At 44.6% G+C, this 72,089-nt stretch overlaps 1 protein-coding gene across 2 annotated transcripts; it reads left to right on the forward strand.

The window, feature by feature from the left end:
* The first annotated feature begins 19,039 nt into the window (after window positions 1-19,039).
* Window positions 19,040-32,423, forward strand: klf6a (Kruppel-like factor 6a). 2 transcript variants are annotated; one of them, XM_055665317.1, is made up of 4 exons: window positions 19,040-19,420; window positions 22,625-23,201; window positions 26,401-26,524; window positions 29,946-32,423. In XM_055665317.1, exons 1-4 carry the CDS (start codon window positions 19,313-19,315, stop codon window positions 29,995-29,997), a joined length of 861 nt encoding a protein of 286 aa, XP_055521292.1. In that variant the 5' UTR covers window positions 19,040-19,312; the 3' UTR covers window positions 29,998-32,423. The 2 variants fall into 2 exon arrangements, with proteins under 2 accessions (XP_055521292.1, XP_055521297.1); XM_055665322.1 differs by having other exon boundaries at window positions 19,043-19,414.
* Window positions 32,424-72,089: the final 39,666 nt, after the last annotated feature.

The following is a 72,089-nucleotide window of genomic DNA, read 5'->3' on the forward strand; positions in this document are numbered from 1 at the left end:
ACTTGTGGTGGAGGGTATTGCACTGAGGTGTTCCCTGCAACCTGTTTCTATGGCGGTTCACAGACTCGCCAGCCGCCTGCCACTGTTGCGGGCTGGAACAGTCTGTGTGTATTGTATTTGTATTGTATTGTATTCAAATTTATTGTCATTGTCTCAATTTGAGACAACGAAATGAATTTCCCGTACAGGCAGTATCGTTAAAAAAAATCACAAGAAAAATAATAAAAATAAATAATAAATAAATAATAAAACATATTAAAAATAAAATTGAAATTGAATTAAAAATTTTAAAAAAGCACAAACACAGAAAGTCCACAACACAACATAACATAAATGGCACCCAGGTGAGGAAGGCACCATAGTCCAGCCAGCCTCCCCTCCGTGTTCATCCGTGGTCGGGGCCTTCCGAGCACCCGCAGTCGCCACCCCGGGTGGCCCGATGTTCAGGCCCTCACGCCGGGCTGGTGGAACGCCGACGCCGAACCCCGACAGCGAGCAGCCTCCTCCTCAGCGGCCCGGACCTCCTTGATCAGCCGCCTCCCGCTGCCGGAGTCTGCAGCTGCTGAGTCCGCAGGTCGAGCCGGGCAGAGTCACAGGACCCCGCGTTGATTAGTCAGCGCCGCCCGCGTTGGGAGCTCCGCAAACCACAGCTCCATGATGTCGGCAGCAGGTCCGGCACTCCGGGCTCCAGACGGCGACCCCCGGTAAGGCATCGCCAGCCCCGCGATGTTTCAGCGCTGTCCCGCTGCTGCTGGAGCTCCGGTCGATCCCGGCAGGAAAGGCCGCGCCAATCCAGGTAGGTAGGCCGCTGTGGGGGGGGGGGGGCGGAGGACGCGACTCGAATAATAGTCGCATCCTCATCAGGAAGCGACTGAAGGGCGGTATCCCCCGCACCGTGCCCTCTTCCCCCACATAAAAAACACCAAAAAACACAAAAAAATACACTTTAACATAACTAAATAAACAAAAAAACAAAAAGATACCGGGCTGTAAGTGGAGGCTGCTGGCACCAGCGCCACCGGAAGTACAATACCACGTGTACATGGAGTGCGTGAGGCTGCAGCCACTGTCTGAATACGTAAAGGGGCTGCTCCTTGCCTTCTGGCTGCATTTTTCACCCACCATCCTCATCTTTGGACACCCTGTGCGTAGGGGAGAGGATAGGGCTGAAGATGTCCTGGTTGGGTTGCTCCTGGGCCTGGCCAAGCTGGCCATCCGCGAGTCACGGCGCCAGACGGCGGAGGGCTCTACCCGAGCCAGCTGCCAGCCCCTTTTCCGGGGTTACGTCTGTGCCCGGGTGGGGTTAGAAAGGGAATACGCCCTGTCTGTGGGCACCCTGAGGGAGTTCCGGGACCGCTGGGCTCCGCAGGGTGTTGAATGTATCCTCAATAAGGATTGTATCATAGTTGTATAGTCTTTTATTATTGAAATGTGTTTGTATTGTATTATGGTGGTGGGTTCTGGCTTGTTTTATTGTAATGTAAATATTATTTTTTAATAATTGAATAATTTTTTTGATTAAAAAAAATAAAAAAGGATGGGCTATGTTTTGAACGCTAGTCCGTCTTTCTGGCATGCAAAGTTTGATCTGAACATAATTGTACTTGCTATGTTGAGAAACATTCATGTAATGGTGGAGAAGTGAACAACAGTGGCACGGCACAGTGGCGCAGCGGCAGAGATGGTGCCTTACAGGCTGAAGGGCCTGTTTCCGCGCTGTATCTCTAAATTAAACTAAACAGAACTGCAGCTTCCTCTCGCTGTGCAGTCAACACCTTCGGTCGTGAGGAGTGGGGGGTGGGGGTGGGGGTGGGTAAATTCCCAGAGCACGGCATGCCATAGGTATGCTTGCTATGTAATTGAAAGCAGCAGAATGAAACAAGGTTAGATTCCTGAGTCAATTGACTTCAGGAGGAAGCATGCATCGTATCAAAGTAGAGGCCAAACCAGCCTAAGGGATGGTTCACACCGAAGTTTGCATACCTGCCTCTTGCCGAACATGCCAGGCATGCCATGATTAAATTGGCCCTCATCGTATTGTAGAAATATATTGAGCTCCAAGCGGGCACTTCACAATACAATCATAGAAGAATAAGTGAGTTCGGTATCTCAATAAACGCAAGGAATCATGGGATTTGTTAAAGGTTATTCGGGATTTAAAACAAAGCGAATGCAGCGCTGTCTAAACTGTGAGCACATTTTTGGTCTGAGTTTTTATCTTCTTTGAATCTTATGTTGGTTATAGCTGACCCAAACTACGACAATTTGACACGGGATGATCTTCTGCGATGGAAAGTCGTAGCTTTGAAACATTTTTTAGCGGACAGGGGGTTGAAAAAGACGGGATTAAAAGACGAACTCGCTGCTCTTGCTTACCTCAGATTCAGATTCAAACTTTATTGTCATTGTGCAGTGTACAGTACAGAGACAACGAAATGCAGTTAGCATCTCCCTAGAAGAGCGACATAGAATAATGAGCAATAAATAAATATATTTACATGCATACAGTCATAGTAGTGCAATTATTTTTTCCTGATGGCAGGAGTGTCCGGGGGGGGGGGGCAACAGAGAGACCTGTAGCACCTCCCGGATGGTAGGAGGGTAAACAGTCAGTGGTTGGGGTGAGAGCAATCCTTGACGATGCTGAGCGCCCTTCGCAGACAACGCTTGCTTTGGACAGACTCAATGGAGGGGAGCGAGGAACCGGGGATGCGTTGGGCAATTTTCACCACCCTCTGCAGTGCTTTCTGGTCGGAGACAGAGCAGTTGCCATCCGATACTGTAATACAGATGGTAAGGATGCTCTCGATGGTCCAGCGGTAGACGTTCACCAGAATCTGAGGAGACAGATGGACCTTCTTCAGTCTCCCCAGGAAGAAGAGACGCTGGTGAGCCTTCTTGACTAGAGTTGAGGTATTGTGGGTCTAGGAGAGGTCATCGGAGATGTTGACCCCCAGGAACCTGAAGCTGGAAACACGTTCCACCTCCGTCTCGTTAATGTGGATGGGGGTGTGCGTGGCGCCCCTGGACTTCCTGAAGTCTACGATGAGCTCCTTGGTCATTGGTACGCTGCATTGTACATGAAAAAGCCTGTGCTACCGGCTGCCAGTGAAGAAAATCGGCATCATGCTGATCAATACAAGGAACTCTTGAAATGTGAAGAAAAAATACTTCCCGATCCCATGAGCGAGCTGAAAGATGGATAGCTTGGAGAATCGTAAAGACGAAACTGCTGGCCTCCCACATCCATCGTCGAGCTGTCAAATCATCTTGCCAGTTATGATGAGGCTAACCAGCCAGTTACTTCACTGAAGTCTCGCCTGCTTAGCGACTAGAATGAGGTGAAAACCCCACAAATACTTTTCCTATTATCTATTGATAGTTTTAGAAATCATACATTTCATTTCATTCTGCCCCCCCCTCCCCCCCCCCAACCCCTCCAAAGCAAAAACAATTTAAAAAAATGGTTGTTATTCATTGTCACGATCTCGCTCACCCACCGAAGCAGAAAACAATAAAACCACCAAAATCATCGTCGTTTTGTGCAGGTGAACCATAAACACACCTAGTCAATAGCTTTGAAAGCGGTATTTTCTTACCTCAAAGATGCAAACCTGGAAAATACGTATGAAACGCAGATCCATGCACACCCAGTAGCTCAGCCGGCGAGAATGTTTATCCCGAATGACCCATGGCCTGGGCATGTGCAGTTGTAATACCAAACTCGCTTATAGGGACCCAATGGGATTTGCGCAGCTCGGCAAATAGGTTTGCATGGACGCGACAGGATGGAGAGCTCGTTTCTGTGGTGCACAACTAACTCTATGGTTCTGATGAAGGGTCTCAACCCAAAATGTCCCCTATTCCTTTTCTCCAGAGATGCTGTCTGACCCGCAGAGTTACTCCAGCTTTTTGTGTCTATCTATGGCTCCACAACTCGATTACTTAGTATTTAGGTGGGAAAGACTTAGGCTGGTAGATGTGATGTATACGGCAGTTGACAGAGATGCTCTACCACATTTCTCCCCATGAAGCAAGACTTTTAAACGCTTCTCTTTAATTCTCCACAATTTCCCCTGAAGGCTATGATTTTATGTACCACCACCCAGGTGCTGAACAAGGGTCTCTACCCGAACGTCACCCATTCCTTCTCTCCAGGGATGCTGCCTGTCCCACTGAGTTATCCAGCTTTTTGTGTCTATCTTCAGTTTAAACCAGCATCTGCAGTTCCTTCTTACACACTACCCGGGTGCTGACAGCTTGTTTGAAGGAGTCCGTCCACTGTTCATAATGATGCTTGGATATCAGATGTCGGAATAAGGTTTGATCCAATTCTGTGCACATCTTTTGCAGAGAAATCACTGGGTTATGACAGGAATACCAATTCTTCTCTCTCCAAGCAGAAACTAACAGGACAATTTTAGATTTGACATATTTACCTTGGCTGAGATTTGCCACCTAATGGCCCTGTCCCACAGTACGAGTTCATTCCAAGTTTTAAAAAAAAATCAAACTCGTGGTAAGCACGGAGAATGAATGTAGCGGGTACGCGGAGCTCGGGGACGTCTCTTAGCGGCTCGTAACGCTAACGGCACGTAGTCAGGAAGACTCGCTAATGGCAGATAAGCTCGGGAAGAGTAGTGAAGATTTTTCAACATGTTGAAAAATGTCCATGAGAGCCCTGAGTACCGACGAGTGGCCATTACCTTAAATCTCCGAGTTCGAATCGGGGCAAACTCGGGAGAACTCTTGGAATGAACTCGTATCCTGGGACAGGGCTTTAAGCATGTGGTGGAGTATACCTACATGGTGCCTTTGGTCTGTTTGACTCTGTGCCATACTGAGTAAGCACTCACATTTCTCCGTAGTTTGATTAAAATAATGTTTTGCACATCACGGCACTGTTTTAGCCATTAAAGTCAGAGAAGAAATCCTTTCCAAGTCTGGTTTCCTGTAATTACCCTTGCTGCAATGCAGCTGGTGAAGGAAACTAAAGCAGTCAACGACACCGTTTGGCAAGTTTTATTTAGGCTATTACCAAAAGCCCCTTGCATATCACACAAAATTGACTGACATCCTGAAATATTACCTCGGGACATTAGGAATGCAACTTTATTGTATGAATACAGCTGTTCCCAGGGTTTCGAAAGTGAAAATCCAATAAAGTGCCCAGAAACGTGAATAAATGTGAACTACAAACTTCAATTTTTTTCACACCCATAAATCTGGACAGTACTTCTTAGAAACTATTTCCATTCCAAAGGACATGACAGTCAAAATAGAATTAACACTTAACATCCAAACATTTTACACCACTCAAAGAATGGATGGCAAGATGGCACCCTACACAGACGATTATTTGCTGCTAGTCTCAGAAGCATGCGAAATCATATTACAAGCTCATATTACAATTGCTCCACATTCTTAAATCTCTATTCCTACACCAACATTTCTTACTTTAACTATGATCTTCTTATTCCCTTATCATGTACCTGTACACCGTAAATGGATCGATTGCTATAATGCATTGTCTTTCCGCTGACTGGTTATCACACAGCTTTTCACTGTACCTCAGTACACGTGACATAAACTAAACTAATCTAAGATGAAGGATTAAGAAGGAACTGTAGATGCTGGAAAATCGAAGGTAGACGAAAATGCTGGAGAAACTCAGCGGGCGAGGCTTCATCTATGGAGCGAAGGAAATAGGTAACGTTTCGGGTCTGAAGAAGGGTCTCGACCTGAAACGTTACCTATTTCCTTCGCTCCAAAGATGCTGCCTCGCTCACTGAGTTTCTCCAGCATTTTTGTCTGCCTTAAACGTACGGATTGGTGGCTTTGATTGAATGTTTCTTTCCTCATCCCAGGGTCACTGAATCCAACAACAATAACAAAAAAATAATTGTAATAAATATCAAGAGTTTTGCTGGGCAGTGTGGAGAAAGAGGAAGACATTTGTGAACAAACCTACTGTGTGTTTATCTTGTCAAATGAAATTGTATGTATTGGAAAGAACAGGGATATGAGACAGACCAGCATTGCATGGCACCTATTGTGAACCACCCGTAATGTGTAATATTTACTCTTTCTCTGAAGGTACTTTCCAACATTAATATATTGACAATTGCCTGCAGATCTAGGCGTGTCTTCTAACTTGGTGATGTATGCTGCTTTTATAAGCAGTGCCAAAGAAAACTTTGTTAAACCATCACTCAGAAGGTGATGCTTAGCTTGCTGTTGTAATTGTTGCAATGCCCTTCGTTCCCACGAGCCAGGAGCTGAGCATTGTGCTGGAATTCTCCAGGAGTTACCAAGTTTTAATTGGAGGGTTTAATTTGAAACAAGCATCCGGTTATTGCCATGGTTACGTAAAATTACTTTTTGAAACAGTCGCAACCGTTAAACGTTATTCTTGCTGGAACAAAGTGGGCGTGAACCTGTTCAAAATGCATCTTGGGCTAAGTGTTCGGCTGGCGACCGGAAGGTAGCCGGTTCGAATCCCGCTTGGAGTGCATACGTTATGTCGTTATGTCCTTGGGGCAAGACACTTCACCCACCTTTGCCTGTGTGTAAATGTAATGTAATTATGTGAAGCACTTTGGGGTCAATGCAAGTTGACTACAAATGTGCTATATAAATAAGATTATTATTATTATTATTATTATTATTATTATTATTATTATTATTATTATTATTATTATTATTATTATTATTATCTTTTTTGTCGTTCTAAGCTTCCAAAATCATTTATTTCCCATTTATGACATTGTGATATGGCGACTTTTAGCTGTTTTAGGTCACCATTTTGTAACCTACCACTCAGTTAGACTGTCTGATAACCTATTGACATCGAAGATAGACACAAAATGCCGGAGTAACTCAGCGGGACAGGCAGCATCTCCGGAGAGAAGGAATGGGTGACGTTTGAAGTCTGAAGAAGGGTCTCGACCCAAAACGTCATCTTCAGGGATGCTGCCTGTCCCGCTGAGTTACTCCAGCATTTTGTGTCTATCTTCGATTTAAACCAGCATCTTCAACTCTTTCCTACACAACCTATTGAGATGTGTCTGTCAGTTTTAGTTGGAGCCCCTTGTTACACAATGTCACCAGTGGTACTACCCACTGAAGAACAACGTAAACAGGGCCATTGCGAGTGATTTATCTGTAGCACCTGGAGTGTCTGCAATGAATTCATCACAAACATATCAAGCAAGCAAAATGCAATAGTGGAACCTTTTCTCATCAGTCATCGTGAATATCGCAGAGAGAAATATCTCTTGGCAAATATTTTCAGTAAAGATAACCCAAAATGAAAGTCCCTTATATTATTGCCATTCTCTGGAGGCAGACTCAATACAATTTGAACACAATCACTTTATTTTCTGGCAGATCTGGTAAAATTGTAGTTAGAAACTTGTCGATTGTAGCCAGAGTTAACATCCGTGAATTTCCCTTTTCTGGGGAACTAAAATAGAATTTAAAAATCTACGCAATGTTTTTAAACCACATCACAACCAATGTTTAAAACATTGATTTAAAATGGTGACTGGTGAATTCCATTAAATCTTTTCAAAATGTTATTGCCCAATAAAACTACAATTTATTAATTGCTGCACTTTTATCCCACTTATTTTTTACACGCATTCATTTTTGCAGAACAAAGCCTTAAGGAGAAGATTAAATGGACTCTAATTCAGTGACCTAGATTAATTTAGCAAAGCCTGTAACATCTTATAATTATAGATTAAAATGATGTTCATTATTCTTTTTCAAATACAGAAATACAGAATGCCTTCCATTCCTGCATTAATGATTGAGTTTGGATTCTCACCTATGTATATTAGAAATTGACATCCATGTTAATGACAGTGTGAATTTAAAACTGTACTCATCCACCTCCCCCCCCACCCCCCCTGCATCCGTCAATGTTTGTCATTACAAAACAGAAATTAGCTGACAGAAAGTGATTTTTTTTTTAAACTAAACAATTCAACCTTGAAAAGAGCTGGATATAATTGGATCAGTTATTTATTTAATAGAATTTCAACATCCGTGTCGAAAGGACGAGAATTTTAAATGATGCGTCAGCTATCAAACCAAAAGCCAATATAGGTCAAGAGCGACAATGGGGATGAATGAATGAAACTTAGGGAAGGATTTCACAGAAATTACAGAATTTTGAATGAGCTCTTAATGATTTGAAGGTATAATTTGGCAAGCTAGCTTGCAGAGTATCAGACAATCAGGCTCCCATGTTTGCGGACATAGATGGAAGGTTTTCAACAGGCAAAATAATTTGGTCGTGCAGATGGGATTGGTACCTTGACATGAATCACAGCGTTGGGTCAAATTGGACAACATCAGACTGAAAATAGACACAAAAGGCTCGACTAACTCAGCGGGTCAGACAGCATCTCTGAAGAAAAGGAATAGGTGACGTTTCGGGTCGAGAAGAAGGGTCTCAACCCAAAACATCACCTATTCCTTTTCTCCAGAGATGCTGTCTGACCGTTGAGTTACTCCAGCTTTTTGTGCCTGTCTTTGGTTTAAACCAGCAACTGCAGTTCCTTACGACACTTGTTGTTAGACTGGTTCATCTTAAAACAATGGTTCTGGTGCAATGCCTTTAGGAAGGAGTGGATAGATTCCCTAGTTTAGCTTGGAGATATTGCGCAGAAACAGGCTGTTTGGCCCACCGAGGGTGGAGCCAACCAGCGATCTCCGCACACTAACACTATAATCCCTACACACAGCACTACAACTCTAGGCTGTGCATGCCATATGCAAGAATGAGAAGACACAGTACTATGAACAATTGACAATTTACAATGTTATCAAGACAATTAGCCTACAAACCTGTACATGGCTAGGAACAGATGTGTTTGAGGGAGTTATCATAGACAATGACAATTTGCTCATCTGATCTTGAATGTTGGATGATGTGTCAATGGCACAAACTTTGCAGAGAAGCGAGTGATGCAAAACGGGTGACACGGCTGTGGAATCTAATATTGTATTTTAGATATTAGAAGGGGGAAGGCAGCGATGATAGACTCTGTAAGCTAACGCGCAGCAGAAGAGAGACAAACGATATTACAAGAGGCTCTTTGGCTGTGACAGATAAGGTCCGAAAAGTAGAACTACTGCCTCACAGTGTCAGAGAATTAAGGGGCTGTCCCACTGCAATGACCTAATCCGCAAGTTCAGAAGAGTTTGCCCTTGACTCGTACTCACAGCACGGTCGACACAAGGTTCTAGGAGGTCTTTGTAACTCTCCTTCATGCTCGAGATTAGTTCCCGCGTACTCGAGGCCGCAGCTAGGTCGCGGCGTATTTTTCAACATGCTGAAAAATGCCCACGAGTAAAAAAAGGTCGCCATAGGGAAAAATCAATATTTTTTTAACTCGTAGGTTTAGTCGAAGTAGGTCATAGTAGGTCGGCATGTTATTCATAGGTAATCGAGGGTAGTCGAAGGTAGTCGTAGATAGTCTTCAACATAGTCGAAGGGAGGTCGAAGGAGATCAAAGAAAGTCGTCTTCACTCTTCACTATTCGGTATCCAATTTTCCCGAGGCTAGTCGAAGCTAGTCTTCAACATAGTCGAAGGAGGTCGAAGAAGGTCTTCCACATAGTCGAAGGAGATCTTCAACATGACACTTTTTCAAACCCTCCTAAACTCTTCTAAACTCGCCAATTAGGTTGCCACAGTGGGACAGCCCCTTTATGGGCAAGTCTCAAACAAAGGGACATGGATGCAAAATATGGGGAGGGGGGGGGGGCAGTCGAACCAGCATAGAAATGGAACTGAGACCAGCATAGATCAGCACAATCGTATTGAATAGGGGGGTTGGCTTGAGGGGCCTGGTAGGTTCGATCCTGACCTCAGGTGCTGTTGGTGTGGAGTTTGCACGTTCTCCCTGTGACTGCGTGAGGTTCCTCCAGGCACTCCAGTTTCCTCCCACATTCCAAAGACTTGCAGGATTGTAGTTTAATTGGCCTCTGTAAAATTGCCCTTAGTGTGCAGGGAGTGGATAAAGATTGACCAATTAGTGTGCAGGGGGCCAAAGGGCCTATTTCGATAGAGGCTGGAGAAACTCAATGGTCGGCGCATCTATGGAGCGAAGGAAATCGGTTTCGGGCCAAAGGTTGCCTATTTCCTTCGCTCCATAGATGCTGCTGCACCGCTGAGTATCTCCAGCTTTTTTGTGTAACCTACACCCAATCTGCAGTCCCTCTTAAACATATTTCAATTTCCAAGGAGGCAAGGTCCCTTACCATTGGACAGAAGGAGGCAAGGCTGTGTAGCAGTGGTGGTGCGGGAGGGCAGTAGGTGAAAGATCTTTCAGTGCTATAACAGTCTATCAGCATTTTGTGTCTGTCTTCAGATTAAACCAGCATCTGCAGTCCTTTCCTACACACTTGTCTTCGTAATGTCTCTGCTACGACCATACCCTTTTTAGGTAAGGGAACTTAAACTGCACATAGTGTTCCAGGTGTGGCCTCACCAACACCTTGTGCAACAGTAACACAATCTCCCTATTCTTAAACTCTAACCCCTGTGCAATAAATCCATCATGCCATTTGTCTCTTTTGCTACTTGTTGGACTGGCCCGATAACTCTTTGTGATTCATGCACTAGAATGTTACAATATCATTTAGACTGCATTAAGATTCACCCTATTAATTTAGAAGCCTCTAATTTAAAGGAGTCTTGAAAGAAAAATGGTGCATTCCAAATAAAGACATCAGTAAATTGGATTAGGTGACGTTTTGGGTCGAGACCCTTCTTCAGACTGAGAGTGACTCTCAGTCTGAAGAAGGGTCTTGACCCGAAACGTCACCTATGCCTTGTCTCCGGAGATGCTGTCTGACCCGTTGAGTAACTCCAGCTCTTCGTGTCTATCTTGGGTTTAAACCCATATCTGCAGTTCCTACCTACACAGTGAATCGGGTTCATCGGGTGAAGCAATGGATTTCATTGTCAAAATAGTGATCAAAAATCTTGGATGCAAGCTAATAGCAATTGGAAAGAGAGAATCTGATCAGTAAAAAAATAGCTGCTGCCTCTCTGGCCTGCAAGGTGCTGACCTTGGTGCTGTCTGTGTGGAGTTTGCACATTCCCCTGTAACTGTGTGGGTTTCCACTCACATCTCAAAGACGTGGGGGTTAACTTTAGTTAATTGGCCCTGGTGTGTAGGCAGTGGATGCAACAAGTTGGATAACATAGAACTAGTATGAATTGGGGATTGATGGTCAGCATGGACTCGGTGCGTCGAAGGGCCTATTTGCATACTGTAACTAAAATTAAAACTAAAACAACAACAATATTTGCCACATGCTACTTTCATTTGACAGGCTAAACATTTTAACTTTGACAAATACTACTGAAACTCAAGGTTCTGCTAAAATGTGCATCTTTTTTTGTTTAGTCTGGAGATACAGCGCGGGAACAGGCCATTCGTCCCACCAAGTCCACACTGACCAGCTATCCCCAAACATTAAAACAACCCCACACACACTAGGGACAATTTTACATTCATACCAAGCCAATTAACCTACAAACCTGTACGTCTTTGGAGTGTGGGAAGAAACTGAGGATCTCGGAGGAAACCCACGCAGTCACTGGGGGGAACATACAAACCCTGTACAGACAAGCACCCGTAGTCAGGATCGAACCCAGGTGTCTGACACTATAAGGCAGCAGCTCTACCGCTGGGCCACCGTGCCGCCTAAATGTTTTCCAATTCATCACCTATCCAAATGTTTCGTTCCAAATGCTGCTCTGCAAAACAATGTGATCCTTGTGACTGCATTGCATTTACTCATGTATGATTATGAGCTAGCCATGTGTTGCCTGGATAGCACACAAAACAGTTTTCCACTCTATCTCCGCACACTTGACAATAATAAACCGATGCCAATACCAATAACAGCTCTGAATCTTTCAGCACCCTTCACTGATGATTTTAAGCCACGCATTTACCAAATAAGAGGAAGACATGGAGCTCCGTTTTACTAAAGATAGACACAAAAAGCTGGAGTAACTTAGCAGATCAGACAGCATCTCTGGAGAAAAGAAATAGGCGATGTTTCGGGTCGAGAGAGAGGGAATTCAGACTGACGAGTCATGAAAAAGGAATTTTAGATTTGTGATCCTTTCTAGAGAAACCATAACAAATGATCCCTTTATGTAAAAAAGTAACCAGATGCTGGAAACACCGAAGATAGCTGTTTACTGGAGGACTCAAGAGGTCAGGCAGCAATGAAAGATGCAACAAGTTTGTATCTTTGAAGCTGGTATGAATTCATTCATTTCATTTCATCCTCCAGCAAATTCTTCTTTTTGAAATACTTACCAAATTTCATATTTAAAGGATGCTATTATCTCTACCTCAGCGGCTATTTTTCAGACAGCATCACATGTTTTAATGCCTTTTTGAAATGTTTCCTATTTCTTCCAGTGAGAATCCGTACTCCCTTAATCTTACTTCTCAGAAACAACACCAGATCATTCAGAATTTTTAATAAAATCCTGCATTTCCATTGAATCTTGAACATACGCTAATTTCCTAGGTGTCACAATGGCATAGGAAGGAGGACAAAAGGTTTCGCAAATATCCTCAGAAAGGTGAAGACATTGAGGACTAACTAGAGAAATCCGAAACCTAAGGCCCACGGTAATTTAAGAAATGCTGTACCTTGGTGAATTGGCTTGGCATAAAGGTAAAATTATCCCTAGTGTGGGTAAGTTAGTGTTAATGCGCAGGGGTCGCTCGTCAGTGTGGACTCAGAGGTCCAAAGGGCCAGTTTCCGCACTGTATCTCTAACCTAAACTAAATTTAAACTAAAAGGAAGAGATGCGTTTTCAGGTTCGAGACAGTTCCTCAGATAGTGGAAGCAATTCCTGTCACTTCTTCCAATGCAATTCCAGCCAGCTCCAATTCCAACATACTCATTTCAGTAAATAAGAACATCTAAATCTCCACTACCTGTATTTTAACACACACCTAAGCCCCAATAACAGAGACTAGGTGTCCTGTAAAGCTTTCTGCTGAAACAATGTCTCAATTTTAAAATCTGTGGTGGAAAAGCGGATAATGTGGAACTGCAAAATCTGATGTATTTTTGGTTGCAGAAGTCATTTCATAAAAGGCACTGCACGGAGAAGTGTGCACAGGTTTAGGAGAGCACATTGTTATGGATGGAGTACAGAAAATTAAGAGTTGGGTCATTTTCTGGTCCCACAAGATTAACTGCTGTGACATCAACCGGTTATAATCCATACTGATGATTAGAATGAGAATTAAGTGTGTTGCAGTCAAATCTGCTGACTACAAATATGTGTGTTAGCGAGTTGTGAGGATGAACTGATATTGCAAAGGAATATAGGTTAAATGAGTGAGTAGATAGAATATAATGAGGGAAAATTTACATTATAAAGAAAGAAGATTGAGGGGGGATCTTATAGAAACTTACAAAATTCTTAAGGGGTTGGACAGGCTAGATGCAGGAAGATTATTCCCGATGTTGGGGAAGTCCAGAACTAGGGGTCACAGTTTAAGGATAAGAGGGAAGTCTTTTAGGACGGAGATGAGAAAATCATTTTTTACACAGAGAGTGGTGAATCTGTGGAATTCTCTGCCACACAAGGTAGTTGAGGCCAGTTCATTGGCCATATTTAAGAGGGAGTTAGATGTGGCCCTTGTGGCTAAAGGGATCAGGGGGTATGGAGAGAAGGCAGGGATGGGATACTGAGTTGGATGATCAGCCATGATCATATCGAATGGCGGTGCAGGCTCGAAGGGCCGAATGGCCTACTCCTGCACCTATTTTCTATGTTTTCTATGTTTTCTATTATCCACCTTTTACTCGGTTTGTACTCGCTAGAATTTAGAAGATTGACGGGGATTTTATAGAAACTTACAAAATTCTTAAGGGGTTAGACAGGCTAGATGCAGGACGATTGTTCCCGATGTTGGGGAAGTCCAGGACAAGGAGTCACAGTTTAAGGATAAAGGGGAAATCCTTTAGGACCAAGATGAGAAAAACATTTTTCACACAGAGTGTGGTGAATCTCTGGAACTCCATGTCACAGAAGATAGTTGAGGCCAGTTCATTGGCTATATTTAAGAGGGAGTTAGATGTGGCTCTTGTGGCTAAAGGGATCAGGGGGTATGGAGAGAGGGTAGGTACAGGATGCTTAGTTGGATGATCAGGGATGATCATATTGAGTGGTGGTGCAGGCTCGAAGGACCGAATGGCCTATTCCTGCACCTATTTTCTATATTTATGTTTAATTATTTATTTAGTTTAGAGATACAGGCGTGGAAACAGGCCCTTTGGCCCACCGAGTCTGTACTGACCAGCGATCCCCGCACACGTACATCATCCTGCACACACTAGGGACAATTTACATTTATACCAGGCCAATTAACCTACAAAGCTGTACGTCTTTTGAGTTTGGGAGGAAACCGAAGATCTTGGAGAAACCCCATGCAGGTCACGGGGAGAACGTACAAACTCAGTACAGACAGCACCCGTAGTCAGGATCGAACCTGGGTCTCAGGCTCTGCAAGCACTGTAAGGCCACTACTTCTGGGCCACCGTGCCGCCCTTTGATTAAAGACGACAAGGTGAATTATTATTTAAACAGAGTGAAACTATATATTTTTTGCATTACAAGATCTGAATTTTAGTGCATAGAACACAAAACATTAGCATGAAGGTGTAGCACGTCATTAAGATGGTTAATAAAATGTTTAGTATAGTTTAGTTAAATTTAGTTGAGTTTAGCTTATTATTATCACATGTACCGAGGTATAGTATTAAGCTTTTTGTTGCATTCTATCCAGTCAACGATAAGACTATACATGATTACAATCAAGCCACCCGCAGTGTACATATACAAGTTGAAGAACAAATCATTTAGTGCAAGATAAAGTCCGATAAATTTGATTTATGTTGGCTCTTCATGTAAGTGGAACTGAGTATAAAGGTAGCAAAGTTTTGGTGCAAGTTTACAAAGCGCTGTTGAGAATGCAGTTGGAGTACAGTGTTACTTTCTTATTTAAAGGAAGAATGGGGTTGCAATGGAGGATGTGCAAAGTGGTTTCTCTATTCTTGCTGGGGTATAAAAAGAATGGGAGGTAATCCAACTATGAATGACAGGATGCCCCCCACATTGGGTGACAAAACAAAAGGGCATTTCAGTTGAAGCGGAGACTCAAGCGACTAGATGCTGGAATTTGGAGAAACAAACAATCTGCTGGAAGAATGCAACTGGCCGATTGGCATCTGTAAGGGTTCCTGAGTCAGGCTTTTTTTTTGAAGAGGAGCACATGAATCTTTGCCTCACCTGGAAGGGCTGGATAGATCCCTGGTGATGGGGACAAAGGTGTAAGAACATGCAGTGGCGGACTGGGTCTAAAAATATTGGTTGCCAGGAGACAAAGGGGGCCCACTTGATATAGGGGACCCACTTCATCAGGGGCCCACTTGCCATCGGGCAAGCCGAAACCCTGGCCAGTCCGCCACTGAGAACATGTGTTGCATCTCCTGAGGTTGCAAGAAAATGTTCCTGAAGTCAGGGAAAGATATGCTGGGAGTGATGAGTTTAGTTTAGAGATACAGTGTGGAAACAGGCCCTTCGGCCCACTGAGTCCACGCCGACTATTGCCAACCAGCAATCCCCGTACACTAACACTATCCTTCGCACCAGGGACAATTTAAAATTCTACTGAGTCAAATAACCTATAAACCTGTGCGTCTTTGCAGTGTGGAAGGAAACCGGAGATCCCGGAGAAAACCCACGCATGACACAGGGAGAACGTACAAACTCCGCTCCCAAAGTCAGGATTGAACCCGGGTCTTTGACGCTGTAAAACAGGAACTCTACTGCTGCGCCACCATGCCACCCCTGTTCTGCCTGCAAGGAGGTGTGGTGAGAGCAGAAGTCTGCAATACAGAGGAAATCACAAGGGAGAGCTGGACCAACTACAATAGAAGGGAAGCTATGTTTCCTGAATAAGGAGGACATGTTAAATGTCCTGTACTTGAGAGCCGATGCGGTGGGGACAATTAGAAATTTCTTTGCTCGGAGGGTAATGACACTTTAAAATTGTCTACCCCAGAGAGCTATGGAGGTGAAATCATTGAATATATCTGAGGCAGAGATGGGAGGAATTTAAACCACTAGACATCAAGGGTTCGTGAGAAAGGTGCAGGTCAACCGTGACTCAGCCGAGTCAACTCAAGTTCATTGTCACTTGCACAAATATGGTGAGGTACAGGTACAATAAAAATCTTGCTTGTTGCAGCACCACGGGCACATAGACTCAGACAACACTCAAAAGCACAAATCATACATGAATTATATTAATATAAATTCCACATTATCTATACTTAATTATATATACATTCTACAAGACAGTGTAAGGAAAAAGACTGAGCAAAAAAATAACTAGACATTTGTGCAAAAAAACGCTATTAGAAAGCAAGTCCATGGTAGAGCCAGAAGTGGTCTGTAGCGTTCTGTGGTCTTATCGAATGATGGGAGCAGGGTTGTGGTACTTGCTTACCTTGCTTATTCCCTTATCCTCCTCCAGGAAAGCTCCCTGCCTAACAATAAACCTTCTCTTTATTACTATACACCACTGCAACTTATTCTTTCTCACATGCCCGACAATTGCTCCTGGCGCTTGTAAAATTATGTTCTATTGTACAAATCCTCTATGACATGTTCACAAATTCTACAAGTCTCCTAAACTGCTCCAATTCTGGCCTCCACAGCATTCCCAAATTTAGCTGCTCGTAATCTTAGCTTGCAAGATCCTAAACTCTGTAATTCCCCAAATCTCTTGTTTCATTACACTTCACATCTTCTGTCCAAGCTTTTGGTCACATTTACTAGTATCTCCTTAGACAATTTAGCATCAATGTTTATTTGTTCATGCCAAAAGGTCACCTATCCATGTTGTGATCAGCCATGATCATATTGAAGGGCCAAATGGCCTACTTTGCACCTATTTTCTATATTTTCTATGTTTCTCCAGAGATGCTGCCTGACCTGCTGATGTAAATATGTGGATTAATTGCCACAGATGGCTGCGGAAGCCAATCCTTGGGTATTTTTAAAGTGGAGGTTGATAGGTTCTTGATTGTCAAGGGTGTCAAACTTTACAGGGTGAAGGCATGAAAATGGGGTTGAGAAAGAAAAATAGATCAGCCATGAATGGATTGTGCAGTCATCTCGATGGGCTGAATGGCCTAATTCTGCACTTATGTCTTCTGGTCTTGCTCCAGCACTTTCTGCCTTGGTTTGATAAGTATCTTGTTTAAACACGCACACAGTACTTGACTTTGTAAAGATACAAAATGAGCACATTGTTGGTGACCAACCTATCCATGATACATGTTATCTTTTCCTCACAATACTCCACAGCCACAGAGGAGACCAGAAATGGTAAAACAAATTGCATCATATGAAGTCATTCAATGATTTGCATGCAATTACAATATGTATCCCATATTTAGCTCGACATTGCAACACGCGACATCACTTCAAGCAATAACGTTGCACAATTGGTTCTGATGACAAGTAATTGAAGGGATGGCTCCCCCTCTGGTGTAGGTTACGCCATTTACAGTAAAGTCAAAGTCACTTGGCCACTTACAGAGGAAGTAAAGAGCAGATGCACATTACATTAGTCACAATAATGGTTTTGCAAGGGAATGTGCTTGATGCTTTGCAGGCTTACTCAACATTAAAAAAAGAAAATTGGGTCATTTCTTCTCTCCTGCTGAAGAATCTCAAGACGAAACAAATAGTTGTTTTTAAAAAAAGAACAGTTCTTGAACTGCAAAGATTGTAGAAGATAATAACACTTTCAACCTTCCAACCACAAATATTGAATCAAAATTGCCATCTATTGCTTCATTGAAAGTTTATGGGCACGTCCAATATTGCCAAGAACATTAAATGATAGATAACAAAATATAAAATAACATAAACACTGTGGTCATGGATGTGAAAAATAAATATGCCGCTGGATACCTATGGCAACGTTTCATGAAGTGTTATATCAGTTGTGAATGCGTGGATAACAAAACCATTTATTTGAAGAGGTAAACTGTGCTAATTTAAATCCAGTGCTTGGTGACAGATCATCTTTGAAGTCAATTTAGTTTAGTTTATTGTCACGTGTACCGAGATACAGTGAAAAGCGTTTTTTTGTTGCGTGCTAACCAGCCAGCAGAAAGACAATACAAGATTACAATTGATCCATTTATTGTGCATAGCATGATTCTTCCCTACTGCAGGGAATAACGTTTGGTGTATTGTAAAGAGTCCGATTAAGGATAATGTCAGACGGGACAGCAAGCAGAGGGTTAAAAAGACAAGCCATTTCGGCTCAGCGGCCATCAAAACATCTGGCTGCAAGTTTGCTTTTTTTTTAAAAAAGGAGCAAAGGCAGCTCTTTGGAGAGTTGGCAAGAGTGATAGAAGGAGTCTGAAGAAGCGCCCCTTGTCACCCATTCCTTCTCTGCCTGTCCCGCTGAGTTACTCCAGCATTTTGTGTCTATGTTTGGCAAAAGTGTTTATAGTCTGTCCTTTTTTAAAAAAAAAATAAATTTAATTTTGCAAATGTGTTCCTCTTCCTCCCAGTAGCTGAAGAGCGCACCCAACCTGCAGCCCGGCGCAACTCAGTGTTGCAATGTTGCAAACCCGCCGCTCCCGCCTTTATATATACGCTGCTAAAAATAGCCCGCCGCCCCCCGCGCCAATCGGCGGGCGGCACACGGAGCGTGGTCGGCGTGGCCCCCCCACTCGACCAATGGGAGGCGGCGTTACATCCGGAGGACTGCGCGGCGTGCGCTGCCATTGGCCTCCCATGACATCATACGCAGGGCGGAGATTCCGGGCGGAGTGTGGGGGGTGGAGGGGGGAGGTGCTAGTGAGCCGGGCGGTCACGTGCTGCTGCTGGTGGTGGAGGGGGGAGGGGGCTGGGGGACAGAGGGGGGGGGGGGCTGCCCGCCCGTCCGGGCTGCGTTCTATCTCTCAATAGGGAAGCGCTGCGTTTGACTGCCTTCGCTGTGTCCATGTATATGAAGTGAGTGAGAGACAAGACGGGGCTCTCTCTCACTCTATCTCCTCCTGGCTGGTTCGGCTCGGCTTCACCCTCTATTTGCAATATTTGTGCTGGGAAACTTTCTCGCCTACATTGAACCATTTTGTTTTGAAGGAACTCTATATTTTTTTTGGCAAAAAAAAAAGATAAGAGACATTCTGAACAATTACGGTCACAGCCAGGCAGCATGGATGTTCTACCGAGGTGCAGCATTTTCCAAGAGCTTCAGATTGTGCACGACACGGGCTACTTTTCAGGACTGGCATCACTTGAAGAATATTGGCAGCAGGTGAATGTTAGTTATTTTGAAGGAAGGTTTTGTTTGTGTGTTTGGGCGCCGTGCACAGTGACATGTCTGACTGTCTTTATCTCTTTTGAGGCCACTTCACGTTTTGCAATGTTCAACGTTATTTTGTTTCTCTTTTGCTGTTATTCCACGCATCTCTCTCCTCTCTCTCTGTCTCTCTCTCTCTCTCTCTCTCTGCTGGATGGACCGAGCTAAGGTTTCCTCGCTGGATTAGCTGCTGCGAAACAGAAAACAAAATTGCTCTTGGGATACTTGTAGCAAACTCCAGTCCTCTGACTCAAATTTGCCAGTTGCAGCAACTGTCAAATTGCCAAGAGTAAAAAAAAAACTTGAACTGTATTGACTATTGTCAGCTCATCGAGTCTGCCAAATAAATTAGAGACACACTAAACAATCTCAGAGCTACATGTAATGCTATTTTGTACTTGGGGAATATTTTCCTTCAGCAAGAGATGCCAACCAGAATATCTGCCTGTCGTCTCCTGGTGGTTTTATTCGTTATTTACAAAATGTAGTTGAAAGGAATGTTGTTTGAAGTAGCTCGCTGTAATGTTTCCCTCGAGATAACACAAATTACCATAAGAATAGCTAAGATAAACCCAGTTCAAATGCTCATCATATTTGTCGAAGACGGGATGGTTTGAACAGCGCCGAAATTCGTGCAGTTTGTTTAAAGCCCTTGCGTTGTGTAATTGCATGCGTTCCCCCCAACCACCTCTCTTCCCCCCCCCCCCCCCCCTCTCTCTCTCTCACCCCCCTGTTCTTCAAAAGAAGCTGAAACATTCAGTACGTGATTGAAATTGATCCAAGTAGTTTCCTTCAGGCATTTGGGATTTGGGCAGGCGGCCAAACTCGTCTTCGCTTAGCCTTGAGAGGCATTTTTACTACAGAAAAAAAACAGCTCGGTCTTGCAGTTAATGTGTTTACTGGAAGGTTTGGTTAAGGGAAGGGGACAGAAACGTTGAACGCGACCTGTAACGTTTCGATTTGAAACCGTGTTCTCTGAAAATAATATCTTAACATTAACGGCCTTCGCCAGCTTAACAAACATAGGAACAATCGTCAGTAATGAATAAACTTCCTCACTCTGATGCGATGCCAATTCGCGTCTTCCCCAATTTCCGATGAAGTATTGTGAAATACGAAATGGGGAACATAAATTATCAGATTCATATGAAAAAAAAATATTCACAATTAATCTGCACTTAGCAGTACAAATTTTTTTTTTGTAGAAAATATGTTTTTACTTTAATAATAATAACAACAATAATAATAGACAATAATATGAATTAAACCGCACAAAGTGGACATTAAACTAAAACTAAAAATTCATATTTTTTTTTATCTGAAATTTTTATTAAAAGTACACTAGGTGTTCAGTTTTCATCTGTGGACTCGTCAATTGCAGCCACATTTTCAAATGCAAAACATCATGCGTTTCATTTTTTTTCTCTTTTCCTTTGAGTTTCCTGCTTTGATTCATTGGTTGCTGTGAACACGGTTGATAAATGCTGAGGCAAGCAACTTGCGGTGTAAAAAAAAACTGATTAAGAAAAAAACAGCGTTGCTCACGCCATTCTGCCCCCACCGGTAATTTTTTTTTAAGAGAGAAGAACTCGTGCAGATGGTTGAAAGGCAAAGGAAGTATTCTTTAGACTGGTGAAACAGCGTGATGACTCACGCAGATTTGCCTCGTAGCCTTGTTTGCCAAAGATACCGAGGGAGAGGGGGGGGGGGGAAATGTTTTGCACTGTGGGACTTCCCAAGAGCATTCCAGAGTAATTTCCTTTGCTGCATCCTGTTGAGCGCTACTTTCCGTCGTTGCTTTTTTTTTTAAACAAAGATATTGTATTTTACTCAACACACACACACACAGACCAGGCGTTTACAGTTCGACTGTTAGCAGCTCAGACCCACTCCTGAGCACGAAATTCTTTTGAAATAGCTGATGGGTCACGTTCTCTCTCTCTCACACACACACACACACATACAGGAAGCTGAGGTTGTTTGGTAGTCTATCCAACGGCCCTGTAGGGTTGAATCCACTACAGTGTGCGTGTCAGCCTTACTAAATATGGCTAACTGTTGTCAGTTACAACAGACAACAGAAAGTTGGTTCAAACAGGTTATGTGGTGGTGGGGTTGGAGGGGGGAGATGCAAAACATCCCAGTTCTGCTTTTCATTTGACCAGACTGACATAATACCATCTTGTTTATTTAAAGATACATTGGAATAAAAATGTTGTTATTAATGGCAAGACAGCCACCACCAAGAGGAACGTCCCTGTAACTTTTTTTTTCAAATAAATTTGAATGTTGTAGTTAGTGATCTCAGCAAAGCCGCTCAGCACATTTTTAGGTCGTGCACCAGTGCCAAATAGTTCTTGTAAACAATGAAAATGAAAGTGCTTGGTCGCTGTACGTTTAATTAACACGATTTAAAGAGCGTTTTCTTCTTTGTAATTTAATAGATAGAAACAGTACACCATTTGATCCCTTCTTCCTGATTTTCCATTCAAAATGATTGTCTCATCTTTTATTTTTTTAACATCACTTTTCTGTGGTAAACTCGCATCTCTTAACCCAACCAATGACCCCCCGTCTTGAATATGTCAATGACAGAAGCCCAATAACCTTTTTTAATGATTCAACTCGTACGGTCATGTGATAGGAGCAGAATTAGGCCATTTGGCCCATCAAGTCTACACCGCCACTCAATCATGGCTGATCTATCTCTCCCTCCTAACCCCATTCTCCTGCCTTCTCCCCATAACCCCCTGAGTGAAGAAATGTCTTTCTCATTTCTGCCGTGAATGGTCAGCTCTATGTGGAGATCATGCCCCCTTGTTCTAGGCACCCAGCGTCTGGGATGTTGTGCTAGGTTTAAAGTTAAGAGATCCCAGTTGATGAAATAAAAACATAGGAAATAGGTGCAGGCCATTTGGCCCTTCGAGCAAGCTGATCATCCAAAATCAGTACCCCGTTCCTGCTTTTCCCCCATATCCCTTGATTCTGGTAGCCCAATGGTTAGGTGTGAGTGTGAAAAAAAAAAAAAAAAAAAAAATGATATGAGAATTATCACAATAACTCTGGTAGCTGGGATGTGTCATCATTATTGACTCCAGGGCTTGGGGCAAAACATTTGGGGAGACTGTGGCCTTTTGGTAACTTCCACACGTTTCTACCTTTCAGACATGCCTGGAGTTGGAACGGTACCTTCAAAGTGAGCCCTACGTTTCAGCTTCTGAGTTTAGATTCGATGGACAGGATGACCTCTTGAGCAAAATCATGATGGTCTGTGGGGACAAGGATGAAACGGACAAGAAGAATGGAAACTTGTTGGAGGAGGAGACCCAGGAGAGTCAGAACCTGGAGACCAACAGCTTGAGCTCAGATGTAAGCAGCGAATCTCTGGACAGCTCTGAGGAACTTTCGCCCACGGTAACCTATACCTCAAATCCCTTGAATACGGTCCTGGTGAACTCTGAAAATGTAAACTCTCCAGTTCTTTCCACTCCTCCCTCGTCCCCAGAACCAGCCAAGGAGTCTTCTCCCCAGCCCTGGAGCAACCCGCCAGCCAACATTCCTGAGCTGAACGCTGTTAAAATTCGTGGTGGAAACGCTACAAAATCCTTGGAAAAATCTAGCCCGGTTAATGGCGAGACATCACCCGATGGCAGGAGAAGGGTCCATTGGTGTCAGTTCAATGGATGTATGAAAGTTTACACCAAAAGTTCACATCTAAAAGCACATCAGCGTACTCACACAGGTTAGTAGGTGATTTCATGTGGATCCAGAGGTGCGCATCGGGCAATTGGTGTTAGTTGATGTTTCCTTTATAAAAGAAATCCAAAAAAAAATCAACATTTTGTTTGGTCACCTTTTGGTTCAACCATACAAAAAAAAATGGGTTGCATTAAATGCAATTCATCTTTAATGTCTGAATCTGCAGGTGCGTGCAGAATATTAATGAGCATGCCCAGCTTAAGTTCAATAACATGTTTGCACAACCACCTGGGCAAGGAGGAATGCTTGCATAGATTCCTTTAAGGGGATGGCAGAGATGTGATGGGCTGAATGGCCTCTTTCCACGTGGCGTAACTCTATGACACTTTGGGTAGTTTTCCCTGCAAAAGCCGAGCTAGGCTTCTGTTTGATTCGAAACAGCTCAAACCCAGACAGGGCCTCCTGAAAATGATTGCTCTGATGTTGTTGTTTTGCATGGTATGGAACGGCAGTCGTGGAGGCGTATAATTGAAGTGTTGGACAGTCTGATAAAGGGCCCACGTGTGAATTCCAGCCTGCTATGACATTTAGACTTGGCAATCCTCTTTCTAGGAAGAATGTTAAGCAATTTGATGGAGAGTTTTTTTTAGCAAAATGCAGAGATATTCTCGGTTGGTGGTGTGAAAGGGAACAAGAAGACTGCCAATATACCTCCCATCAGCCATTCATTGATGGGGCAAATCATTTATCATCGTATCGGAGATATGTGTATGATGTACTGGGAGCAATCGTACAACGTGCAGCAAATGCATGGGTTGTTGCATCAAGTCTAAATCACTTGGAATATCAAGCAAGTCAGGGAGCATTTGATCAGAAACTCTTCTCTTAGAAAGAGAATCCGTGGTCATATGGGATCTGAAAGCAAATTGGGAAACAATGTGATCATCTTCAGCCTCTTTGACATGCAACTTTACAAACACCAGAACCAAACTTTACCCATTCCCACGTTCAAATCATTTACAGGACCATGTTTGTCGCAAGTCAGCTTGATATAATTTTGTTTAATTTTTCTGCTTTTCAAGTTGCAACTGCTGAAATGGAATAGATATTTCTTCTGTTTGAGTGGTCAGGGGGGAGGGGGTTGTGTGCAAGATTATTGATGAAGAAGTCACTTTGCCATGAAATCTATTGCTGATCTGATTTGGTAATCCATACTGCAGATGCTCCCTTCCTAAACAGATAAAGGAGGGTGATTGTTCTCTCGACCTTGGGGCTACCCATTTTTAAACAAAAATGCATGTTATTATACTTTTCAGTAACATTCAAGGTGCTGAAAAATATGATATATACTCAGTCCTGGTCGTCTGTGTCAAAAATACTGCAGAAGACAATATCTGCTGATTCTTTCAATCACATGAAGCCAATTGTTCACGAGGGTCGCTATTATGTGATCATTTTAATCAAAGTAATCAAATTAGTGATGTATTCTTCAGATCTTTCTAACAACATAGAAAATAGGTGCAGGAGTAGGCCATTCGGCCCTTCGAGCCTGTACCACCATTCAATATGATCATGGCTGATCATCCAACTCGGTATCCTGTACCTGCCTTCTCTCCATACCCCCTGATCCCTTTAGCCACAACGGCCACATCTAACTCCCTCTTAAATATAGCCAATGAACTGGCCTCAACTACCTTCTATGACAGAGAATTCCACAGATTTACCACTCTCTGTGTGAAAAATGTTTTTCTCATCTCAGTCCTAAAAGATTTCCCCCTTATCCTTAAACTGTGACCCCTTGTTCTGGAGTATGCAACCCCATGCATAACTTGCCTGGCCTGCTTTAGGATATGTTGCATCCTATTTAAAAACCCTCACTGTAAATACTGTGCACCCTTTAATACATCAAGGCAAGAATTTGTTTCCTTCCCAAAAATACAACGTGTAAATTTAGCTTTAACTTGAGCCACTGAAGCTGTGACTGCAATGACTTGGGAGCAAGGGCCTTTTCTGAAAACCTTACTCTTGTCAAGAATGTCACAATGAATTCTCTGGATACAATCTGCTTTATGCTGGCCTTGATCCATTAAAGTCAATGTAACCCTGTTCTTAGACAGTTCACACGGAAGGATACAACAATGCCGAAGGAACGAGGAAATGGGCTGAGCTCTGGTTCCTGTGTGGGACATGAAGCTGACACATAATAGGGATTTAAAACGTTGGAATGCTTGGAAATATTGTAACAGATTTTAAATGCCCCCTCTGATTGCTCAGGAAACATAACAGTAGGAAATTCGAAATGATGTTAGTTGAGATACACTGCCAATCAATTGAGATGTTGTTGGACGGTGCTGATTGAATTAAAAATATATATATATATAATTCTCAGAAATTGGTTTAATTAATGTTTTTTATTTCCTTACTGTAATTGGCAAGCTCTGAATCTGTGTTATTACATAATCAATGGAATAAAATTGCATTGTCTACATGCGGTGTTCCGGTTCCCTTTGCTTCTCTGTGTCCTTGTCACAGGCATGTATGGGGTGGCATAGGGGAAGCATGCTCTGCTGGCATTACGTTAAATCAAAGCACTCAGTAGTATTACCCCTGCCAGTGGCTTGCTATGTGGCTGGCAGTCCTTAACCAGACATGCTTATTAACATTCTGTGAATCGTTTGCGCATCAGGCCTTTAATATGTACAGCACTCTAATGTAATTCACTGTGTTTGCACTCTTGAAGTAAAAGGTGAAATGGCAAATATTGTCGCTCAAGTGTTTCTGTGATTAACTGGCAATTGTTAAAGAATAACCAAAGCCAACAAGCGTGGCTTGCATGACAAGAATCCGTAAACCCAGTGACCTTGCCCTCTTTCTCTTTCACTTTGCCTCTCAATATGTCTTTACAACGTTGTTCTCTTTTGCCCTCTCTCAACAAGCACTAGTATTTATGGCTGCAGCTGGTTCCTGGAAAACCACAACTATTAATTGCTAGCTGAAATTTGAATATCAGCTGGGTGGCACACAAGATATAGCATCTCCAATTTTTTTTTTTTTTTTTGGCAAATTACAGGGCGCAATGATAAAGTCAGCTTGTATTAATGACATGCATCTCATAGAGTGCCAGTGGGGGTCTCTTTATTATGTAATAGGTTTTGTCTTGTTTGACGTTGCACATGCAGTTTCTGAGCCGGGTTCAAGTTGCGTTCGGCTGTTTCTGACATGCCCCTGTTCAATTTCCACAGGTGAAAAGCCTTACAGGTGTTCGTGGGAAGGCTGTGAATGGCGATTTGCACGGAGTGACGAGCTTACAAGGCACTTCAGGAAACACACTGGGGCGAAACCGTTTAAATGTACTCATTGTGACAGGTATGGGCACGCTGCAAGCACTCAAATCCAAATGGGTTCATCTTCCTTTTGGTGTTAAATTTTCACACACAAGTTCACAGGTTATAGGAGTAGAATTAGAATAATCTGCACAGCGAGTCCACTCTGCCATTCGGTCGTTGCTGATCTCTGTCTCCTAGTCCCATTTTCCTGCCTTCTCCCCATAACCCTTGACACCCTTTCTAATCCAGAATTTGCCAATCGCTGCCTTAAAAATATCGACAGACTTGGCCTCCGCAGCCCTCTGTGGCAATGAGTTCCACAGATTAATTACCCTCTGACTAAAGGAATTCCTCCTCCTCCACCTTTCAAAAAGACTGCCTTTTAATTCTGAGGCCATGACCTCTGGTCCGAGACTCTCCCACCAGTGGCAGCATCCTGCTAATTCTGCTACTCTTCATGTTAAATTGGGACTTACCACTGACATAAGGGAATTCATTAATACTTTATTGTCACCACGTGACAAGTCGCAATGAAATTCTTTGCTCGCATACCCAAGGTATGTAAATAGTCGTCATATAAAGGTCAAAGTTACAAAGTATCCGAGTTTCACTGTGCCTCAGTACACGTGACAATAAACTAAACTAAGATAGAAAGCAATTCCCTGTGATTTGAAATCTTAGTCACTTACAAGAGTTGCTGCTATGGAAACTAATTCAGTTTATCATGTTAGTTTATTGTCACGTGTACCGAGGTACAGTGAAAAGCTTCACTGTGCTTTAATACGAAACGATTGAACGTTATTTATTCCTGGGAGGAAATTGACCTGTCATAAAAACACAAAATATGAAATAACATGAAATATGAAATTAAACGTGAAAGGGGGGGGGGGTGTTGAATGTTTCATGGCTAAGTCAAAAGAAGTGAATGTCGCTTTGCATAAGTTTATAGAAGTGGTGAGGAATATAAAAGAGAAACCAGAAAAATTACAGACGCTCAAATCTGGAGCAAAAAAACAACGAGCTGCTGGAGTATCTCTGCTTGCCAGGCAGAATCTAGAGTCTGAAGAAGGGCCTCGGCCTGAAACATTACCCATTCCTTCTCTCCAGAGATGCTGCTTGTCCCGCTGAGTTACTCCAGCTTTTTGTGACTATCTTCAGAATGTGTATCATTCAGGTTGGCCAAATATATTGAGCATTTTGGGCCGAGAACTCTTTGCGGATTGAAAGAATAGAGGGGAGAAAGCCAGTGAAATGAGCTGAGGGGGCGGGACAAAAGTTGGCAAGTGATAGGTGGATGCAGATGAGTAGGGGTTGACTGACAGGTGGAGTCAGGTGGTATGAAATAACTTGGAAACAAAACACCAGCTTTCTCGATCATCAACACAATAATAAAAAATAAATTGATGCCAATACACAGGAGGACCATGTTAAGGGCTGGTTCCCAGGCAAAGCCTGTTGCTATTCGCAAACAATCTTCCAGGCATCACTACAAATTACCGATTACAGATGTCAGAAGTAAAATTGTTACTGCAATTTCAGCAATGCAGTTGCACTCAGATAATGCAAAATGTATAATCTGGAAGCTCAATAAAATGTTAACGTTTTGTAATTTTCTTCATGGCATTTTTTAAAATCTCCTACTGCACTGGATATTTGTCGCTTTTATTTAAAGCTGATAGGAATTTTCCTGAGCTGCAGGGGGAGGGGGGGGGGGGGGGGGGGGGGAGGAAAGAAAGAAAGAAATCTCCAGAGAGTTTGTCCTTGTTATTGATTCATGATTCTTTGAAAGCAAAAGTGTACAACGCTGCGTTTAGGAGGCAAAATCTGAGAATCTGGCCAACCTGAATGTGAGGTTGCAGATGCCGATTATATTATGGTGAAGCTCTGAATGAAATGTGAAGCAATTGTAGCAAAAAGAATGATGAATGTTCAACAGTGAAATGTCAAATAGATGGCATTAAATGCTGTGGGCTCACACAGTTATCCCGTTACACATCACTTGCCTTCATTACCAGATAGGCTCTTTCTGCTAGGAACACAATAGATGTTAAGAGTGCAGCCCCTCCAGTCAAAAAGTTTCCTAGCTTAAAGATTTCAGTTTACCATCCCTGAAGTTGATTACTTGATTATAAAGTATTGATATATTATTATATATATGTATATATATATATATATTTATATGTAATATATATATATATAGATATATGTGTATATATATATATGTGTATATATTTGTGTATATATATATATGCGTGTGTGTGTGTGTATATAGGTATATATATATATATATATATATATATATATATATATATATATATATTTTATTATATGTATATTTAGATATAATATTTGTATATCATTTATATATAATATATTTAGATATCACATGCATACATTAATATATAATGTGTGTATTTATTTACATATTTACCTATTTATACTTGTATTTATTTTTCTAAGTATTATAAAGTGAGGAACAGCCTGACACTGAGGAGTGTACTGAAGATATCTTTCATTTGTGTGCCAGATATGTTAAATTAATGCGTGGTAATTTCTGGGGGGAACAAATTGTGATTTTAGGAATGGAGGGAGCCCAGTGTGTGTGCTGGACAATTTATTTGATCTCCACCCATGTAATATACTCTGCGTATTTATTAGGTTTACCTATTTATACTTGTATTTATTTTTCTAAGTATTATAAAGTGAGGAACAGCCTGACACTGAGGAGTGTACTGAAGATATCTTTCATTTGTGTGCCAATATGTTAAAATTAATGCCCATGGTAATTTCAAACAAAAACAAATGCAGATGCTTAGGAATGGAGGGAGCCCCTGTGTGTGTGGGTAGAGAAACAAGATCCCCACCCTCGTGTTGAAAACATCAACACTCCTTTCTCAGTAGTAGATGTGGACTGGGGAACCCACTAGCTTTTTAAGTTCATTTATTTCTGAGGGGAAAACATATGGGAATGAAGCAATGTGCTTGGTTTGCATGAGAACATATTTGGGCTCGATGCAACCCTCAAACAATTATGCCCATGGAATCCTTTATTGGAAAAACAGATGCAGCACATGGGGCTAAGAGTCGGCTGGCGACCGGAATGTAGTGGGTGGAGAAACCGCTTGGAGTTCAAGCCTGTCGTTTGTGTCATTGGGCAAGACACTTCACCCACCTTTGCCTGTGTGTAATGGAATGTAATTACGGCGGCAGGCGCGGGCACACCGCGACGCCTTTTCTTCATTTATTTCTGAATCGGTGGATGACATATGTTCCTGAAGCAATGTGCTTGGTTGCCATGAGAACATATTTGGGCTCGACTCAAAATTAGCGCAGATTAATCCTTTATAAAGAATAGAGTTTCAGTTCATGTAAAGTCTCAGAATATAGAACTTTTTATTTCCGTGGAAGTAACGTCTCTCCTGTTGCTCTTTTCTCCTGACCACCCCACCCCCACCCCCAAGGTGTTTCTCTAGGTCTGACCACCTGGCCCTTCACATGAAGAGACACATCTGAGAGAGTCCAGAGTACAAGTCGGATGGCGATTCAGCTTCACTATTGGACTGCCACACGAGGAGGAACGTATGCTCCAGACAAAGCATGCCATTTTGCACCCTACCCAGTATCCTCCAGGATCTTATTTTGTCAGGGTGTTCTCAAAGACCGTGAGAGTGAGAGGCAGCATAGCGACTGTGATGGACGGCATCTGGTTAACCTTCCTGGATGCATACATTGGCACCTAACCTTGCGAGTGGCTGCCCGAGCCCCCTGCTGTGAGCATGTGCACTGAGAACATGGTTGACTAGGGTTGATTGTATGATGAGGAAACCAATGATTATTTTCTTGTGGTGAGGTAAGAGTGCTTTAAAGTGGGCTGGATGAGTGTGTGTGAGCGAGAGAGAGAGAGCGAGAGAGAGAGAGCGGACGAAAGAGAACAGTCAAGAGAGGGACGTGCCTGGAGATGGGATAACCGCCAAATGTCTTTGCTGTTCCATGCCTTAAGCAAGGCACTGAATCTGGACAGGAGACCCACCCCTTTCCCGTGTGAGAGGAGCTTTTGGTGTCTGGTGCAGCTGATAAATGTGCAATGTGTCGAGTAGCCTTGTTCACTTGCTACAAAAAAAAAAGCTAATTTGTAATCCATTGTATAAGCTGTGTATTAAGGATATAACACAACTATAACTTTCATGATAAACAGAAAGGTGTTGCATGATTCTGGGGATTGTACACTTTTCTTTCTTTGTAATTGGGGACTGCAATTTGATTCCAATGATGTGCAGTTTAAAGGAGAAAAAAAAAAAAGATCGGTCTGGGCGAATGTTACATAGAGTAAAGGAAGCCTCGACTTTTTTTGGTTGAATACCACTATAGCTTAGCAACTGATTTACTTAAGCAGCTAATTTTGGTCTTTTTATTTATGCCTGAGGACTAATTTCTGGTTTCTAAATGTTAATGCACTGTTGACATGAAATAATGGTGCCTTATGAAAGTGACCTTGCTGCAGTAAGTGTAGCACTCTCATGTGGGTCACCAGACAGGGGGGTGTGGGTGACTTGGGCTCCATTAAGGCTCCCTATCACGTGATCTTGTATTCTATGCCTCTTTCTGTCTTTGACATGGAAACAATAATAAAAAAATACTTTTCTTTAATTTTCTGAGTACAAAATGCCAATTTTTGTCTACCCAAGTATTAAATATTAGTTTTATTTTTTTATTTTTGACTGAATATAATGTATTAAAATGATCTATTGAGTATATAGTAATTTCATTGAAGGTGTTCTTTTTATATTATATTAAAAAAAAAAATTATATTGATGTGCTGTCAAGGTAACACATTCCTAGTACTCTTGAGCATTAAAGATGACCATGATAAATCGCTTGGCTGTAAAGCACTGTTAATTCTGAAAAAGCATCTTCACTTTAACCCTAATGCAGTAAAATGGAAGATTTATAATGGTTAACAGTGACATTGGAGGGACTCCAGCATGGGATGAATCAGATAAAGTGGCTCATTGGGCCCTTTACTAGCATTAATTTCCTTTTGTTAGCCTGCTGATTCGGCACATTAGATATTGAGCTGTCTGTGGAGTGCAATATCTTAATTTGACCCAATGGGCCGGCTGAGATGCATTTCAGCAGGCAAGTGAAATGCGATTGCTGGGGTTGCAAATATAGTCGGAAAGCCATTGTGTTTCACAGTTGTGAAGGCTGACGAGAAAAAAACGCTGACTGAATTTTAATCGCCTGGGTGTATTTTAAAAACGCACAAAAGTCCTTGAACATCAGGAGCTGCTGCTGATTAAATTGTTGGATTCAGTGTGGACTTTGGTGGTGCTGATGGAGAGGAATTAAGAGGGTGGATGTTACTATAAATGTTTACACAAACACATGGTTTTTGAGGGCAGAGACATGAAAACTTTCCCTTCTATGCATTTTTTTATTTGCCAAAAACCATAGAGGCAGCTGCTTTTTGAAGACAATTTACAGCATTTTTTAAAAAAACTCGGCATGTGTATGCAGTGCTCTACCTAGTTGTAACAAGCCACTAGATATGAATGCCATTGACAGAAAGTAAAACAAAACTTGAATCAGCTTGTGCTTTTTAATGCAATATGTATAAAAATTATGGTTGAATTCACTGGAAGAAAGGTTAGGCCATGTACTATTTTTCTATTAACTAGCCAATGAACAGTGTCTGCACTGTTCTGTGGATAATGGAGCCTTAATGAAACCATATGACCTTGGGTTGCAATTAAAATTGGTCTTATTATTGATGTTTCACATTTCTTTTTAAAAGCCCTGTTTATCTCCAACCTCTTTGTAAAATTTTGTTATTTGAAATCTTTTTACAAGGTTTTATTTGAAATTGTTTTTTGCAAGATTGTTATATTTCTGTATGAATGTATTTTTTATTGTAAAACAATGGAAAATTCTTAACAGAATGCACCCGTCTGGCTTCGTTTCTTCCTTGGTCTCTTTGATCTTTTGAGCTCGTTTAATTTCATATTTATTTTAACCTGGTCCTCCTCTTAGCCACCATCAATCTGTCTGATTTTTGCAATTTTAACCTTGGCGCATGTGTCGTTTAATAATTCAGCATAAGCCCAGGCCAGCATCCTGAGTGATGCCACATTGATGGAGTACCGATAGAACATTGCAGCAGCCAGCAAAGTGGAGCAGCAGGATCTTGGTTTGACATTTCTCGATCCTTTGCATAGTGAGCGTCTGATTGCAATCATACCACTGCATTAATGTCTCTGTTAGCTGAGCTCCTTTAGTGGAGATCAAGGATTGACTTCCAAAAGAATGGAAGCACAAGATTCAAACAATTCCCAACATGTCAGTATTTTGTCACTTACTGAAGGCATGCTGAGGTGATTTTTTTTTTCTCCCCGTCTTCCCCTGCCAGAAAATAAAAAGAAGGAAAACAACTGGAACAGATCCAATTTCCAGCCCGGCTCACAAACGTGCATCTGAGCCGCTTAGAACTGATGATGCATGAAACAGTAAGTTGACTGAGGGCTACAGGTGAAAAGAGGGTTGGTTCGATTTTGGCTTCCAGGCAGCATTATGAAAGCTTTCTGCTGACACATTTGAAAATGAGAATTCCTCCCATAATATATGGAATCCATTTAATGAGAAAGCAGGTATGGCCAGGACAGATCAGCACTTTTGAAGCCTAATTGATAATGCTTTAATGCTGGCAGAGTGTTTTCTTCACTTTAGTGTGGCGCTGTCGACAGTAATCAGTCAGAATACATTTGCTTCTACTCATCGCCGACTTGCTCGGAGATATTTTCGTCATTTCAGCAAGTTCCTTTTAAGTACCGACGCGATGCATTCTTGATTGCATTATGCAAATCTATGTAAAGGAATAAAAGATGAACAAGAGGAATAATTCATAGAGTTAAGCTAGTTTCAGCATGATCTGGTTTAAACTATTCTTTATTCTGCTGTGAATCTCAGTGGCTGCTTTTCTTCTGACACTGAAGGAGAAAACCAGTGGCGGAATAAAATAGGCAGGTCATTATTTGCTCTGTCAATGGTGACCACAACTTTTCCAACCTTGCAAAAAAGGTATTCTAAAAGTTAATCTTAAAAAGGGAATTAAAAGCAATGTGGTGAGACATTGGTGGAGAAGGATTTCTTGGAATGTATATGGGATAAGTTTTTAAACCAATATGTAGAGGAACTGACTAGAGGTCAGGCCAGGCCATCCTAGACTGGGTATTGTGCAATGAGGAAGGATTAGTTAGCGATCTTGTTGTGCAAGGCCCCTTGGGCAATGGTGGAATTCTGCATTAGGATGGAGAGTGATACGGTTAATTCAGAGATTATGGTCCTGAATTTGAATAAAGGAGACTTTCAAGGTCAGTTTATTGTCACGTGTACCAATTAAGGTACCGTGAAATTTGAGTTGCTATACAGCCATCCTACCGGTAAGTGAAAAGCACCAAGACACACAACCACATAAAAGTTAACATAAACATCCACCACAGTGGATTCCACATTCCTCACTGTGATGAAAGGCAATAAAGTTCAAACTTCTTCCCCTTTGAAGGCATGAGATGAGAATTGGCGAGGATAGACGGGCAAATTATACTTAAAGGGTTGACAGTGGAAATTCAATTGTGAAGATTTAATGACAGCATGGATGAACTCCAGAAATTGTTCAGATGAAGCAGTAAACCAGAGGACTGGGAGAAATTTAGAACTCAATAGAGGAGGACAAAGGGGGAAAGAGCATGAAAGAAAGCTTGTGGGGAATATAAAAACGGACTAAAAGTTTATTTAGGTATGGGGAATAAAAAGATTAGTGAAGCCAAATGTAGGTCCCTTACAATCAGAGACAGGTGAATTTATATTGGGAAACAAGGAGGAACAGTTAAACAAGTACTTTGGTTCTGTCTTCACTAAGGAAAACACAAACAAAAACACAAACATCAGTCAGAAAATGGTGTTAGATAACCTGTTGGGACTGAAGGAAGATAAATCCCCAGGGCCTGATGGTCTGCAGCCCAGAGTGCTCAAGGAGGTGGCCCTAGAAATTGGTGATCATTTTTCAATTCTGGATCAGTTTCTGTGGACTGGAGGATAGTCAATGTAACTGCACTTTTTAAGAAAGGAGGGAGAGAGAAAACGGGGAATTATAGACCAGTTAGCCTTACATCGGTAAAGGGGAAGATACTGGAGTATATTATTAAAGATGTTATAACAGCGCAATTGGAAAGCAGTGACCGGATCAGTCAAAGTTAGCATGGATTTATGAATGGGATATCATGCTTGACTCATCTTTTGGAATTTTGTGAGGATGTAACAAGTAGAATGGATAAGGGAGAACCAGTGGATGTGGTGTAACTGGACTTTCAAAAAGCCTTAGACAAGGTCCCACATGAGAGATTAGTGTGCAAAATTAGAGCACATGGTATGGGGGTAGGATATTGACATGGATAGAGAACTGCTTGGCAGACAGGAAGCAAAGAGTAGGAATTAACAGGCCCTTTTGAGAATGGCAGGCAGTGACAAGTGGGGTGCCACAAGGCTCGGTGCTGGGACCCCAGCTGTTTACAATATATATTAACGATTTATACGAGGGAATTAAAGGTAACATCTCTAAGTTTGCAGATGACACAAAGCTGGGTGGCAGTTTGAGCTGCGAGGAGGATGCTCTTGAAGCAAGAATTTCATTGTCCTATCTGGGATATATGACAATAAACTCTCTTGACTCTTGACTTGACTTGACTATGAGGCTGCAAGGTGACTTGGATAGGTTGGGTGAGTGGGCAGAAGCATGGCAGATGCAGTTTAATGTGGATAAATGTAAGGTAATCCACCTTACTGACAAGAACAGGAGGGCAGATTATTATCTGAATGGTGTCAGATTAGGAGAAGGGGAGGTGCAACAAAACCTGGATGTGCTTGTACATCAGTCATTGAAAGTAAGCATGTAGGTACAGCAGGCAGTGAAGAAAGCCAATGGCATGTTGGCCTTCATTGCGAGAGGATTTGAGTTTAGGAGCAAGGAGGTCCTACTGCAGTTGTACAGGGTCCTGGTGAGACCGCACCTGGAGTATTGTCTGCAAGTTTAGTCTCCTAATTTGAGGAAGGACATTCTTGCTATTGAGGGAGTGCAGCTTAGGTTCACCAGGTTAATTTCCGGGATGGCGTGACTGACGTATGATCAAAGATTTGGTCGACTGGGCTTGTATTCACTGGAATTTAGAAGGATTAGAGGGGATCTTATAGAAACATATACAATTCTTGAAGATTGAACAGGAAAAATGTTCCCGATGTTGGGGGAGTCCGGAACCAGGGGTCACAATTTAAGAATAAGGGGTAGGCCATTTAGGACTGAGATGAGGAAAAATATTTTCACCCAGAGAGTTGTGAATCTGTGGAATTCTCTGGCACAGAAGGCAGTGGAGGCCAGTTCACTGGATGCTTTCACGAGAGAGATAGATTTAGCTCATCGGGCTAAGGGAATCAAGAGATATGGGGAAAAAGCCAGAACGGGTACTGATTTTGGATGATCATATTGAATGGCGGTGTTGGCCGTTCGAGCCAGCACAACCATTCATTGTGATCATGGATGATCGTATCCTATCAATAACCCGTGCCTGCCTTCTCCCCATATCTCTTGACTCCACTAGCCCCTAGAGCTCTATCTAACTCTCTCTTAAATCCATCCATTGATTTGGCCTCCACTGCCCTCTGTGGCAGGGAATTCCATAAATTCACAACCCTCTGGGTGAAAATGTTTGTTCTCACCTCAGTCTTAAATGACCTGCCCTTTATTCTAAGACTGTGGCCCCTGGCTCTGGACTCGCCCAACATTGGGAACATTTTTCCTGCATCTAGCTTGTATGGTCCTTTTTATAATTTTATATGTTTCTATAAGATCCCCCCTCCCCCTCATCCTTCTAAACTCCAGACAATGAGTACAGACAATGAGACTCAACAAGATTACTTTGAAGCTGGTATGACTTGGATGGGGGGCAGGATGGAGATAGGGGGGATGCAGGAGTTATTTGAAGTTAGAGAAATAACATCACTGTGGGTCTGTTACAACAATGTGAAACGATGGTACAAATAGGATCAGCAGTCATTTTCAAAGTGGCTGTATGCTTAAAGAACAAAGTAGTATGTAGGGCTGTGGCTGAGGCAAGGACAGTTGGACTGATTGAATAACTCTGGAAATGAGCTGACAGGTATGAAAGGCCAAACAGTGGCAGCCTGTGCTCAGCGGTTGTCTATTAGAAGAAACCAAGTCGATGTAAAAGGAGGCATAAATATTGCATCCCCAGGGCACTAATAATAAAGGGATATTGACCTTGCTTTTCTTTGTGCTGAAGTCCTAATGAATACTGCTTGGATTGGCAAACGGTCACTGCAGTCTGTGAACTGTTCAATATAGTAAGGACAGGAAATAAATCAAACATTGGAAATGGCGAGCCAACATGTTAGAAGTGATTTTTCTTTTGTTCAAGGTAATGGTAAATTGCCTTGGGGAATGCCTGAGATTTCCAAATTAGGTTTTTTTTGTTTAGTTTAGTTTTGAAATACAGCGAGGAAACGGGCCCTTCGGCCCACCGAGTCTATGCCGACCGGCGATCATCCCGTACACCAACACTGTCCTGCATACCTGGGTCAATTTAGCAAAGCCAATTAACCCGCAAACCTGTACGTCTTTGGAGCGTTTAGAGGAAGCCGGAGCACCTGGAGAAAACCCACATGGTCACGCGGGAAACGTACAAACCCCGTACAAACAGCACCTGTGGTCAGGAATCGAACACGGGTCTCTGCGGCTGTAAGACAGCAACTCAACCATTTCGACATTGTAAATTACATTAAGGAATATTATATGTAGTGTTGATAGTGGAACATAGAAACATAGAAACATAGAAACATAGAAATTAGGTGCAGGAGTAGGCCATTCGGCCCTTCGAGCCTGCACCGCCATTCAATATGATCATGGCTGATCATCCAACTCAGTATCCCGTACCTGCCTTCTCTCCATACCCTCTGATCCCCTTGGCCACAAGGGCCACATCTAACTCCCTCTTAAATATAGCCAATGAACTGGCCTCGACTACCATCTGTGGCAGAGTTCCAGAGATTCACCACTCTCTGCGTGAAAAAAGTTCTTCTCATCTCGGTTTTAAAGGATTTCCCCTTTATCCTTAAGCTGTGACCCCTTGTCCTGGACTTCCCCAACATCGGGAACAATCTTCCTGCATCTAGCCTGTCCAACCCCTTAAGAATTTACTGAGTAAAAGTTTACTTAAGAACACTGAGTAAAACATTCATTTCTAATGTGTCTTTCTCCCCAATTATTCTCTGCATCATTGGTGTGTTGTAAACACAGGAGGCAAACTGAATTAAAGTTCTGTAGCTTCTAAAAGCATCTTCAATGCAAGTTGTGCCCAATGGGAGGCACTCACATGCCTCACCAATGAACAAACCACCTTCAGCCTCGTCTGCCCTAGAGTCAATTTTATTCAGAAATTTCGAGAACCTACAAATGCTCAAACCACACGACGGCAAGAGTAGAGACAGGCTATCTGGACCCTCAACCCTGTCCAGCATTTGAAATGATCATGGCTCATCCTCACACTCTTCCATGCCACTTGCATATAGCCTTTATATTTTGCTTGGGCAGCTTACACCCCAGCGGTATGAATATTGACTTATCTAACTCCAAGTAACCCTTGCTTTCCCTCTCCATCCCATCCTATCCTAGTTCTCCAACAAGTCTGACTGTCCCCCGATTAAATTTGATCTCTGTATGCTTCATTGTCACCTCCCCGTACCTAACAAGGAACCATTCTACATGTTCCTTGATCTCTATCCCCTTTGATGTCTCTTTTTCACACTTTCCCCTTCCTTATCTCTGCGTCTTCCTCTTCCCTGACTTTCAGTCTGGAGAAAAGTCTTGACTCGAAACGTCACCCATTCCTTCTATCCAGAGATGCGCCTGACCTGCTGAGTTACTCCAGCATTTTGTGTCTATCTTCATGTAAACATGAATCTGCTGTTACTTCCTACACATTTCCTCAACAAGTACCCTTTTGTTTCTTTCTAAGAATCTTATGTCTCAATAAGATTCAGATTCAGATTCAGATTCAACTGTAATTGTCATTGTCAGTGTACAGTACAGAGACAACGAAATGCATTTAGCATCTCCCTGGAAGAGCGACATAGCATATGATTTGAATAAATATTTACATTAGCATATATACAGACATAGTGTTTTTCCTGTGGGAGGAGTGTCCGGGGGGGGGGGGGTGATTGGCAGTCACCGAGGTACGTTGTTGAGTAGAGTGACAGCCGCCGGGAAGAAGCTGTTCCTCGACCTGCTGGTTCGGCAACGGAGAGACCTGTAGCGCCTCCCGGATGGTAGGAGGTTAAACAGTCCATGGTTGGGGTGAGAGCAGTCCTTGGCGATGCTGAGCGCCCTCCGCAGACAACGCTTGCTTTGGACAGACTCAATGGAGGAGAGCGAGGAACCGGTGATGCGTTGGGCAATTTTCACCACCCTCTGCAAGGCCTTACGGTCGGAGACAGAGCAGTTGCCATACCATACTGTGATACAGTTGGTAAGGATGCTCTCGATGGTGCAGCGGTAAAAGTTCACCAGGATCTGAGGAGACAGATGGACTTTCTTCAGTCTCCTCAGGAAGAAGAGACGCTGGTGAGCCTTCTTGATCAGAGTAGAGGTATTGTGGGTCCAAGAGAGGTCATCGGAGATGTTAACACCCAGGAACCTGAAGCTAGAAACACGTTCCACCTCCGTCCCATTAATGTGGATGGGGGTGTGCGTGCCGCCCCTGGACTTCCTGAAGTCTACAATGAGCTCCTTGGTCTTCTTGGAGTTAACGGCCAGGTTGGTGTCAGCGCACCATGCTGCTAAGTGCTGGACCTCCTCCCTGTAGGCCGACTCATTGTTGTTGCTGATGAGGCCAATCACCATTGTATCATCTGCATACTTGATGATGGTGTTAGTACCATGTACAGGTGTGCAGTCATAGGTGAAGAGGGAGTAGAGGAGGGGGCTCAGCACACAGCCCTGAGGAACGCCGGTGTTCAGGGTGAGGGTTGAAGAGGTGTGCTTGTCTAACCTCACAGACTGGGGTCTGTTGGTTAGAAAGTCCAGTATCCAGTTGCAGAGGGAGGGGTCGATGCCCAGGTTACCGAGTTTGGTGATCAGTTTAGAGGGTATAATGGTGTTGAATGCTGAGCTGTAATCGATGAACAGCATTCTTACGTAAGTGTCTCTGTTGTCGAGGTGGGAGAGGGCGGAGTGAAGTGCCGTTGAGATGGCATCCTCCGTACTCCTGTTCTTGCGGTAGGCAAACTGATAGGGATCCAGTGTGGGGGGTAGGCAGCTTTTGAGGTGTGCCAGGACCAGCCTCTCGAAGCACTTGGTGATGATGGGGGTAAGTGCAACTGGGCGGAAGTCGTTGAGATCACCCTTCAAACTTTGCGCTGTATCTCTAAAGTCTAAATTCACCCTTTAGTAACTTTTGTACTTTCTTTGATTTTGCTTAAGCATTGAAAACATAAAAAGGAATCCATTTTGCTCAGGCCATTATGAAAGTGCCTCCACACAACCAAACACCCACCCACCCTGACACCCCCTCAGAAAATATGGAAATTAGATTTTCACTTTCAGAGCAGACCACATGGTTGAGATCCACAGGATCCGATTTTTCACTGCTAATATCTGGGAGCCCCTACAGATTTGGTCCAATTTTGTCGTCTGAATGCAACTAAAAGCCAATGTGGTCTTGACTTCAATCAAGAATTGGTCTGGTAGGACAATAGTTGGCAATCGTGCCACTGGCCCCTTATTGAAATGCCCAACTTGTACGAAACTCTTCTTCATAAGAAAGCCGCTGCCTGTAACTAAAACCTTTCTCGTAAATGCCGTGGTCAGCATTCCAGCACTTTCGTGGGAATGATGAAAGAAGTCTTGTAACCCACACTGGAAGTCCATAAGAATAGACTGAGTGAAAACACATTTTGTAGTCATTATTTCCCTTTGTCTAATACTGAAAGTTGTTCAGGCCATAGGCTAATAGTACCTCACTTCAGAATATCTGGAAATAATGTTTTTCTTTTCAGAATAGAAATGTTTAGGAGTAACAGTTTATTTTCAGAAACAGAAACTCTATATAATTAGAAGCCTTGTGTGTGTGTGTGGGGGGGGGGGGTAACTATTCAAGGGGTTTGACAAGTTTTACAGTTTATGGTTTAATCCTATTTTGGACAGTTGTTTAGATGTATGTTATCATTCCAGATTCCAATACATTTCTATATACTAACCTATTGTTTTGAGCAGGAAGAAGGTGCAAATGCTGGTTTACACCAAAGATAGATACAAATTGCTGGAGTAACTCAGCAGGACAGGCAGCATCTTTGGATAAAAGGAATGGGTGACGTTTCAGGTTGAGATCTTTCTTCAGGCTGAGAGTCAATGGAGAGGAGGACACGGTGATAAGGAAGTGTAAGGTGTGGAAACGAGACAAAGGGGATGGGGATCAAGGAAGATATAGAATAGTTGTCATTGTTAACTAGAAGGGAATGACAATGAAGCATACAGAAATAACATTTAATCAGGGGTACTGTCGGACTGGTCGGAGAACTGGGAAGGGGGAGGGATGGAGAGAGAAGGAAAGCAAGGGTTAAAGCAAGAAGTTAGAGAAGTCAATATTCATACCGCTGGGGTATAGGGTGATTTCACCAAATGTCAAATGAGCGTAGATCCCCCCTCACGTGACCGAAAAATTTAACTGGAGGACATATGTCACTTCGGTACATGTTAGTGAATGGGGAAACACGCACTTTCACACCCGTTAAAAACATGGAAAACGGCCGATATTTGGGCTGACATTTTCTGTGCTAGTCGCGGTGACCGTGAAGCACAGCGACCTAAATTTTCAGGCAAAAAAAAAGATAGAAAGTAAGGTAATTACAAGAGGGAACTGAAGGTGGAAAAACAGCGGAAGTGAACAGCAGACATTTGCCGTGGGGATTTAAAGATCCAAAATATCGGGAATTATCGTGTTTGCTCGCTGAATTTCATCAAACGTTAGGCATTATTGGGCCTCACTCAGACAGTCACTCTTTCCTTCTATCAGTTTCAGTTTTAGTTTAGCTTATTGTCACGTGTACCGAGGTGCAGTGAAAAGCTTTCTGTTGCTGCCTGCCCTGCTGAGTTACACAAGCATTTTGTGTCTATCTTCAAAAGTCCATTCCTAAATTGTTTCTTTTTTGGGATAGAATTTCACAGCCCTAGAGTCAAGAGTGTTTTATTGTCTTATGCACCAAAACAGCACAATGAAATTCTTACTTGCAGCAGAAGCAGCAGCACAACGGGTTTGCAAAAGTGGTATACCATAAATAATATAATAGACAACGATTTTTAAAAAGGAGAGTAATCAAAGGGCAAGAAGCTGCAGCTGTGGAAAGTCTGTCTTACGGGTGTAGTCGCACAGGTTTGTCAGTTTGTCACAGGCTTTGGTCAAATTGTAAATTGTCCCTAACGTGTAGGATAGTGTTTGGTCAGCATGGACTCGGTGGGACGAATGGCCTGTTTCTGCTCTTTATCTCTAATCTCTAGAAATAAATGATGGGTGCCTTTCCCTGCACACACTCTGATGTCTGCATCTCCATTTCACTTTGCACACCATCTTCACTGCATAACTGCACCTAGGTACAAACAACTATCTCCCAGCCTGTCTTACTGACAAGATGTCCTCTTGATTTTAGTTTAGTTTAGAGACACAGCGCGGAAATAGGCTCTTTGGCCCACCAGGTCCCCACCGACCAACGATCTCCACACGTGTCCTCTAGATGTCCCCAGAATTTGGGTGCTTTATTGCTGTGGCAGATTCTGCTAATCATTTATATGTCTAGCCCTCTAACTGCTCCAATAATCATGTTCTACACTGTGAGGATATTCTCGCTATTCATTTCCCCCTGAATTACCAAATTCTCTTGCAATCATTCACATTAAATGTCAAGTGCTTACTGCAATCATCGTTGTATATCTAAGCATTGCAATATTTGAGCAGGGCGTTTGTTCTGATGTAATAGTTTAGGCATAGGTGACTCCTGCCCCTCCCCGCCTCTTTCTAGCCAACACGAAATGGGTACACATTTCTCCCCGACCCACAGACCCTAGCGGGACAGTGAAAGGCATCGGCTTGTACTCGCTAGAATTTAGAAGATTGAGGGGGGATCTTATAGAAAGTTACAAAATTCTTAAGGGGTTGGACAGGCTAGATGCAGGAAGATTGTTCCCGATGTTGGGGAAGTCCAGAACAAGAGGTCACAATTTAAGGATAAAGGGGAAATCTTTTAGGACTGAGATGAGAAAAAAAAATTTCACACAGAGAGTGGTGTATCTCTGGAACTCTCTGCCACAGAGGGTAGTTGAGGCCAGTTCATTGGCTATATTTAAGAGGGAGTTAGATGTGGCCCTTGTGGCTAAGGGGATCAGGGGGTATGGAGAGAAGGCAGGTACGGGATACTGAGTTGGATGATCAGCCATGATCATATTGAATGGCGGTGCTGGCTCGAAGGGCCGAATGGCCTACTCCTGCGCCTATTTTCTATGTGTCTATGTGTCTATGTTCTGCTGTGTGTAATCGCTGTTGTAGAGACCATGATCTTTGGGGGCCCTGGTGCAACACAGAAACTGTGCCACACAGAAACAGAAGATAGACACAAAGTGCTGGAGCAACTCAGCGGGTCAGGCAGCATCTCTGGAGAAAAGGAACAGGTGATGCTTCGGGTCGGAACCCTTCGTCACCCTGAGTCCTTTCCTTTTCTCCTCACCTGTTTATTTTCTCCTGTTTATTTGCTGCCTGTTCCGTTGAGTTGCTCCAGCACTTTGTGTCTATCTTCGGTATAAACCAGCTTCTGCAGTTCCTTCCTACAACACAGAAACAGACTCTTTGTCCCACTGTGTCCTCACTACCTGTTTTACATTTCTACACTTAAGGGGCTGTCCCACTGCGGCGACCTAATTAGCGAGTTTAGAAGAGTTTGAAAAAATGTCATGTTGAAGACCTCCTTCGACTATGTAGAAGACTTCCTTAGATCTCCTTCGACTATGTTGAAGACCAGCTACGACTAGTTACGACTAACTTCGGGAAAATTGGACACCGAATAGTGGAGAGTGAAGACAACCTGCTTCGATCTCCTTCGACCTCCCTTCGACTATGATGAAGACTATCTACGACTACCTTTGACTACCTTTGACTACCCTCGAATATCATGCCGACCTACTACGACCTACTTCGACTAAACCTACGAGTAAAAAATGTATCGATTTTTTCCATGGCGACCTTTTTGTACTCGCCGCGACCTAGCTGAGGCCTCGAGTCCGCGGGGACCACTCTCGAGCATGAAGGAGAGTTACGAAGACCACCTAGGACCTCGTGTCGACCATGCTGCAAGTATGAGTCGAGGGCAAACTCGCCTGAACTCGCGGATTAGGTCGCCGCAGTGGGACAGCCCCTTTACCTTCTTTACCAGCGTTAGCCTTGTATACGTTGGTGATTCAAATACTTATATAGATGCTTCTTAAATGACGTGAGAGTATCTGCCTCTTTGGGTACCACTCTCCATGTGGAAGAATCCCCCTCAGATCCCTGCTAAACCTGTTATCCCTCATTCTAAACCAATGTCTTTTAGAGATCATGGAAAAAACTGATTTTTTTTATCAACTGCAACATCGATCTCTCATAATGTCATCCATCTTTATCAATTCACCCTATTCTGCGCTGCAGGGAAACCAAACACACCCTATCCAGTCTCTCCTGAGAACTGAAACGTTCCAATCCGGGCAATGGCCTGATGAATCTCCTTTGCACCCTCTCTAATACGGTCACATCCCTTGGGTCATTCCCATTTTCTCAAAGGGGGTAGTGATCAGGAAGCAATCTGATTATTTTCTACTTGGCTCAAATGAATAATAGAAACAAAGAAACAGGAGCAGTCCATTCGGCCCTTCGAACCAGCACCGCCATTCAATATGATCATGGCTGATCATCCAAAATCAGTACCCCAAAGATTTTTCTTCCATTCCCCGTTCCTGCTTTTCCCCCATATCCTTTTATTCCATTAGCTCTATGCGCTAAATCTAACTCGCTCTTGAAAACATCCAGTGAATTGGCCTCCACTGCCTTCTGTGGCAGAGAATTCCACAGATTCACAACTTTCTGGGTGAAAATGTTTCTCCTCATCTCCTAAATTGCCTACTCCTTATTCTTAAATTGTGACCCCTGGTTCTGGACTCCCCCAACATGGGGAACATTTTTTATGCATCAAGCCTGTCCAATCCCTTAAGAATTTTATATGTTTCTATAAGATCACCTCTCATCCTTCTAAATTCCAGTGAATACAAGCCCAGACGACCCATTCTTTCCTCATATGTCAGCCCCGCCATCCCGGGAATTAACCTGATGAACCTACGTAGCACTCCCCCATTAGCAAGAATGCCCTTCCTCAAATTAGGAGACCAAAACTGCACACAATACTCCAGGTGTGGTGTCACCAGGGCCTTGTACAACTGCGGTAGGACCTCCTTGCTCCTAAACTCAAATCCTCTCGCAATGAAGGCCAACATGCCATTAGCTTTCTTCACTGCCTGCTCTACCTGTATGCCTGCAGTGACTGATGTACTTTCAGTGACTGATTCCTGTACAAGACTGGACCCAGGTTTATACTCTCGTTGCTTTTAGATACTTACAAAATTCTTAAGGGGTTGGACAGGCTAGATGCAGGAAGATTGTTCCCGATGTTGGGGAAGTCCAGGACAAGGGGTCACAGCTTAAGGATAAGGGGGAAATCCTTTAAAACCGAGATGAGAAGAACTTTTTTCACACTGAGAGTGGTGAATCTCTGGAAATCTGGCCACAGAGGGTAGTAACCAGTCACATTTTATCCACATTATACTGCCTAAGGGCCAGGGGGTCTGCCATGCATCTGCCCATGATCACCATGATCAATTGAATATTCAAGGGCCGAATGGCCTACTCCTTAATTTCATGTTTCATCTATGTTTTTCCCTAATCTGATGCCATTCCGCCTTCCAGCTCACACAGCCATCCACATACTGCATCTGCCATGTGTGCCCATCCGCAATGGAGTCCACTTCATGATAATAGTCACACAGCCATATTGTTCCCATCTGCCATATTGTTCCCTCTGCCATAGTCATAGCATTCAAGGTTAGTTACTCTGCACCAATGCTGCAAATGTACAATGTCATCTAAACGTACCTTCTTAAATAATGTCAACATGCGGGTAATAAATAGATGTGACATTCGAGGGTTTCAAAGATGCAGGAAAGAGCACTGTCTGTTCTCACTTCAGACTATAATTCAATAGATAAGGTACATTCTGGCAATCCACTTAGCAATGTTGCTGCTACTCGAAAGTCAGACCAAGAGCAAGGATATGACTGGCTGGGCGATTTTAAATTCATGGCAGTGACCTAAAACTGACAAGGAGATTGTCTGGAAGGAAACGCTGTGTTAAAGTGAATGTGCAGAGTACATGAATCAGACTTCCCTTGCATTCCACAAGCATGATATGCTGCACAAAGGCACACGGCAACAGAATATCCCAGGTACACAAAAAAGCTGGAGAAACTCAGCGGGTGCAGCAGCATCTATGGAGCGAAGGAAAAAGGCTGCTGCACCCGCTGAGTTTCTCCAGCTTTTTTGTGTACCTTCGATTTTCCAGCATCTGCAGTTCCTTCTTAAACAACAGAATATCCCAACCGCCTGTCCTCTAGAACACAAATAGGCACAATATGATTTGATCTGGAATTGTGAAATCCAGTCTTTTGTCTGAAAGAAAGCAATCGGATGAAAATAAAGAAGTACAAGGTTATTGGCATTTACTTGGCTGTCTCGGGTTATCTGTGTTGAAAGGAATTTTTTGAACCATCACAAAATCTACCGTGCCTACTAAGCAATGAGAGGGATAAATATAGCACTTACTGGAAACATTTGAATTTGTGCCATTGAAGTAATCAAGCAAGGCAGCAGCATTAAGAGGACCTGTTCTCGTGATTCTGATGCTGCTGTCTGTCTATAGACTGCATTTGCCAGATGCTTTATTGGAACATAAATTAATTATATCGAACGTAGCAGTCTCTCAATAGATTAGCTGATGCAGGTACTGCTTATTATGGCACGATGTCTGATCAGCATTACATGTGGGGTAAGCGGGGCCCCTATTTGGGTGGCTTTTCGGGTCTGAGCGACCCGCCTGAGGACTCGTGGGACCGGGAACTCTCCCTGAAGACTCATTGGATGGCGTAACCCGGAAGGAGCTGGAGACGTCAGACGTGAGGAGCGAGGGCCAGTAGGAGGGTGAACCGGGGTAATGTCTCCAGGGTCAGCTACAGGAGGCCCACTGGGACTCAAAGATGGCCGGGCAAGGAGAGGAGAGGAGAGGAGAGGGGCGTCGGTTCACGGAACTGCTCCAGTACACCGAGCGCCTGAGCCGACCGGACTTTGAACCTTGAATAATGGCGATAAAACATGGTGGCTTCTGCATGTGTAACATATGCAATATGAATTTCACTCTGCAGTTGTACATGGGACGAATAAAATATTCTTGATCTATTTTGGGGAATTAAATGAGTGCAGCAGCAAAACCACTGTATTAATGGACAAGAGTTCATATCCCAGCACAGCAGAAGTCAAGTACATCAGGGGATGGGCAATAATTAAGAGTCGCAGAGTGATACAGCGTAGAAATAGACCCTTCGGCCCAACTTGCGCACACTGGCCAATATGTCCCACCTGCCTGCATTTGGTCCATATCACTCCAAACCTGTCCTATCCATGTACCTGTCTAACTGTTCCTTAAATGTATTGTATTGTATTGTATATCTTTATTGTCATTTCCTGAATATTCGCATACCCAGAGGAAACAAAAAAACGTTGCTCAACCGGTGTCCATTCAGTGTGCATGAAAAATAAATAGAAATAAGAAAAATACATGTATCATGATCAAATTTAACACTCTACTAAACCTTCAACAGGCGTTCCGACCGGCAGCGGCACAACAGTGGCTCTGCTGCAGTGTGGGGGTTTGTGCGCGATACTTGGCAGGGGGCAGAGTCCATTTAGCAGTCTTATAGCCTGTGGGAAGAAGCTGAGGAGCATCCTGCTGGTTTTGCAGCTAATGCTCCTCCTGTACCTCTTCCCAGATGGGAGGATGGAGAAAATGTCATGCGATGGGTGGTAAGGGTCTTTGATGATGGAGATGGCTCTGTTGATACATCTCTTCCTGTATATGTCCAGCAGGAAAGGGAGTGGAGCACCAATAATCCTGCTGGCGGTCTTCACTATCCTGTCTAGTTGGTGCCGTTCGTACGCCTTGCAGCTCCCGAACCAGGAAGTGATGCCGTAGGTCAATGTGCTCTCGACAGTCCCCCTATAAAAAGTCCGTAGGTGTGTAGTGGGGAGGCCTGCTTTACGTAGTCTTCGGAGAGGGTGATGTCGCTGCTGGGCTCTCTTGACCAGAGCTGTGGTGTTGGTCGTGGATGTCAGGTCATCAGACAGATGTAGTCCTAGGAACTTCACGCTGCTGACCCTTTCCACATCAGCTCCGTCGATGTGCAGAGGTATATGGTGTTGTTTCCCCGCCCTCCTGAAGTCAACCACCATCTCCTTATGTTGGGATAGTCCCAGCCTCAACTACCTCCTCTGGTAGCTTGTTCCATACACCCACCATATTTTGTATGAAAAAGTTACCCCTCAAAATCCTATTAAATCTTTTCCCCTTTCAACTTAAACCTATGTCTCTGGTCTTCGATTCACCTACTCTGGGCAAGAGACTTTGTGCATCTATTTCTATTGATCTATTTCTCTCATGATTTGATACCCAACATCTGTTTTTGCTAGTGTTGTCTACGTACTACGAGGGAATAAATCTAGAACATTTCATCTGAATGCAGCTGGGCTAAACATAGGTCAGAAAAAGTAATCAACTATCATTTTTGGGCCTGATCTCTGCTGGGTTGTATGTGGAACTAAATTTAGGTGTCATTTCCCTGAACACTGACTTGCAAGCAGATGTCCCATTTGAAGGTCGCACAAGAGGAATGATAAGGGAACCAATATCTCTGCAACTTTATCCCTGCATGAGTCATGCCAGAAGGGGAGGAAACAGGAGGTTGCACGAGATGAATCATTCTGAATGCTTTTTTGGGACATTTTATCCCACCAACATTTTTATATATAACTGTTGTTTGTGCACTGGGTCAGATGCTCCATGCACACCATCCCACCCCTCGACAACAAATGCCAAGAGATCGTTGTAGCCTCATGAAAGAAGTCATTGTTGGATAAGACCAGCTTTGCTCGATGGCTGAGCATGTAGTCATGTCAGCAAGCCAAGGACTTCTCCACTGGAGGCCGAGTGAGATTGCCCCTCTTCAGCTGAAAGTTTTCACCGACAATTTTTTAACAAAAGGTCTGATCCATTTCCCTCCGACCTTTTATACACTCACCTCCTCCCTTGACTTAGTGGCTGAGCCATTAGTCATTTGAGCTCTTCTCGATAAAGTACATTCCATGAACCCACTACAGGCCTTATCCTGTCTTTAATTCACAGAGTGATTATGCCAAATACTCTCAGGGCGGCACAGTGGTGCAGCGGTAGAGTTGCTGCCTTTACAAAGTCAGAGACCTGGGTTCGACCCTAAGTACGGGTGCTTGTCTCTACGGAGTTCGTATGTTCTCCCTGTGACTGCGTGGGTTTTCTCCGCGTTTTCCCGTTTCCTCCCACATTCCAAAGAAGTGCATGTTTGTCAGCATGTTTGGTTGCTGTGAATTGCCCCCAGTGTGTAGGATGCAAAAATGGTCTCACACCGAACTAGTGTGCGGGTGTCGCTGGTCAGCATGGGACTCGGTGGGCTGAAGGGCCTGTTTTGCGCTAAACTCTTCCTAAACTAAACTCTCCGTGTCCACTCTGCCAGCTCTGGTGCCCGTTCTTTGCTCATCCCGCTACCTTCCGACCTCAAAGGCAAACTAAGGCAGAGATCAACAAACTCTGGATTAGAACGGGTGTCAAGGGTTGTGGGGAGAAGGTAGGAAAAATGGGATTAGGAGGCAGAGATCAGCCATGATTGAGTGGCGGAGTGGACTACATGGGCCGAATGGCCTAATTCTACTCGTGAACGTGAAACTGGCGGCGAGGCCAGCTGTGGCATTCGTGACTCATCGGGAACTATAGTCATGAGGGCAGGTGAACAAACAGTTCAGTTCCTGCCGTTCAGTCTCATAGAAACATAGAAACATAGAAGAATAGGGGCAGAAGCAGGCCATTCGGCCCTTTGAGCTAGCACTGCCATTCAATATGATCATGGCTGATCATCTAAAATCAGTACCCCGTTCCTGCTTTTTCCCCATATCCCTTCATTCCTTTAGCCCTAAGAGCTAAATCTAACCGATGCAAGCAATCTCTGCTAAATCCGGGATTACACGCAGATAAAATGAACTCCGAACATCCCGGCAGTTAGATTTTTGAATGATAATTATGGGATAGGTATTTATAGAGTGAGTGACAGTGGACAAGACACTCTGACTGTCAGGCCTTAAAATAATAACTGTGTGGTTTATGGTGACAATACAAACATCTTTAATGTCACCATGCTAAATATACGTCCATTATGGTCTTTGCTATTTCAAGTATCGCCTTGTCAGAAATGTGTGCATATTTAAACCTTACTATTGAATGAAGTTAAAAAAAAAAACACGTTTTAAAATTTGAAAATTGAATTTGAAATTTGAATTTGAAACTGATGCAGGCTGATTGGTGAGTAAAATCTGCACTCACCAATCAGTTATCCAGTCATTGGCACACCTCCTTAACTGCTTAAAGTTACGGTGTAAAACTAAACGTCACCCATAAAACAATCCGAAAAGGACGTGGAGCAGAATTGTTATATTGAAACCAAATTAATTTGAAAGCATTCCTGCTATATATCACCCTGCCACGCTGCTCTTAAAACACCGTCGTTGAACGTACAGTTAAAGAAAATTAAAACTACTCAAGTCATATTGAGGTCAAGTCTATAACTTACTGGCAGTGCTTGCGTTAGCTCTCTGACTAATACACCCTGTGGTGACTGTTACAGCTGTCAGTCTTTTTTCCTCAAAGAAATACTGCTTTTCTTGCTTCTGTATGTAGTGTCTTATAAATGATTGAACACACACCTCAATTGTTGCTGTTTCTCCCTGATAGTTAGTGGCAATAGAATTGCAGTTTAACTGCACAATCAGGATATTGCAGGCATGCCCTTTGGAAATAATAGTAATATCCCTTCGTCTTCCGCATGCTGGTATCCACCTTCCTTCCTCTTTTTGTTCTGAGTTCAAGGTTAACAACAAAACCCAGTTTCTGTTTATGAAATAACATGCGGTGCCTTGCAGGACTTACAGCCACACGGCACATGAATGCGAGCTAATTAATAAAACAACGAGAGGGGAGTTGAGGAAATACTATTTTTCATGCAGTGAATAGAAGCTTAGTATCTGAAAGAAAGCTTGAGGGAGAAGCCCATATTGTGTTTAAGATAGACTACAAAATGCTGGAGTAACTCAGGGAGTCTCTGGAGAAAAAAGACGGTGACCTGTAGAAGGAGTCCTTCTTCAGACTGAGCACTTAAGTAGCAAGTAGATGACAACTTCAAAGAAACTTAACCCACATGATATGGAGCAAGTGTGTGTACTAGGAAGGAACTGCAGATGCTGGTTTAAACCGAAGATCGACACAAAATGCTGGAGTAATTCAGGCAGCATCTCTGGAGAGAAGGAATGGGTGTTGTTTCGGGTCCAGACCCTTCTTCAGATGGAACAGGATGTGGGAAGCGGAATTAATTTACAATCTACTTTGGGCCAGCATCGAGGGGATGGGCCAAATGGCCATCTAATTTGTAATCATCTTCTCAGGTTACATGTTTAATAATGTGATGCTTCAAATTCATGGCGAACAACATGGTCGCCAGAGAGGCTTCCTTGCTCGTATGTCAGTTCAAATGAGACATAGCTGACCCCGCTGGTGCCGGATCAGGTAATCTGCCCAACCGGGTCCTTCACTGTTTTCCATGCGGACAGAACGGAAGAATCCAGGAAATCCAAGGGTGGAGGAGTCTGCTTCATAACCAATAATAACTGGAGCAACCCTAGGAATATTAAGACACTTTCTCGTTCCTGCTCGCCGGACCTGGAGCATCTGACTACCTCATGCCGCCCATTCTACCTTCCCCGAGAGTTCAGCTCAGTGATCATCACAGCCGTCTACATTCCACCGCAGGCGGACACCGACGTGGCACTATCGGACCAACACGATGTGCTATGTCGACACCAAAACAAGAACCCTGATGAGGCTATGGTGGTGGCTGGAGATTTTAATAAGGCAAATCTCAAAAAGGTCATGCTTAACTTCTGCCAACACATCAGGTTGGGGGGAAAGAACTTTGGACCACTGTTATACGCCGTTCAGGAAAGGCTACAAGGCCGTTTCTCTCCCTCCGTTTGGAAAGTCTGACCACGCTGCCATTTTGCTGCTGCCAGAGTATTAACAACGGATAGTACGGGAAGCGGTAGAGACGAGGGACGTAAAGCGGTGGTCTGGCCGTTCGGAGGCCATGCTACAGGATGTACTGAGCGATGTCAACTGGAATATGTTCCAAGCAAGTTCCAGAGACGTCAGTGAGTTCGCGGAAGGAGTCACGGACTTAATTGCAACAATAGCTGATAACATCGTCCCCACGGTAAGGGTTAGCATCTTTCCGCATCAAAATCCCTGGGTGGACAGGTCCATTCGCATTGCCTTGAATGCTCGCACCGCTGCTTACAACTCCGGCCTGGCATCCGACAATATGGACAAAGATAAGGCAGACTCCTACCGACTGCGAAGGGCTGCGAAGGACGCAAAAAGGAGGTACAGGAACAGGATGGAGTCGAAGATGGAGCAGCAGGACACCAGACGCAGGGGCTATGGACTATAACTAACTACCAGAGCAGCCCCGCCCTCAACCCGAAGTTCTGGCACCTCCCTAGCCGATGACCTGAACTCATTCTATGCACGATTCGAGATGGGCAACATTACCCCTAGCTTGCCGGCTAACAACAACACCGCCAGCGCGATGGCTAGCGAGGCTGAAGGGAGGTCCACCGCTGGGGATGTGCACACATTCCCGGTGTCCGAGCACGACGTGAGGAGGGCTCTGATGCATGTGAACACGAGGAAAGTTGTAGGCCCTGATGGTATATCTGGGCGAGTACTAAAATCTTGTGCTACTCAGCTTGCTCCAGTGTTCGCCACAATATTCAACCTCTCCCTGGCCAAGTCCGTGGTCCCTGCCTGCTTCAAAAGATCCACCATTGTACCAGTGCCTAAGAATGCCTCTCCAAGCTTGTTTGAATGACTACCAACCAGTGGCCCTCACTTCGGTAGTCATGAAATGCTTCGAGAGGCTGATCAAGAACCACATCTGCGCCTTCCTCCCTGGCAACATGGACCGTTACAATTCGCATATCGTCCGAACAGATCCACGGACATTGCGGTCTCCCAGGTTCTGCAAACGCTCTCTCTCACCTTGACAGCCAGAACGGGGGCTACGTGAGGATGCTGTTCATTGACTACAGTTCAGCCTTCAACACGATAGTCCCCACCAGACTGGCCAAGAAGCTACTGGAATTGGGGCTCAACACCCCCCTGTGTGCCTGGGTCCTGGACTTTCTCACCGCCAGGCCCCAGGTGGTCAAGTTGGGGAGACATACATCCAACCCCCTCACCCTGAACACAGGATCCCCCAGAGTTGCGTCCTCAGTCCCCTACTGTACTCCCTGTACACACATGACTGTGTGGCCAGGTTCAGCTCCAACTTCATCACCAAGTTTGTTGATGACACTGTGGTGGTGGGCCTGATCTCAGACAACGATGAGAAGGCCTACCGGGAGGAGGTGGCTGATCTGACACTCTGGTGTCAGGACAACAGCCTCCTCTTGAATGTCAGAAAAACCAAGGAGTTGATTGTGGACTTTAGAAGGGCACAACATCCGAGGACGTACACGCCATTGGGGATAAATGGGGATCCTGTGGATAGGGTGAGCCGTTTTAAATACCTGGGAATCCACATCATAGAGGATCTGACATGGACTACGCACACTGCCGCATTGGTGAGTAAGGCAAGGCAGAACCTTTACCACATCAGACAGCTGAGGAAATTCAGAGTCTTTCTGAGGATCCTCCAGTGCTTCTACTCTGGGACTTTAGAAAGCATCTTGTCCGGCAACATCACAATCTGGTTTGGGAACAGCTCTGCCCAGGACAGGAAGGCTCTGCAGAGAGTAGTGCGTTCGGCCAAACGCATTATGGGAACTACACTCGCCCCCCCCTGCAGGACCTAAACACCAGGAGGTGCAAATCCAGAGCCAACAACATTATGGGGGACCCCTACCACCCCAGCAACGGACTGTTTCAGCTGCTACGGTCAGGCAAACGCCTCCGCTGTCACGCTGTGAAAACAGAGAGGATGAGACGGAGTTTCTTCCCACAGGCCATCAGGATTGTAAACTCTTATCTCACCAGGGACTAATTTACTGTACTAATTTACTGGTTGTGTGTTTTAAAAAATATATATTTTCTAACATGTAAATCCTGATTCTGTTCTATTCTGTTCTGTAGTTTTTCCACAATCCACAGGCATTGCTCCTTTCATTTCACTGCACCTCTTGTTTGTGTATGTGACAAATAAAGTTGACTTGACTTAACTTGCTTGAAATAAAGTATCTGTGCCTTAATTAACTTTTAATTTTCTACATATGGAGCCATTAATCAATTTAGCTTCCATTAATCTTCCCCGTCTCCGTGTCGCGCGAAGATTGAACACTCAGATGGCTCAATTGATGAATGCATGACGTCGAGTGTTAGCGATTCATTCAGACCAGAAATCCCCCACACTCCAGTTTCCTGGTTTCTGTATTGTCAGCTGCCCTTGCACAGAACAATAGCTGGAGAACCACAGCTGGTCTCAATCCCCCTGTGTAAAGGCAAAGTGATCACCAGTCACGTTTCCTGTTTCCAGCCACAAATCAGTTACTCCTGCGTAATCTACACCCGCAAAGAGGTCGGGTGAGGTCAGGTTTTGAGTTTGGCCCTATCTCTGGTTTACCAACCTGCCCACCACTGCCTCGGGCGGCGCACAAAGGGCTGTAGCCACTCAACGGGTCGGGCAACATCTCTGGAGAACATGGATGGGTGACGTTACAGCGCCAGAGACCCGAGCTCGATCCTGACAAAGGATGCTGCCTGTACAGTGTTTGTACGTTCTCCCCGGCTGACCTGGGTGGGTTTTCTCCAGAGATCTTCGGGTTCCTCAACACTCCAAAGACGTACAGGTTTTTAGTTGGCTTGGAATAAATGTTAATTTTCCCCTGTGCGTGTAGGATAGCGTTCGTGTGCGGGGATCGCTGGTCAGGGCGGACTCGGTGGGCCGAAGGACCTGTTTCCACGCTGCATCTCTAAACTAAACTAAACTAGACTAAACTCACGAGGTCGGGCAGCTTCTGCCTGTGGAGGGCATGGCAAGCGAACCCAAAAACGTGCTTGCCCATTCCACCATTTCCTTCACAGATTCAACCTGATCCTTTGAATTCCTCCAGCTCTAGACTCCAACATCTGCAGTTCCATGTGTCGCCATTTTCAATGCAGGCATGACTGAGTGCCTGAAATGTTCCACACCATAAGCAGATCCTTGATTAGTATGAACACGGCATGGGTTACATCAGCAAATAATAGCCTCATGAAACGGTAATGCCCATGTCCCACTTAGGAAACCTGAACGGAAACCTCTGGAGACTTTGCGCCCCACCCAAGGTTTCCGTGCAGTTCCCGGAGGTTGCAGGTGGTTGCCGGAGGTTGCAGGTAGTGGAAGCAGGTAGGGAGACTGAGAAAAACCACCGGGAACCTCCGGGAACCACACGGAAACCTTAGGTGGGGCGCAGAGTCTCCAGAGGTTTCCGTTCAGGTTTCCTAAGTGGGACAGGGGCATAAGGAATGCCTTGCATTTGTCACCCTCAGCACAGGGTTACCAGGACCTGTGAACTGGCAGCTGAAAGGAGGTAGGAATAGCTCCAGCCAGCAAATGTTATGCCCACTGGTTCTGGATCAGTGGATGAAGCAAACATCTTTTCCTGGTAACAATGATCAGCGTTTGTCAGCACTGGACCTGGTGTTTAGAATGAGGGGGAACCTCATTGAAACATACAGAACAGTGAAAGGCTTGGATAGAGTGGATGTGGAGAGGATGTTTCCACTAGTGGGAGAGCCCAGAACTAGAGGTCATAGCCTCAGAATTAAAGGACGTTCTTTTAAGAAAGAGATCAGGAGGAATTTCTTTAGTCAGAGGGCAGTGAATCTGTGAAATTCATTGCCACAGAAGGCTGTGGAGGCCAAGTCAATGGATATTTTTTTTAAAGCAGAGATATAGATTCTTGATTAGTACAGGTATCAGGGGTTATGGGGAGAAGGCAGGAGAGTGGGGTTAGGAGGGAGAGATAGATCAGCCATAATTGAATGGCGGAGCGGACTTGATGGGCCGAATGGCCTAATTGTGCTCCTATGAATTATGACCTTATGACCTCGTGAACCATTGAGAGCTTTCTGCAATCTTCCACCCATCTTTTCCTCCACCCTCTTTCCTCCACAGTCTCCCATGAACTTCCTTAATTGTCAACTATATTCCCATCACGTGTGAACAATCGTCAATGGCTCAGTGGTGCTTTATTGCCGCATGTGCAAGACATAGTGAAATCTATTTTCGAGTCACCAGATTTAGCGAAAGTACCAAAGTTCCCACACCACTAAATTCTGGTCTGTAAGCCAAACACTTGTGAACTATCCAAGTGCACTTTAGAGATCTACAGTACGTGTGCAATATATAGCAAAACTGCCCCTTTTAATTTGTGCATTTTATTTTTACCTTTTTTAATTTTAATGTTTTTTTAATTGTCTGCTGTATATTGTGTTTTTACCAGATGCGAGCAAAGTGCCAGGTCAAATTTCTTGTATGTGCACAATAAATTGATTCTACATTCTGAATTCTGAATGTATGATCCACGTGTTATGGAGCGGCGTTCCATAATGTTCCCAATGTTGGGCGAGTCCAGAACCTGGGGCCACAGTCTTAGGATAAAGGGGAGGTCATTTAAGACTGAGGTGAGAAAAAAACTTTTTCACCCAGAGAGTTGTGAATTTGTGGAATTCCCTGCCACAGAGGGCAGTGGAGGCCAAGTCATTGGATGGATTTAAGAGAGAGCTAGATAGAGCTCTAGGGGCTATTGGAGTCAAGGGATATGGGGGAGAAGGCAGGCACGGGTTATTGATACGGGACGATCAGCCATGATCACAATGAATGGCGGTGCTGGCTCGAAGGGCCGAATGGCCTCCTCCTGCATCTATTTTCTGTTTCGATGTTTCTATGTTTCTATGAGGCCCAAGATTCTGAAGGGCCTCCAGCCATCGCTTTCGTCTGGATTGTTCAATGAACTGACGTCCCTCTCCTCGTCTTGTGCTCCAGGGGTCCCTCCCGCAACTGACCTTCAGGGTGTGGAAGGTACAGTATGGTCCCAGTTCACTTACCTAATGGCCTTCTTCCTTAGGACTGTCGTCGACTGCTCCCTTCTCTTTGGTTCTCCAGTCTTTGGCCCATTTACAACCTTCCCCTACCACACCCCCTTCCCCCCCCCCCCTTCCCTCCCCCCCCCACCCCCCCCCCTCCCCCCCCCCCCCCTCCCCCCCCTCCCCCACCCCCCCCTCCCCCCCCCTCCCCTCCCTCCCCCATCCCCCTCCCCCATCTTAGAGTCATAGAGTCTTGCAGAGTGGAAACAGGCCCTTCAGCCCAACTTGCCTTCACCAACCAACCCGCCACATCTACACTAGTTCCAATTGCTTGCGTTTGACCGCGATCCCTCGAAACCTGTCCTATCCATGTACCTGTCTAATTGTTACTTAAACATTACATAAGTCCCTGCCTCAGCTACCTCCTCTGGCAGTTCGTACCATACACCCACCACCCTTTATGTGAAAAAGTTACCCCTCAGATTCCTGTTAAATCTTTCCCCCATTCACCTTAATCCTATGTCCTCTGGTTCTTGATTCCCCTACTCAGCGCAAGAGACTTTGTGCATTTACCTGATCTATTCCTCTCAGCATTTTATACACACCTGTATAAGATCACTCCTCATCCTCCTGCGCTCCAAGGAATAGTCTCAGCCTATTCAACCTCTTCCTATAGCTCAGATCTTTAGGTTCTGGCAACAACCTTGTAAATCTTCTTTGTACCCTTTCCAACTGGGCAACATATTTTCTATAACATGGTGCACAGAACTGAACACAATACTCTAAATGCAACCTCACAGATGTCTTATATAACTGCAACAGGACCCTCTCAACTTCTATACCCGATACTCTGAAGAAGGCCATTGTTCAAAAGGCCGATAGATCAGCCATGGTTGAATGGCGGAGCAGACTTGATGGGCCGAATGGCCTAATTCCACTCCTATTCCTTATGACCTTACGAAATGAGGTCCAATCATTCGGTAGTCAGGCAGGACATTGAGCCGTTCAGATGTCTGCAAAGATATACGGTTAGATGAAGCAATTAGGCAGGAGATCAGCAAAAGAGGAGAACTGGCCAAATGTCACCTTTCGCAAGTAGGGAAGATGAATGAAAAAGTTGTCGAGAAACTAGTAAATGTTTGTGTGCAGTGGGAGAGTAGATTTATGAGATCCGGGAAGTAAACATGATGCAGCAAGCAATTAAAGAGACAAAATGATATGTTGATCTTTATGGCAAAAGATTGGAACATAAACTGATGGGGTTGGAAATTGCTTTACTATTTTGTGATGACATTAGATTGTATGTCACCATAGCACTGCTTGTAAAAGTCCTATAAACATGTTCTATTGCTAGGTTTCATGTGGAACTGTGGCAGGTCCAGCAAATGCTGACTTTGATCCATTGTAGTTGTTTGCTGCTTGGCTTTAAAGGTTTAAAAGGCACAGCATGGAAGCATGACCTTCGGCCGACTGAACCCATGCCGACCTCAGTTTAGTTTATTGTCATGTGTACCGAGGTACAGTGAAAAGCTTCAAAGATCACCTGTTCACACTAGTTCCATGTTATCCCTCTTTCTGATCCACACATTTGCCCCTGTCCCACTTAGGAAACCTGAACGGAAACCTCGGGAGACTTTGCGCCCCACCCAAGGTTTCCGTGCGGTTCCCGGAGGTTGCAGGTGGTTGCCGGAGGTTGCAAGTAGTGGAAGCAGGTAGGGAGACTGACAAAAACCCCCGGGAACCTCCCGGGAACAGCACGGAAACCTTGGGTGATGCGCAAAATTCTCCAGAGGTTTCTGTTCAGGTTTCCTAAGTGGGACAGGGGCATTTTTTTACACAACAGGGGCAATGTCACAGTGGCCAATGAGCCTACAAACCTGCATGCCTTTGGGACGTGGGAGGAAACTGGAGCACCCTGGAGGAAACCCCCGCTCTCACAGGGAGAACGTGCAAACTCCACACTGGCACCTGAGGCCAGGGTCGAACCTGCGTATACCTGGTGCTGTGAGGTAGCAGCTGTGCCACTGCACCGCCCTGATTAGCCCAGCAGCAAGGAATTGGCCAAACAACTCTAAACAAGATATCTCATGTACATCTGCTGACAATGTTACCACGTAAAGGACAAACGTTGCAATGATTTCTGAGCAGCAACGATTCCTGGGGTCAATTAGTGACCATCAGAAAATTAGCCCTGGTATTTACTCTTTTTCCTTGTGCTTGATCTACTCGTCGCAGACGTACCTGTCCACAGTGTTGGTGGGAGTGGCCACCCATCCCATCTTTGGAGACAACATCCCATCTTCAGTGACAAAACGCTACAGTGTGGCACCACCACCATGCTAAATACGGTCGAGAGACAATAGATCCTTCAACTGGGGACTGGGCACCCAACCCTGGTACTTATCGGTGTGTTTGACCTTGGTGTGCCTGGCATTAGTCCAGCATAAGTCATAGATTCATAGAGGGTACACAAAAATGCTGGAGAAACTCAGCAGGTGCAGCAGCATCTATGGAGTGAAGGAGATAGGCAACGTTTCGGGCCGAAACCCTTCTTCAGACTGATAGGGGGTGGGGGGAGGCGGGGAGGGGGAGCTGGGAAAAGAAAGCTAAAAGGAGGAGGAGCCCAAGGGCTGAGGTAGGAAGGGGAGGAGACAGCAAGGGTTAACAGAATTGTGAGAATTCAATGTTCATGCCACCAGGATGCAGACTCCCCAAGCGGAATATGAGGTGCTGTTCCGCCAATTTCCAGTGTTGCTCACTCTGGCTGTGGAGGAGGCCCAGGACATAGAGATTCATAGAGTGTGGAAACAGGCCATTCGGCCCAATTTGCCCACACTGACCAATGTGTCCCAATGTGGCCGAGATGGCCTGTTTCCGTGCTGTAATTGTTATATGGTTATATTTATGGTATGAGTGCAGGCAGGTGAGACTAAGGGAAAAAAAAGTTGTTCGGCACGGACTTGTAGGGCCGAGATGGCCTGTTTCCGTGCTGTAATTGTTATATGGTTATATGGTTAACTACACCAATCGCACCTACCTGGCCCATATTCCTCGAAACCTGTCCAATCCATGTACCTGCCTAATTGCTTCTTAAACGTTGGGATAGTCCCTGCCTCAACTACCTCCTCCGGCAGCTCGTTCCATACACCCACCACCCTTTGCATGAAAATGTTACTCCTCAGATTCCTATAGAATCTTTCCGCCTTCATCTTAATCCTATGCCCTCTGGGTCTCGATTCCCCCACTCTGGGCAAGAGACTCAGTGCGTCCACCTGATCTGTGCCCCTCATGAGTTAATACACCACCATAAGATCGACAATGAACGTTTTGTGCATCTATTGACAGGAATGCAACAGGCCCGGGACCGACATTTATAACTCACGACAAACTCTGCGCAAACTCTGCAGCACACTGGCAAGGTTACAAGGCTTCACTGATCTCAATTCTTCCACTGATTAATTCCTCTCCGCATCTGCCGGTCTCAGTTTAATTAGTGCATCTTGTTTTAGGCAGCAATGCTGCTGGTCCCATTGCTTATTGCAGCTTTACAGTGAAATCCACAGGAGAGGCACGTCATGTCTGCCTCACCAGTTTGTGACCTGTGACGTGAGCAGTGTGTGACATCTTGGGGTGAGGTCTGTTCAGACTAGCTGAAGATACATAGTCATAGAATCATAGAGTGATACAGTGCAGAAACAGGCCCTTCGGCCCATCTTGCCCTCACCGGCCAACATGTTCCCGCGACACTAGTGCCAGCATTTGGACCATATCCCTGCATACCTGTCCTATCCATGTACCTATCTAACTGCTTCTTAAATATTGGGATAGTCCCTGCATCAACTACCTCCTCTGGCAGCTTGTTCCATATACCCATCAACCTTTGAGTGAAAAAATTCCCCTTCAGATTCTTACTAAATCTTTTTCCCTTCACATTAAACTTGCCCTCTGGTCCTCGATTCACCTACTCCAGGCAAGAGTCATAGAATCATAGAGAGATACAGATCTACTCGATCCATTCCTCTCGTGATCTTATACATCTCTATAAGATCACCCCTCATCCTCCTGCGCTCCATTGAATAGAGACCCAGCCTACTCAACCTCTTCCTATCGCTCAGACCCTCTAATCCTGGCAACATCCTCGTAAATCTTCTCCGTACCCTTCTCTGTATCCAGCTTGGCAACATCTTTCCTATAACATGGTGCCCAGAACTGAACATAACACTCTAAATGCGGTCTCACCAACGTCTTATACAACTGCAACATGACCTCCCAATGTTTATACTCAATACTCTGGGTGATGAAGGCCAATGTGCCAAAAGCCTTTTTGATCACCCGATCTACCTGCGACTCCACCTTCAGGGAAATATGCACCTGCACTCTGCTCTACAACACTACCCAGAGGCCTATGATTCACTGTATAGGTCCCACCCATGTTAGACTTCCCAAAATGTAACACCTCACTTTTTTCTGCATTAAATTCCATCAACCATTTCTTAGCCCACCTGGCCAATTGATCAAGATCCTGCTGCAATTTTTCACAATCATCTTCACTATCTGCAAAACCACCCAATTTTGTATCATCTGCAAACTTGCTAATCTTGCCATGTATGTTCTCATCCAAATCATTGATGTAGATGACAAACAGTAACGGGCCCAGCACCGAACCGTGAGGCACACCACTAGTCACAGGCCTCCAGACAGAGAAGCAACCTTCCACCATCACCCTCTGCTTCCTTCCATGAAGCCAATTTTCTATCCATTCATCTATTTCTCCTTGAATCCCAAAGCGATCTAACCTTTCAGTGCAGCCTACCATGCGGAACCTTGTTGAATGCTTTACCAACGTTCATATATACAACATCTACAGCTCTGTCCTCATCGACCTTTTTGATCACGTCTTCAAAAAACTCAATCCTATTTCCCAATCCCCATCCATCATTTTCCTCATCTCCGCTGCAGCCATTTCCGCAGCTCTCCAGTTCCTCGTGGCTCTGACCAACCTCCCGTGATCCATGCTGACATTTGGGTATCAACCCAACACATCGGCCATTCCTTTCCCCTTCCCAGATGCTGCTCAGCCCGCTGAGTTCCTCAGGCACCTTGTTTGTCGCTTCAAATTCCAGCATCTGCACATTGTTGCATCTCCTTCATACTGACAATGATACGATGACTGAGATTTCTGGAGGCAGCAGCCTTTGATATCCGCACCGGTGAATTTTAACATGTGGGACCAGGGGACGGGGGGACACAATTTTTTGGCGGCTGCGCGCGCATGCGCACACTCACTCACGCACACATGCGCGAGGCTTCGGAGGCTGAATCCAGTGCTAAATGCAGCTCAACTCTACCTGCCTCGCCGGGTTAACCTACAAGCCCTGACTGGACTGACGGGACACCAGCGCTGCTCCTCCGCGCTGGCCATATTTCCCGCAAGCCCAGGCAGGTTAACCTGGCGGGACAGGCAGAGTTCTGGGTTTAGTGCTGTTTCTCTGCGCTGGCTGTGGGCCTGGGGGCACAGCTCGCATCTGACTCCAGACCTCTCTGGCCACCTGTGTGGGGGGGGGGGGGGGGGGGGGGGTCGGGTGGGGACGGGACAGCGCCGGAGACCCGGCCGGGATCGATCCTGGCTGCGGATGAGGCGCAGGTTTGTGCCACGTCTCCCTCCTCCAATCATCGCGCTGAATCATCATGTCCCGCCCCCATTGCCTGTTGACCGACGTCTCTCTCGTCCAATCGGCTCCCTCGATCAGCAGTCCCACCTCCACTGTCTCGCGGAAAGCGGAGATTTTAAAATCCGGATTACAAAACTTGGGGGGGATGTCCCCCACCTCTCAAAACATGGGGGGGGGACGTGTCCCCTCTGGCCCCCCCCCCCCGGGTTTTCCGCCCCTGGTTGAAGGAACCGTTTCACATTCTGCTTCTTCCATTGTTACCCACTACTTGGCCTGGATGAGCCATATCGAAGCAATGGTCATGAAAGCACACCAACGCCTCTACTCCCTTAGAATAGGCCAAGGACCAACTTCTACAGGTTCGCTATAGAAAACATTTTATCGGGATGCATCACAGGGATGCTGGTTTGGGATGCTGGTTTACACAAAAGTGCTGGAGTAGCTCAGCAGGTCAGGCAGCAACTCTGGAGAACATGGATAGGTGGCATTTCAGGTTGGGACCCTTCATCAGACTTCAGCATCACCTAGTTCGCGGTTACCAAGTTTGGGATGACCTCCCGGTTTCACACAAAAGTGGCTGGTCTCCGACCTCTCAGTCAGGTCTCAGGCAGAGCGAGCAGCACTCTGGAGAACAGCACATCATATTCCGTGGCATTGCATCCTGGGGCATGAACATCGGACCCTTTTGTTAGTCCTTGCTGTCTCAGACCCTTCAGCAGCCCCCCTGCTGTCTCACCTACCCATGTCGGGCTCCTCAGAGTTTTCCCTTTCTTGTCCCCGACTCAGTGAGGGTTTCGGCCCGAAACGTATTTCCTCCAGAGCTTTGTGTTTCCAGCTTTTTTGTGTACCTTCTTCAGAGTTACTGCCTGACTCAGTGAGCTACTCCAGAGCTTTGTGTCCCTTTTGTGTAAACCAGCATCTACGGTTCATTATTTCCACATTAGTTTGACATTTGTCTAAACAAGAACTAACAGGCCCCTGGGTGTTTCCTGGATTATCTATTTATATTACAAACAGACATTTAGTGCATTTAAAGTGAAGTTACTACTGACATTACTGCTCCGTACTCTTGCTCACATATTTGTGGTGGGATTTTAGAGTCCTAGAGTTGTACAGCACAGAAACAGGCCCTTTGACCCACCAGACCCATGCCGATGATCAGACACCTATCATTATGATCGTCTGGTGAAAAAGTTCTTCCTCAGAACCCCTCTAAACTTTTCACCTCTAATCCTAAACTTATGCTCTCTAGTTTTGGACACCGCTGTAATAGACCTCGAGATGTAGTTACCTCTGCAATGCCCTTAAATCCATTGCAGTAGAGTACTGCAGTAGTTGGGAAAGTGAGTCTGAATTACAGGAACCAAATCGGTGCCAGGGCTAGGAATGTTTTTACATTCCAACAGCACGCTGGGGCATGCTCGAATCGAGAAATGTAATCTGTTCATTTTTGGCTTTCGTTTTTTTAAATATTACCGAGAAGAGAAAAGTTTTAGAAGAGTATATTACTGTAAGCAAGGATGTGAGGCCATTGTCAGAAGGCTGAAGGGACGGCCAAGTTGTTCGATATTCAGGGCATTATGCAGCTCAAAAGATGCAAGTTAATAGCGTTTTATGATTTGATTTTTGGAATGATTTACATTAAAGAAACATTGTGGGCAATATGAATAATTTCTACTGGCAACTTTGATCATGATGACCAAATCGAAACCACGATAAAATATATTTGCCGATTCATACTGAACCAACTCCAAGTTGAAACAATTGAGACTGAGACGATACATGTGATTAAAATGCTGAGGATGAGCATAGCCAAGACACGTCAGGTCATGTTCGTCGGCAAATGCACGAATACAATGAGGTACTGTGTGGACTAAACTAATCTAAACTAAACTAAAGCAAACTAAACTAAACTAAACTAAACTAAACTAAACTAAACTAAACTAAACTAAACTAAACTAAACTAAACTAAACTTAAATTAATCATGGACTTCAGAAAGAGAAAGTTGGGAGACAAGTTTTCATTGCAGGGTTGGCATTGAGAGTTAGCAGTTACAAATCCCTAAGTGTTGACATCTCAGATAAACTGCCCTGGGCTGAGCACATAGGCTTAATCAGGAAGAAAATGTGCCAGTGCCTCTACTTTCTTAGAAGTTTGAAGAGATTTGACATGTCTCTGAAAACTCTAGCAAACATCTACAGATGTAATGTAGAAAGTATCCTAACAGGCAGCATAATGACCTGGGTGGTGCATTGGCGCAGCGGTAGAGTTGCTGCCTTAAGGGCTTGTTCCACTTACGCGACCTTTACAGACGACTGCCGGCACCCGTGATAGATCGCCGAAATTTTCAACGTTGAAAATTCAGCAGCGACCAGAAAGACGCTACGACTCTTTGGAGACCTCTCACGACCATAGGAGACCATACAGCCTGTATGGCCGTGAGAGGTCACCCGCGACATGTCGCCAGGGGTCGCCTGTATAGTCGTGAGAGGTCGAGTAAGTGGGACAGGCCCTTCTGCACGGAGTGGTGGGCTCAGCCTTGCTCTTCATGGGCACAGCGTTCCCCACCGTTGGCATCCTCCACATGAGGCGGTATCTCAAGAAGGCATCTATCATCAAGGATCTTTCACCATTCGGACTTTACCCTCTTCTTGGTCCTACTGTCAGGCAGAAGGTCACACACCACCAGCTTCAGGAATAGCTGCTTTCCTACATCTAGTATCAGGCTCTTGAACTGACCAGCACAATGCTAATTCTACCCCAGCAACGGAGCACTACTGACCACTTCTTGTACTTTAGTTTAGTTTAGTATAGAGATACTGTGGAACCGGGACATTAAGCACACCGAGTCCACTCTGACCAGCGATCCCCACATGCTAACGCTACATACTAGGACCAATTTGCAAATATACCAAGCCAATTAACCTACAAATTTGTACGTCATTGGAGTGTGGGAGAATTCCGGCGATCCTGGAGAAAACCCACGCAGGTCATGGGGAGAACGTACCAATTCCACACAGAAAAGCACCGATCCAGTCAGCAACGAACCAAATACATACAGGTTTGTAGGATAATTGGCTTTGGTAAAACAAATTGTAAATTGTCCCAAGTGTGTAGGATAGTGTTAGTGTAAGGGGTGATCACTGGTCGGCACAGACTAGGTGGGCCGAAGGGCCTGTTTCCGTGCTGTGTCCCTAAAGTCTAAAGTCTAAAGTATGCTCATTCATAATCTGTTCATAAACAATCAGTGCTATTAACACTGAAACGGTAGAGCTCTTATTTAATGCAAATAGAGTCATAGAGTGACACAGTGTGGAAACAGGCCCTTCAGCCCAACTTGCCCACACCGGCCAGCTACATATCCCAGCTACACTAGTCCCACCTGCCCACCTTTGGTCCATATCCCTCCAAACCTGTCCTATCCATGTACCTGTTTAACTGTTAAATGTTGGGATAGTTCCAGCCTCAACTACCTCAACTACCTCCTCTGGCAGCTTGTTCCATACACCCACTGCCCTTTGTGTGGAAAAGGCACCCCTCAGATTTCTATTAAATCTTTTCCCCCTGACCTTAAACCTATGTCCTCTGGTCCTCGATTCACCTGCTCTGGGCAAGATACATTGTGCATCTAACCAATCTATTCCTCTCATAATTATACGCATAATACATAAATACATAAATATATACACAAATAGCTGTTCTCCTCTCCCTCAATTATACAGTTTCATCCATTTATTATTGATGAATACCTGAGCATTGTTGCTTGCTCTGGAACAGACATCCTTAAGAGCAGCTGAAGACATACGGTGGGAATGTTAGGCCTTGAGCTGAGAGAATGGAGTGGCTGAGCTCGTATACTCTGGAATTCTGCAAGGATGAGAGGGAATCTTATTGAAACATATAAGATTATTAAGGGTCTGGACAAGCTAGAGGCAGGGAACATGTTCCTGATGTTGGGCGAGTCCAGAACTAAGGGCCACAGTTTATGAATAAGGGGTAAGCCATTTAGAATAGAGATGAGGAAACACTTTTTCACACAGGGTTGTGAGTTTTTGGAATTCTCTGCCTCAGAGGGTGGTGGAGGACGGTTCTCTGGATACTTTCAAGAGAGTGCAAGATAGGGCTGTTAAAGATAGTGGAGTCGGGTGATATGTGAAGAAGGCAGGAACGGGGTACTGATTGTGGATGATCAGCCATAATTACATTGAATGGCGGTGCTGGTTCGAAGGGCCGAATGACCTACTCCTGCACCTATTGTCTATTGTCCATTGTGTATTGAATCTATGCAACTATCTCTCTCTGTCACCACGTTAAGCAGAATAATTTCATTTTGCCCAGTTTGTCAACATCACACGTTCACAAGCTGACAGGATTACATGAAGGTATAGCTTCCAGAATTGAGAGCTTTACTATATTAGGAAAGAAGTGAGGAAATTTGATGAATAGCCTTGTGAAAGCTGAATGCATAAAATGTTCATGTACATCTTGATGTAAGAAAATAGCTGGCAAAACTATTGAAACCAATTTGCATTTCTCCTTGCAGAGCTTTCTTAATCAGTCCTCACTTCAATACAGTTCATGTAAGCCAGCTATTTCCCTTTAGCTATCTTTCCGCCTTACAGTAACACATTTATAATTCAGCATATTGTATCATTTTAAAAGGTACAGAATTATTATGATTAAGCCTAACATAAAAGAAGGATCATCAGGCCCACACTCAAACCCTTATGCCCCTGTCCCACTTAGGAAACCTGAACGGAAACCTTTGGAGATTTTGCGCCCCACCCAAGGTTTCCGTGCGGTTCCCGAAGGTTTTTGTCAGTCTCCCTACCAGCTTCCACTACCTGCACCCTCCGGCAACCACCTGCAACCTCCGGGAACCGCACGGAAACCTTGGGTGGGGCGCAAAGTCTCCAGAGGTTTCCGTTCAGGTTTCCTAAGTGGGACAGGGGCATAAAGCTGGATAAAGTTAGCTGCCTCCTATCTCCACAGTGAAGAGACACTCTTTGTCATCATGGCTTGCCGTGTCCTACACAGTATCATTGTCCAAACGGAGATAGGTGGGCAAGAAAGCTCTTTATCAGATGAGGAACATTGGATGTAAAGGATTGATTTACTTGCTTAGTGCTCAAGAGAGACGTGCAGTCTAATCTCTGAGTCTTTATTAACATAGAAACATAGAAATTAAGTGCAGGAGTAGGCCATTCGGCCCTTCGAGCCTGCACCGCCATTCAATATGATCATGGCTGATCATGCAACTCAGTATCCCGTACCTGCCTTCTCTCCATACCTCCTGATCCCCTTAGCCACAAGGGCCACATCTAACTCCCTCTTAAATATAGCCAATGAACTGGCCTCAACTACCCCCTGTGGCAGAGAGTTCCAGAGATTCACCACTCTCTGTGTGAAAAAAGTTCTTCTCATCTCGGTTTTAAAGGATTTCCCCCTTATCCTTAAACTGTGACCCCTTGTCCTGGACTTCCCCAACATCGGGAGCCAATCTTCCTGCATCTAGCCTGTCCAACCCCTTAACAATTTTGTAAGTTTCTATAAGATCCCCTCTCAATCTCCTAAATTCTAGAGAGTATAAACCAAGTCTATCCAGTCTTTCTTCATAAGACAGTCCTGACATCCCAGGAATCAGTCTGGTGAACCTTCTCTGCACTCCCTCTATGGCAATAATGTCCTTCCTCAGATTTGGAGACCAAAACTGTACGCAATACTCCAGGTGTGGTCTCACCAAGACCCTGTACAACTGCATTAACCGCCCTGTCAACCTCACTTGTTACTGCCTTCAACATTCGTTATATAACACCAAATCCATTCAAATAATTTCAACTATCTGTTAAAGCAGACTCACCCGCCTTGTGCACACCACAGTCCAAGGTGCGAGGAAGTGTCGATATGGTCTCAACACACCATTATTTCCATCATGCAACCATTAACCCATGATGCATTTTAAACTTATATGTTTCTACTTCTATGCTTCCAGAAATCTTTCCCGTTCCACCGCCCACTGTGCACCAACTGTTCCCCAGTCCCATCCAGCCCTCATTCTTCTGTCAGTTGAGCAGAGGAAATGTTGCACTCCATCCGGGAGCTTGTAGGAAATGCACTGAGATGGAAAGGGGGGAGCAGGCAGGGGGTCCGCCGAGAACAAAGGGGGAACCCGGTGGGGGTTCACCAAGAATGAACGAGGGGTCCTGTTGGGGAGTTACGGAGAACGAAGGGGGGGGAAAACCCAGTGGGGGGCCAGCCGAGAACAAAGGGGGTCTCCGCAGAGGGTAACCAAGAACAATGGGGGGAGGGGGACCTGACGGTGGCTTACCTTGAATAAAGTAAGGGTAGAAACATAGAAACATTGACACATAGAAACATAGAAAATAGGTTCAGGAGTAGGCCATTCGGCCCTTTGAGCCAGCACCGCCATTCAATATGATCAGGTCTGATCATCCAAAATCAGTACCCTGTTCCTGCTTTCTCCCCATATCCCTTGATTCCTTTAGCTCTAAGAGCTAAATCTCACTCTTGAAAACATCCAGTGAATTGGCCTCCACTGCCTTCTGTGGCAGGAAATTCCACAGATTCACAACTCGCTGAGTGAAAAGTTTTTCCTCATCTCTGTCCTAAATGGCCTACCCCTTAATCTTAAACTGTGAGCCCTGGTTCTGGACTCCCCCAACATGGCGAACTTTTTCCTGCATCTACCCTGTCCAATCCCTTCAGAATGGTATTGGTTTCTATAAGATATCCTTTCATCCTTCCAGATTCCAGAGAATATAAGACCAGTCGATCCATTCTTTTGGAGGTTCTGTTGGAGGTCCGCCAAGAACGGTGGGTGGTCCCACTGGGGGGCTGCCGAAAAGCAAGGGGGGACCTAACATAGCCTGTGGCCATGTGCGACGGCAGGCCAGGTTTGCCATTGCAAGTAGAAGATAAAACTGTTTGATGAACTTGTCTTAACTTTTTCAGCCCAGAAAAAGGTGGCGTTTCTTGTGTACTGCCTGGGTGAGGTTTAGTTTAGTTTAGTTTAGAGATACAGTGTGGAAACAGGCCTATCGGCCCACAGTCCGCACCGACCAGTGATCCCCGCACTTAACACCATTCTACACACACTCGGGACAATTTACTGTACATTTATACCAAGCTAATTAGCCTACAAACCTGTACGTCTTTAGAGTGTGGGGGGAAACTGAAGATCTCGGAGAAAACCCACGAGGTCACGGGGCGAACATAAAATCCCGTACAGACAGCGCACATACTCGGAATCGAACCCGAGTCTCTGGCTTGGTAAGAGCTGTAAGGCAGCAACTCTACCGATGTGCCACCGTGCCCGTCCACATGGTCTGTGGTATAATTTTAGCAAAAAAAAGCATTTCTCTGTACCTAGGTTCATGTGACAATAAAGTATAATTGAAATGAATCACTTCCTTCTTCTTCCGTATGGCGTGCACAGCCTAAAGTTGTAGATCAAGTGTAGACATCCAGGCCAGGGCAGCATCAGTTACTGGGTGGATGGCTTTGATACCCCCAAGGAAAAGAAGCCTCAGTGGGCAGTCATTCACGATGTGTGGGATGGTCTGGTCTGGATGTCCACAGTTGCATGCAGGGCTGTCTGTCATCACCCACTTATGCAGGTGATGGGCAGTTCTTGCATGGAGGGTGCGGATTCTGTTCAGGGTTAGCCATTGCATTACATCTGGAGTATTGCGTACAGTTTTGGTCTCCAAATCTGAGGAAGGACATTATTACCATAGAGGGAGTGCAGAGAAGGTTCACCAGACTGATTCCTGGGATGTCAGGACTTTCATATGAAGAAAGACTGGATAGACTCGGCTTGTACTCGCTGGAATTTAGGAGATTAAGGGGGGATCTTATAGAAACGTACAAAATTCTTAAGGGGTTGGACAGGCTAGATGCAGGAAGATTGTTCCCGATGTTGGGGAAGTCCAGGGCAAGGGGTCACAGATTAAGGATAGAGGGGAAATCCTTTAGGACCGAGATGAGAAAAACATTTTTCACACAGAGAGTGGTGAATCTCTGGAATTCTCTGCCACAGAAGGTAGTTGAGGCCAGCGGCTCAAAGATGAATTTGCCGTCGCTCGCTACTCGCATTCCGCGGTTCCGAGCGCCTAGGTCCGTGGGCGGGATTCCCCATGACCGGGGTTCCCTGAAGTTCGAGACTGGGGTTTCCCCTCCGTCCCGACTTTGCCCCGGACTTTTAGCAGGACGTCTAAGTAGAGGTTCCTGCAAGAAGATTTAACCTGAAAGTTTAAAAAAAAACTTACCTCAGGTCTGTTGCTGGCAGGAGAATCACGTTCACCCTGCCAGTCGTCACGCAATGCGATAGACGATATGCCACGCATGCGTACTGGACGGGGTCTTCACGTAATCACTCACGTGATTCCGAAGTAAAATCAATAAATTAAGTACCTCAAAAAAGCCCAATGTACTTAATGCAACCACCGGCAGTCCATAGGTCAGAGTTGAGGTTAGCATTGCGTAGTGTTCAGGAGGTTGTATATATATATATATATATATATATATATATATATATATATATCAGTTTTACAATGATAAAAGAACACACAAAAACGCAATAAAAACTTAACACAAACATCCACCACAGCATTCATCACTGTGGTGGAAGGCACAAAATTTGGCCAGTACTCCTCCATTTTCCCCCGTGGTCGGGACCTCAACCCTCTGCAGCTGCCGCTGCGGGCGTCCAGATGTTTGGACAATGTTAAGTCCAGATAAAGTCCAGGTAAGTCCTGAATCGGTGCTTCCCCACCGGAGACCGCGGCTTCAGGTTGGTGTAGGCCGCAGGCCGGAGATCGAAGTTTTAAAGTCCCCGCCGTGCCGCAGCCAGAAGCTCCACAGGGCCGGCGGTCAGAGCTCCTCTCCCGTGGTCCCCGGGCGAGGGACCCTGCTCCAGAAGGTAAGTCCCCGCCGCGCCCATGGGCTGGCGGTCGGAACTTCTTCTCCTCTGGGGTCCCCAACAAGGGATCCCAGGCTGCGGACGCTGCACCAGCTGCAGCGTTGGGAAGAAGCTATTCTTGAACCTGGTCATCAAGGATTGGAATCACATTCTTTTTATGTGGATTTCCATAACCTTTTCACAGAGTCAATACAACAGGGAAGCAGGTCTTCAGACCATCGAGCACGTTGAACATCAACCACCCATTCACGTTAATCACACAACAAACCCACGTTGCGTTCTCCTCACGTTCCCATCAACTCAACCCTGCCTACTCCCCCAGGTCGTACCA

The sequence above is a fragment of the Leucoraja erinacea genome, chromosome 2 (assembly GCF_028641065.1).
Source record: "Leucoraja erinacea ecotype New England chromosome 2, Leri_hhj_1, whole genome shotgun sequence".
Taxonomy (NCBI): domain Eukaryota; kingdom Metazoa; phylum Chordata; class Chondrichthyes; order Rajiformes; family Rajidae; genus Leucoraja; species Leucoraja erinaceus.

What these genes read in the sequence shown, in the direction of transcription:
- klf6a (XM_055665317.1), top strand. Translation starts at nt 19,313, where the DNA reads ATGGATGTTCTACCGAGGTGCAGCATTTTCCAAGAGCTTCAGATTGTG. An exon ending in AATATTGGCAGCAGGTGAAT is followed by an intron (nt 19,421 to 22,624) that starts GTTAGTTATTTT and finishes TCTACCTTTCAG; the next exon opens with ACATGCCTGGAGTTGGAACG. An exon ending in ACATCAGCGTACTCACACAG is followed by an intron (nt 23,202 to 26,400) that starts GTTAGTAGGTGA and finishes CAATTTCCACAG; the next exon opens with GTGAAAAGCCTTACAGGTGT.